General features: G+C 32.0%; 2 protein-coding genes and 2 long non-coding RNA genes across 4 annotated transcripts; all 4 read left to right on the forward strand.

Annotated features, from left to right (window-relative positions):
* Nucleotides 1-10,084: 10,084 nt before the first annotated feature.
* Nucleotides 10,085-14,363, forward strand: LOC112791577 (probable amino acid permease 7). The gene is made up of 7 exons (XM_025834470.3): nt 10,085-10,515; nt 11,558-11,903; nt 11,992-12,085; nt 12,235-12,449; nt 12,758-12,891; nt 13,082-13,309; nt 13,701-14,363. Exons 2-7 carry the CDS (start codon nt 11,594-11,596, stop codon nt 14,106-14,108), a joined length of 1,389 nt encoding a protein of 462 aa, XP_025690255.1. The 5' UTR covers nt 10,085-10,515; nt 11,558-11,593; the 3' UTR covers nt 14,109-14,363.
* Nucleotides 14,364-17,570: 3,207 nt separating this feature from the next.
* LOC140183882 (uncharacterized) lies at nt 17,571-19,424 on the forward strand. Its single transcript, XR_011880362.1, has 2 exons — nt 17,571-17,931; nt 19,104-19,424. It is a non-coding gene; the product is annotated as an uncharacterized lncRNA (long non-coding RNA).
* Nucleotides 19,425-22,344: 2,920 nt separating this feature from the next.
* Nucleotides 22,345-24,207, forward strand: LOC112792737 (uncharacterized). Its single transcript, XR_003197889.2, has 2 exons — nt 22,345-22,711; nt 23,884-24,207. It is a non-coding gene; the product is annotated as an uncharacterized lncRNA (long non-coding RNA).
* An 8,838-nt stretch (nt 24,208-33,045) lies between these two features.
* LOC112791584 (probable amino acid permease 7) lies at nt 33,046-37,182 on the forward strand. Its single transcript, XM_025834483.3, has 7 exons — nt 33,046-33,270; nt 33,388-33,621; nt 33,733-33,826; nt 33,977-34,191; nt 35,248-35,381; nt 35,510-35,737; nt 36,752-37,182. Exons 1-7 carry the CDS (start codon nt 33,195-33,197, stop codon nt 37,151-37,153), a joined length of 1,383 nt encoding a protein of 460 aa, XP_025690268.1. The 5' UTR covers nt 33,046-33,194; the 3' UTR covers nt 37,154-37,182.
* The last annotated feature ends 15,345 nt before the right edge of the window (nt 37,183-52,527 follow it).

Here is a 52,527-nt window from a genome sequence, read left to right on the forward strand (position 1 = left end):
TCGCTTCATATTTATAATTAGAGAAATTACTCAAATCAGTCCTAAGATTTTTAATATTAAATATTTTAGTTCTTAAATTTTAAAATATACAATACAGACTCTAATTTAATTCGAAGAGTAAAATATAAAATAGTCTCCGAAAAATTTTAAAAATTCTAAAACAATTTTTGAAAAATTTTAAAACGGTTATTTCGATAAACTAATTAAATTGGAGAAGAACTGTATTATCTAACAGATATAAATATTAATGATTGTTTTGTGTATTTTAAAATTTGAAAAATTAAAGTGTCGGATATTAAAAACCTTAGAAAATTATTCTTATAGTTAAATTTTACCAACAATATGATTAAATTAAATTTATATTTATAACTAAATTTCATAAATAATATAATAAATTTTGTGTAAATTTATAAACAAAACAAAAATAAAAATACAAAACATATAGTAGTAATTGATTTTTATTATTTATATAATATTTGATTATTTATTATTGTTATAAAAAATTAGTTATATTCTATTAGAAATTTTCTTTTTATTTTATTATAACAATTTTGATTATTTTAACAATTAATTTTTTTTATTAAAAATATGTAAAAAAAAATATAAATATACACAAAATATACAAGTTATGACTGGTTTCTTTTGCTACCAGGACATTGTTGTTTATTTTCTATTTTCTTATCTACTTCCTTAACAGTTTTTATATTTTCTATTTCAAAACAGAGTACTTCCGTTGTATGGGTAGGTATCTTAATGTCACGGCCTTGGACACACTCCAACGCTACCGTGCCGGCACTCGGACTTACTCAACCTCTTGAGCTAAGACCAAGTCAGCCTAACCCTCAATACTTAGCAAGAAAGCTAAGAATACAAGAGAACACAAGAGAAAGGAAGCTTTGGTGGAAGAACACTTTATTGCTCAAGTGTGGTTACAAATGATTCACACACCCAAACTCTAACTCTCATCCCTATTTATAGCCATCCACCTCCTCAATGGATGGTTAGGATTAAATCTAATCAATGGTCTAGATTAATCATCTAGAACCTTCTTTATAAATATCTATCCTACTACTACTTTCTAAATACTTCTAGATTGTTCCATACAACTCTTCATACTTTTATATCAATCCACACTCTTCTAGAATATTCCATGATCTTCTAAAGTCTTCTAGAACCTTCTAGAGTATTTTAGAACCTTCTAGGACATTCTAGAACGTTCCGGAACCATCTAGAGTATTCTCAAATACTCCAGAAAACTATACAAACACTGTTAAATCTAACCTTCTAAAAATTTACCGTGACATTCTCCCCCACCTAATGCACAGACGTCCTCGTCGCGTTCTGTTCATGATAGCGCTCTAGGTGTTCTTGGAATTGCCACAGATCTTCACGAGCTTCCCAACTAGCTTCAGTTATCGGGAGCCCTTTCCACTTGATCAAATATTGAATACTTGGTGGTACCCCTCTTCGTCTCACAACGCGATTAGCTAAGATCTCTTCGATTTCTTTATCGAAGGATCTAATCACCACAGGCGGAGCACGACTCGAGTCACCTCTACTCGGTTCATCTTGGTCTTCATGATATGGTTTAAGCATACTCACATGGAAGACTGGGTGCATCTTCATAGAGGGAGGGAGTTGTACTTTGTAAGCAACCTCCCCAACACGTCCAATGATCTCAAATGGCCCTTCGTATTTGCGAATTAAGCCCTTATGAACCTTGCGAAAGGCTTTGAATTGTTGTGGAAGAAGTTTAATCATTACCTTGTCTCCCACTTGATAGCTTGCATGCCTCCTCTTCTTATCAGCCCACTTCTTCATCCTCTTTGCAGCTTTGTCAAGGTAAGAACGAGTGACATCTGCTTGTTCTTCCCAAGACTTAATCATATGATAAGCTCCAGGGCTCTTCCCTGAGTAGGAAGAAGAAAGAGAGTGAGGTGTAAGCGGCTGTTGTCCAGTCACAATCTCGAACGGGCTCTTCCCTGTAGACTCGCTCCTTTGCAAATTGTATGAGAACTGAGCAATGTAGAGGAGTTTTGTCCAGTCCTTCTGATTAGCGCTTACAAAATGCCTCAAGTAACACTCGAGTAAGGCATTCACTCTCTCAGTCTGCCCATCGGTTTGAGGATGGAAGCTTGTTGAGAAATGAAGCTCCGACCCAAGGAGTTTGAACAGCTCTGTCCATAGTCGTCCTGTGAAGCGTGGATCTCGATCACTAATGATGCTCTTAGGCAATCCCCAATATTTCACCACATTCTTGAAGAATAGTCGTGCTGCTTCCTCTGCAGTGCAGTCAGTAGGGGCAGGTATAAAGGTAGCATACTTCGAAAATCGATCCACTACCACGAGAATAGATCCAAACCCCTCGGACTTCGGTAAGGCAGAGATGAAATCTAGAGAGACACTTTCCCACGGTCGCTCTGATGGAGGTAGAGGTTCCAACAACCCACTTGGTGTCTTATTTTCAATCTTGTCTTGTTGGCACACAAGACAAGTCTTCACATAGCTCTCTACTTCATCTCTCATTTGAGGCCAATAATAAGAAGATTCAATGAGTGCCAAGGTTCTTCGCTGTCCTTGGTGACCAGCCCACTTGGTGTCGTGGCATTCTCTTACCAACTTCCTTCTCAGATTTTCCCACTTAGGAACGTATAATCTTCTCCCTTTTGTGTAGAGAAGGTCGTTTTCTAACCAAAATCTTTTGGTCTTACCTTCTCTAGCTAACTCCACCAACTTCTTGGCTAATGGATCGTGATGCAACCCTTCCTTGATGGTATGCATAATATCTCCTTCAACCATAGAAATGGCCGCCAACTCAACTTTGCAACTCAGCGCATCTGCTACCACATTAGTCTTGCCCGACTTGTATTCAATCTTGTGGTCCACCTTCCTCCTAGGTGGTAGTTGTTTTGACAACTCGGGAGGCATCACATCCTTATTTTCTTCAAGGACTTCCTTGATTTTGGGAGGAACGTCTTCTCTTTCGGATGTTGACTCCTCTTGTAATAGAGCCAAATATGTAGTCTCTCCCTTCTTGAACCCTTTCTTGAGTTGCATGGCAGATAGTATCGGTGGTCCGCCAACTTTAGAGACTGTAGGGACCATGCATGGAGACCCTTTCTCCATGACGCATACTACGTCGTAGTATGGCATAGGTATTATATTTGCTTTTCTTTGCAAATCGAGTCCGATGACTATTTTAAAATCGTCCATGGGTGCTACTGAGAAATCCACAAGGCCTTTCCAAGAACCAAGAGTCATCTCAACCCCTTTTGCTACTCCCTTAAGGGGTTCACCCTTGGTGTTCACGGGTTTGAACCAGCCATTCTTTTCGGTGATCTTCAACCCAAGCCTCTTTGCTTCATCAGGCGTGATGAAGTTGTGTGTAGCACCAGTGTCGATCATAGCCATAACGGGTTTTTCATTGATAAAGGCTTTGACATACATCAAGCCTTTCTTTTCTGCGGTGCTTGCCTCTTTGCCCTTCACAGTATTTATGTGTTGGATGGATCCAACACACTCAGTTACTTGAGTTTGAGCTTCTCGTTCCTCGGCGATAGATGCCAGAGTCCCTAGCTTGGGACAATCCTTCATTTGGTGTGGCCCCTTGCACACGAAGCATCCTCCTTTGGGCACGAAAGCCTTCTTCTTTTCCTCGTACTCTTTCTTTGAAGAGTATTTTCCTTCCTTCTTGATTGAGAAACTCTTCCCCTTGTCTCCCCCACCTTTAGCAAAACTAGGCTTGGAGGAAGACTTGGGTTTAGAGTCTCCCCTATGATACTCAGTGAGTGATTCGGCCACCACGATGGCCTCATCGACATCCTTAACATTCCTTCTTTGTAGTTCTTGCTTTGCCCAAGGTTGGAGTCCATCAATGAAGAAGAACAATGCATCCTCTGATGCTAAGTTGGGGATTTGAAGCGTGAGAGTAGTAAACTCCTTTACGTAGTCGCTAATCGTACTCTTGTGCTTCAACTCCCTCAACTTCTTCCTTGCTTCATAAACCACTTTTTCAGGGAAGAATTGTCTTTTCAACTCCCTTTTGAAATCTTCCCATGTGGTTATGTTGCAAGTACCCTTCTCCATATCTACGCACTTTCTCCTCCACCACAAAGTAGCATTATCAGAAAGGTAGAGAGCTGCAGTGCATACCTTTATTGCTTCTTCGACCACCCCTTGGCCTTCGAAGTACCTCTCCATTTGCCATAGGAAGTTCTCTACCTCGCGAGCGTCCCTTACGCCCTTGAATTCCTTTGGCTTTGGGAGATCAATCTTTGTCGTCTCCCTTATAATGGTTGGTCGAGATTTTGCCTCCTCGAACCAAACTCGAACTTCCTCAAATAACTTCAAGGAATTCTCAAGCTTCTCTTCGATTTGGAGCATGCTTTCTTTGAAAGTATCTAGTTCTCCTAACACGTGAGCCTCGAGGGTCTCCTTGTCATGTTCTATCCTTTGGAACCGCTCATCCATAGAGGATAGAACATTTTCCAACATAGAAACTCTTTCTTCTAAGAAGTTAGAGTCCTTACCTCTAGGCTCACTTGAAGAACGTACCTTCTTGCCTCCCCATTGAGAAGGAATAGTATCCCTTTCCCTTTGTGACTCAACATGCTCCATGGTGATGTTTGAAGCCATACCCACAAACCACTTGTGCTCCCTCTCGAACCTTGCTCGGATACCAAGTTGTCACGGCCTTGGACACACTCCAACGCTACTGTGCCGGCACTCGGACTTACTCAACCTCTTGAGCTAAGACCAAGTCAGCCTAACCCTCAATACTTAGCAAGAAAGCTAAGAATACAAGAGAACACAAGAGAAAGGAAGCTTTGGTGGAAGAACACTTTATTGCTCAAGTGTGGTTACAAATGATTCACACACCCAAACTCTAACTCTCATCCCTATTTATAGCCATCCACCTCCTCAATGGATGGTTAGGATTAAATCTAATCAATGGTCTAGATTAATCATCTAGAACCTTCTTTATAAATATCTATCCTACTACTACTTTCTAAATACTTCTAGATTGTTCCATACAACTCTTCATACTTTTATATCAATCCACACTCTTCTAAAATATTCCATGATCTTCTAAAGTCTTCTAGAACCTTCTAGAGTATTTTAGAACCTTCTAGGACATTCTAGAACGTTCCGGAACCATCTAGAGTATTCTCAAATACTCCAGAAAACTATACAAACACTGTTAAATCTAACCTTCTAAAAATTTACCGTGACATTAAGCTCTTGCTCTCCTATCTAGTACCTTTTCTAGGAGTAAAATTCTTCGGTGAAAATGCAGGTGCAGTCGACTTCATGTAAAGTTGATAGTTGAGAGTTGTTAGATGAAAATTTAGTCAAATCAGTCAAATTATCTAACCGCTCTCAATAATCAACTTTACGTAAAATTGAGTGCATCTGAGTTTCCACCAAATTCATCATATTCTCTTCGAATTATGTCACATTTTTGTTGATATATTGGAATTTTAATTATTTAAATTATTTACTTTTAATATCTAAATTTAGGGTTAACAAACAGAAGGTAATACTCTTATCATGAAGAAACCCACCTAGAAAGAAGCTAGAATATGGATTCAAGTTTTCTTGAAACTGAGTTTAAATTTTAGTTTATGAATTAAATTTTCTGTACAAAAAATATGTTCCAAAATGAAAACCTCATATATAAAACAATTTGAAAAATCTAAAGTTATACAATAAACCGTTTTAAAAAAACAATCATGTATATATAAAAAATTAACTGCAAAATTAATCACTCATATAAAATATATATTAAAAGTAATAAATATTTTTATTTTTTTATTTATTTAAGAATATTGTAAGAATGGCTAATGAGTTATAACTCAAATAATATAACTTTTCTATACTCAATTAAGAGATTGTGAATTCGAGTCTTTTATCTTTGGTTAAAAAAAAAATACTGTAGAAATAATTAAAGATAAAAAAGATCAGATCAAGTCAAATTTTATCGTTAAAAGATCAGATTTATATTATAGTTATTTAACTTGAGTCCGTTTATGATCTATTAAATTATTATTTAGATGTCTGAGTTTGACTTGTTCAAAAATCTGATCTTATTTGAGGCTTGTTAACGAGCCTACTAACAAATAAAAAGTTTAAATTAGACAAAAAAAATTTAAATGAGCCTAAGATCTAATAAGATACAGACAAAATAATTTTATATAATTAAAAAGATTTGGTAAATAGATAAATAATAAAATTTTTAAATTAAAAATTTAAAATTCAAATCTCACGTATAACACTTTTAAAAAATAACATATATACATAATAATTTTAAATATGTTGTAACTTTACCTGATTTTCAATAAGCCACCTCTTAAGATTAAAAAAGAAAAAACTTTAAGTTTGAGTCTGAATTTTTTTTACCGAACTAGATCAGGTTAGAGCAATTGCAAGTAACACCTAAAATTCCTGGTTAACTGTCTTACCTATGAAAGAGATATTTATAAAATACAGATATTTTGTTAAGTTGTTATTGTTCTTGTATCGATATATTTTAGACACAATATTTATTTAATATACATGTTTATTGTATTCAATTGTGTTTTAATAAAAAATAAAAAATTCTTCTCCAGATATTAATTTATTTAATTTTATTTTTAATATATATTCTTAAAATTAATTTAAAAATAATATATATTATTATTTATTAAAATAAAAATATTTTAAATATTTTATATAATTTAAAAAACATTAAAATAATTAAAAAATTATGTTATATTTTAATATTAATAAAATATTAAAATATTAGTATAATTTATTTAAATAATATTTTATGTTATATATATATTTTGTATCGTAACGTATTTGGTATCTATATAAATGTCTATGCATAACAGAGAGATACATAAGTGGAAGGTTTTGATCATGTGAACCAACCCTTCAAAAAAAGGTATTAGATTTATTAACAAAATAACAAATTGGCTCTGTTTTCCGTCATTTGTTTGGTTTCTGTCTATTATATTAGTGCAATTAATTTATTGATAGGAATTGTGTCACGAGCCCAGAGATGCTAACTGATAAACCAACATTTTCTCAGGAAGTAGTGTACAGATTTTGGAACTACATAGGCTCAAATTCGAATTTTTCTTAGAATTAATTAAAAAAGAAAAATCATAGACCACAAATATAGACCCAAACGTGGTGCAAGCCTATTAAATTTTTTAAATAAAATTCACTCTGAGTTTTGTCCTTAGCCAGATTATTATCACTATATAGGATGGTCCCAAATTTCGAGTAGCCACAAAAATTTTTAAATAAAATTATAATAAATAATAGTTCATACACAAAATTTGAAAGTTTCCGTATATTTTTAGTAGGAATCAATATCTAACTCCCTTTTACATCACGTTACTCACTCTGGCTTATACTAGTGACCTAGCATAGTCCAATATGAATATGATTTCCTTTGGGGTCCTAACTTAAAAAAACATGTTCTAGATCAATATCTTCTATCTCGTGAAACAATTCTGGATAAAATAATAATAAACAAAAAAAAACAAAAAACAAATTCCTCTTAGACCAAACCATGGCATCAATTCCTTATAAATTATTAGGGTTCGTTGAGTCTAACTTAATATCAAAAACTAGTTTACGACGAAAGAGGAATTTAAACATAAATGTTATCTAAACCTTATCTTTAGGCAATAATATCATACCAAACTCCCTTCATGGCTAGGATTGGTGGTAGTTCTTGATTTTATCTATAAATAATTGACCCAAAATTGTGGGTAACTTATTGGGTTTGTGCTAAATTGGGTTAGCAAGATTCTTTTTTATGTTCTTGATTGATAGTGTTTGTAGGTCGGTTTAGAGCAAAGAATCAACTCACATAATTAAATAGATGTGCGGTTAAGATTAGGTTGAATTTTTTGGTTTTGATTTTAAAAATTATAAATTTATAAGAAAATAAAAGTTGTGGAGGGATCAAATCAAGTCAATATATAGGTCAGTTTTGTGGGTTAATTATTTTTTTTTTCTTACTGAATTTGAAATATGAATATTAAATGAAACTGTTTACGTGTACATTAAAAATTAATTATTAAATTAATTATTTATATAAAATATATATTAAGTGTTTGTTTGAGTATCATTATTTTAATAAAAAAATATTTTTTTTAATAAAAAAAATCTTTTTACAAATTTCTAATAGTAAAATAAAAGTACTAGAAAAATAAAAAAAACATCTTTTTTGAGAAACTGTAATTTACATTTTTTTTCAAAAGATATTTTTTCTTAAAAAAATATTTTTCATGTAATAAATAAACAAAAAATTACTTTTATATTGTTATACCCAAACTAATTATAAATAAAAAGATATTTTTACATGAAATATTCAAATATAAAATTACTTTTACTTTTTCATAAGATCTTTTAAAAAAATAACTCGAAAAAACCTCTTTTTTTTTAAAATTCACCAATCAAATCCTAAATATAAAATACATATTAAAATTAAATTCTTATAAAGACTATTTGAATCTTATTTATCTAACTTAGGACTCTAATAAAAGATAAAAAAAAAACTATTTTTGCAACTTCTTAATTCTTGTTCTGTATTCTAGAAAACCAGAATTGAGCACAATCATTAGCTATTAGGATAAGTTATATATTCCAATCAAACTGGGGTTCAACTTTTAGTGTTGAACATAAGATGTGACTCAAATTGAAGGAAGATGCTTCTTTATCTCCAAAAAATTGTTCTCTCTAGATATTCTGGCTTTTATGTAATGTAAATTAAAAATTTTCCTTGAGATGAAAGATGCTAGACGTAAAGGACTCTTCTGAAGGAATTGCCACTACAGCATAAGACAATCTTGATGTAAAAAGTGTGAACTTCTTTTAACCAGTTTTGGTGCTTTCATTCATTCAAATGGTCAAAATTAGGAACATATGATTTTCAGTTACCAAGTTCTTTGAAGACATACCAACAACCCATACTCTTAAATTTGATATAATGATACTGAATCTTCTTTCAACTATTCCTTCATATAGTAATAAAATAGAGAAATAAAAAGCTAGATTTGTTTTATTTTCCTGTTTTCTTCGTGGGGGTAGTTATTATATTATCGGAAAATAGACCGATTTTTGTTTTGGGTTCTTTCCATGTGATCTTAAAATAATGGAGTGTTTGACTAAACTATGAAATTAGATACTAGTCAAATTAATAAGTTACCTACATTATACTCTTTAGATTTTTTGACTCATGTGTTAATGTAAAATATTTGTACACTGAGTTGTCATTATTTTTTCCGTGTGGGTAGTTTTTTTATTATTATCAGGAAAATAGACCAATCTTCAATTTGAGTCAGTAAACTTATTCTTTTATTTGTTATTTTATCAAAAAGTAAAACTGTTGGCAACAATAATAAAATTCTGTGATGAAAATGACCGTAGATTCTGGCTTATTTTTTTAGAAATAGAAAAAGATCCTGTGTAATTCAGTGTAATAGTTAGTTGGTGTATTTTTTTAATATAAATTTTAATTTTATTTTTTTAATTTTAATTAACAAATCAAACTCTCATATTTAAAGAATAATAAAATTTATAATAATGTTAGGAACCAAGATGGTTTTACCAAAAATCAGCCAAATGCTTTTGGGTGAATCTAAAATCTCTATGTGGATAATATTTATACTAAACATTAAGATGTCTCTTTTCTTTGTAAATTGAATGGTTTTGAATCTGTTTTCTGATTTATCATATTTTAGACATTTGGAGAGAGAAAGAAAATGAAGAGACGGGAATCAATTTCTGTGATTCACGTTGTAATGATACTGAACGTATTTTCTCCTAATTTAAATGTGGTAAAACATTTAATAACTAATATTTTAAATTATAAATAAATAAAACTAATTACTATATTTATAATTAATTAAATTGTTCCATAGTTCCATATACTTTTTCTAAAACTTATAGAAAAATCTGACAGTCAGATTTTATGATGTACAAATTGTATTTTTAATTTGTGTTAAAATAAATTTGTTATTTCACCAAAAAATAAATTGAAAAAGTCTGATTAGTATATTTAAAGAAAATTTTAATACTAAAATACGAAACTAATTGTTAGATGTCTATAAAAAATTTTAAAATAAAAAAACAATAAATCTAATCTTAGATTTATATATTTAAAAAACTTTATAATTTAAAGTAACAAATCTAAACCATAGAGTTGTAATCTCCACATAAAAAGAAAAACACATCAAGTTTTAAGATTACTGAAAAAAAGGGTCAAGATCACAATTAAAAAGCGGCAGATTCTTCCATTATTTGGAAGGTCTATATAATATTGAGTTCATAAACAAACTCAAACATCATATAGCTTTCTCCAAATACTGTTCTATCCTTTTCTCTCTTCTCCTCTCTCTCTCTCTCTCTCCTACCCACAATAATTATATTGGACTTAAGAGCATTAGCATTTGGTCAAGTTCAACTCTTCAAGTACAAAGAAAATCTCCTTACATCTTTTTCCTGTCAAGTAATCTGGTAAGCTATTCTGTTTTCTTATACTTGTAGTTTAGTCAATCAAAGACATCACTGATTCCAAAAAGTTTAGAAGTTCGTCACTTGTTCATCAGTTTCTGCATCATGGGGCCATTCATTAATCCTATTTTACCTAATAAACCTACCAAAGCACATGTTTCATCAGCAATAATCTAATCTAATCAAATCTCTGAGTATATGATAGGAATAGCTTAGCGTAGTGTATTTATGTGGTTGGTGAGTTCTTACGCATGTGATTAGTGTGATTGGCATTGCAAACATAGAGAGGATAAGGAAATAATAGCAATGCTTACTGGGATGGTATAAGAAAATATCAACAACACCCCCAATGGGATATTTTTTGGGTATCACTTTTAATTTGTACAGTAACTGAATTGATTTAAAATTGAAACTTGTATTGGATATAATCTTTGAAATAATATTAGTATCTGTAAGGAGATACCGTATTATTTTAAAGAAAGACTATTAAATTAAACTAAAACCAAATATTGGACGTGCTTTTAAGGTATTGAGCCAAACATATTGTTCACATATGTGTTAGGCTTTGTTTGGTATGCGTCCTTTCACACAAATTCAAGAGCACTTTCGTAGTGTTTGACTGGTTTGAACCTCCAAAAGACAAATACAGAAACAATAAATACAGCCACAGATGCAATTATAATTCTCTGTTCGCGCTACACTTTGTATGTGTTAAAATATAATTAAGATTAATTAGTACTATTTAGTATATCTGAATATTTATTATAGGAAATTACGTCTTTATTATTATAATTTTCTTAGTACCTATAAATATCCTTTTGTATTGTATTATTCTAGACAATTTGAATATATTCAATAATATACAATCCTACTTTCAATTTAGTCTCTTGTTTCTAACAGTATCTACATTTTTCTAGAAATTCAAAAGCATGAGTTGTCCAATATCATAGAAAGCTTAGCAATAGAATCCATTTTTCAAGTGCATGGTATAGTTTTGTCTTTAATTTGAAGTTGCAGAAGCTTAGTCCCTTTGATTTGAATGCAGTAAACTTCATGTTATTGCACTGAGTTGGATAAAAACATGGAACTAAAAGACTCTTTCCAAGTATCAAGAATCGGTGATGCCTACGACGACGATGGCCATCCCAAGAGAACCGGAACCGTGAAGAGCGCGGTGGCTCATATTGTTACGGCGGTGATTGGATCCGGCGTTCTGTCTCTTGCTTGGAGCACTGCACAGTTAGGATGGATCGGAGGGCCGGTTGCGTTGCTCTGCCTCGCAATCGTCACATATATTTCGTCGTTTCTTTTATCCGATTGTTACAGGACACCGGACCCTGTAACTGGGAAAAGAAACTACTCTTACATGGATGCTGTTACTAACAATCTTGGTAAAAATAACCCTTACACCAAACTATATTTCATGAGCTTAGTAACAATTTTAGATTCTAATCGCGTGTAATATTATAATAAGTTCAGGTAAAAAAAGGACAGTGGTGGCTGGTTTCCTTCAATTTGTGATCTTGTATGGAACTTGTGTCGCATATGTTATTACCACAGCAACTAGTATGAGGTAGTTAAGTTTTATTTTTTATTTTTTATTTTTGATTATATTTATTTTTAAATCTCGCTCTATTCTTCTCTGTCTTTGTTTGGTTATGTTACTTAATCACTAGAGAGGGATTGGCTGATTGTTTCTTATTATTTATTTATTTATTGCAGGGCGATTCTGAAATCAAATTGTTACCACAAGGAAGGGCATGATGCTCCATGCAACTATGGAGATAATTTGTATATGGTGATATTTGGAGCAATTCAGATAGTAATGTCATTCATACCAGATCTTCACAACTTAGCATGGGTTTCAATTGTTGCAGCAGCTATGTCCTTCACATATTCATTCATAGGACTTGGACTTGGCATAGCAACAGTCATAGGTAAAAACAAAATGTTCATTTATTTAATTTTCTAATTTTAATAAAGAAATAAATATATTCTAATTTTAATAAAATTCTAAACTCTATATCACTCTGCTACATTTTTAGCACAACAAAACAGTTGAAAGATGAAACTGTTAAACAGTACCCCAAAAAATTGAAGATATTACTTTATGGACCATTCAGAAAACATTTCAAGTGTGGCTGTTTTATTGGTTTATAGTAATATATTAAAGATATTACTTTATGGTAGCAAGAATGGTATGACAAAAGAAAAATAAGAATAATTGATTGGAATTTGGATGCAGAAAATGGAAGCATTATGGGTAGGGTAACAGGAATATCAACTAGAACTGCTGCAGACAAAATATGGTTGGTGTTTCAAGCACTTGGCGACATTGCATTCGCTTATCCCTACTCTGTTCTCCTCCTTGAGATTGAGGTACTCATCTTGTGACCTTTTCTTTCTTCTTTTCATCATTTCCTTTCTTTTTAAGCAATTCACAAACAAAAGGTATCTTGTGACCTTTCATATTCATATTATTATTTTTAGGTGGTTAAAGATTTGGTGCATGAAAAAAAAAGGTAATAATAATGTAGTACTAAATTTTGCTTTTTTTTTTTGAGTAAAGGACACATTAAAGTCTTCTCCACCGGAAAACCAAAGCATGAAGAGGGCATCCATGATTGCAATCTTCATCACAACATTCTTCTATCTCTGTTGTGGATGCTTTGGATACGCTGCGTTCGGAGATTCTACGCCGGGAAACCTGCTCACTGGGTTTGGATTCTATGAGCCTTTCTGGCTTGTTGACATTGCTAATGTTTGCATCATTGTTCATTTGGTTGGAGGGTATCAGGTACTATACATTCTGAATTTCTCATTATTGCTAATGTGGTGCCTTTTGAATTCCTTTCTAAGTTGAATTTCTATGCATCTTTCTCCTTAGCTCTGTTTAGTTTCCTGCTAAAGGCTCAAACCAAAAACCCAAAATTGCTTACAAGACATATCATATATGCACTAGTGATCATTTTTAGCAATACAATATTATGTAAACAACTCTTTTAAAAAACTATATATGTTTGAATTATGATTGAGAGTATAAATAGTTTGGCAATGCTTGTCAATTGAAAAATCATTGCAAGAAAACCAGTATTTTGATTAGCCACACATTAACTTAATTGTCATATGATAATCTTAAAAACATTATTTTATATTTGTACCTAATGATGTATATATGATCTTAACAGATTTACAGTCAACCAATATATGGTGCAGTTGAGAGATGGTGCTCAAGAAAATACCCCAACAGTGGTTTTGTGGCAAAATTCCACAAAGTGAAACTACCCCTATTGCCCCGTTTTGAGATCAACCTCTTCAGGTTCTTTTTCAGAACAATCTTTGTGATCACAACAACTGTACTTGCAATCCTTTTCCCTTACTTCAACGAAGTTCTTGGAGTGTTAGGAGCAGTAAACTTTTGGCCATTGGCCATTTACTTCCCAGTGGAGATGTACTTCAAGCAGAACAAAATTGAAGCATGGAGTAATAAATGGATTGTTCTAAACTTATTCAGCTTTGCTTGCTTTCTTGTCACTGCTGTGGGACTTGTGGGGTCCATTCAAGGAATTGTACAAGCCAAGCTTAGTTCAAGTTAAACACTATGCTTACTTTTCTTTGTTTTAATTAGTTTGGTGTTATTGCTGTAAGAATATGTATGTGGCTAAGAGTGAATAAGATAAGATAATAGTAAGTTAGTAGAATAATAGTTAATGAAATATATATGTAGGTTTTATTTGTTTGTAGAACAATCACCCTCCAAAGAAAAGCAGGGTTCTAACAAATATATATAATTGCTTGGCAATTTCATTGTATTTTATTAGAACAAGAAATTATAGTTTCTTTTTAAATAATTATCAATGAGTATTATTACCATGCATGCTTTATTATTACCAAACCTCATCACACATTAGATATTGTGTTCCAAAACATTTAATTTGAAACTCAAAAAATCGGGTAAATGACGTGAACAAATAAAATGGGCTTCAATATAATATGATAGTCCTAAAAAAAACGTTACATGCATGTTCGGGTTTGACAAAAAAAGACTATGTAAATCGAAATTAATGAATTTAATTTTTTTTTATATAAATCGAATTAAATAGTCATATTAGTGGTAAATCGAAATAGGTAGATTCGATTTATTAAAAAAGATGTTGCAGTGTATAAATCAAAGTAAATGGTTCAATTTACTAAATAGAATACAACATCATATAAATTGAAGTATATATATATATATATATATATATAGCCAATGCTATAAATTGAAGTGAGAATAATTTTTTAATTTTTGTACACTATAGAGGGACGATTAAGAAAAAACGTAAGAAGGAATAAAATTTATTGATCTATTTGTTAAGCGTCTTTATCAAACCTTCTACGAGTTTTATTGAGTTTCAGAATACTCTAAACCAAAAACTGGGACTGCATTGCATAAAGTGGATGGAGAAGTTATTTTATAGAATTTCGATTCTATTGTATGAGATTGTATGAAATACGACTCTTTTGTGATAGATAATGATAAAGATTTGCAAATTTTGTTTCACTATCATCATCAATTTTCCAAGGTGAGGACCCATGAGCTATTGGTCAAGTTTAAAGATGTAGTCTGAAAACCCTCAATCTTTAGCAATGCCTGAAACCTCTAGTTCAATGTTCGTTAGCACCTCTTCATCTGTGCCTATCATTGCACCTGAGGCAGTTTTAATGGCATCTTCATCCTTCACAGCTGATTTAAAACCGCGATGGTGATGGACAAATAGGTGTTAATCAAACATTAAATAATGCATGTCTTTTGGACAAAATACCCTAAACCCAAACAAATAAACTTACAATATCCATATCCCCAACAAATTAAAAAAAATCAGTTAAATCTACAATCACCTAAAACGGAAAATTCTAACAAAAAAAAAAGTTTAATGTAAAATATATTTTACAACTCCGAATCACTATTATCACAGACACTTTTAACTTAAATTAAATTCTAACTAAAATTTTAGTCCCTACTTAATCTAACATTTAAAACTTACAAATTCTAATAAAACCTCTAATTACTAGTCTAACTAACAGTTATTTATAATCACTATTCTAACTTGCAGTTGTAGTTTCAAAATTCTAACAAAATTCTAAATCACTACTTTAACTACTATTTGTAGTTTAAAAATTCTAACTAACGCTTATAATCAAATACTCTAAGCGACTTAATATTACTAACAATTCTAATTTATCTTGAAGAAAATAAATTTCACTCACTAACTTTTTCGTTAATACTTAACACTATTAGCAATATGGACAATTTCATCTAACTGGTAGATACGATTTGAGTTGTCCTCGATGTCTGCAGTTTTGAATCTTGTAGTGTTGTTACCTAACTTTCTTCTCTTGGGTGTGGTTGGAGGGTGAAAGAAATTGTAAATTATAATTCGAAATAATTGAATTCAAATTATATATATAGACACACAACTAGTAAATCAAATATACTTTATTCAATTTATATAGTACGTCATTTTCTATAAATCGAACCTAATCAATTCGATTTACTTTGGTCTATAAATGAAAGCATTTTGATTCTATTTACTTATTAGACTATTTCCTAAAACGATTTTTTATAATAAATCAATGCTAATAAATTTGATTTATTAATGTATCTACTAATTCAAATTCAATTGATTTGATTTACATTAAAAAAAAGTACAAATTAATTCAATTTATATAAATATACAAATGACCGTTTGATTCATATAGATAACTTCACCTAATGAAATAAGACTTTATTATTATTGTTATATAGATATACAAATGAGATATATATCTAATATATTTATATTTTAAAAATTCATGTAATATTAACTTTCATTTCATTTATTTAGGTGTATTACCCTAAAAATTCCTAATACATTTCTCACCTTTTCTCTCTTTCCAAAATACGTACTTGAGTACTATTATACCAATTTCTATATTCATATAACGGAATCACTATCCGTCAATTTCTAAATTCATAAGTAAAAACTAAAAATAACATTACATAATAAAAAACAACACTAAGCACATCTCAAGTCATGAATTAATAGTTCTATAGTTATAGTGTTAGAAATAACTCAAATAAAACAACAAATATATATGCGCTAAATTTGTTCTTAAAATTAACACAACTTTTTCTCAAAATAAACAAAATATCCAAATTTTCTATTATTATAGATCCTACATTTGAATTTGAAGATTCCCATATAAATTGAGGAGGGAATTGAATTAATTTAAATTTGAATAAATAAGTTATGTAAAATTTTGTTTTTAGGAGGTTATTTACTATTTTGTCTTTTGATTACGCAAAACAAAAAATACAAAAAAGAAAAAAAAAGAATGAGGTCTCAGTATATTATTATATTCTAGTTCGATAACAAAGTGTAATATGATTTACGTCTAGTCTTTACTATAATTGTAGCAACCCTCAATTTTAAAAAAATATAAATATAAATAAGTTATAATTTATTTTATAAAACTAGAGTTTCTTATTTTTAGAAAATTATTTTTATTATCAGTAATTGAACTGATTTTATAATAATTTAAATTTAATCAAATTATTATTATTATTATTATTATTATTATTATTATTATTATTATTATAAACATTGGATATAATTCTCATGAGTATTATATGTACTATAAGTTTATATAGTTTTACTCTCTAGTATTATGTATTTATTGTTGTTATTATATTCACTATGTGCCTATTATTATTACTATTATTACGTTTATTATTATTATTATTATTATTATTATTATTATTATTATTATTATTATTATTATTATTATTATTATTATTAATTATAAAGTATGAAAACAAAAGGCGGTTTATGTTTTACATTAAGCTACATATATATCATTACTATCATTACGCATTATGATTGCATATATTATTATTGTTATTATTATTATTATATGCGCATCTATATATATATATATATATATATATATATATATATATATATATATATATATAAAAGGCGGTGGCCATTTATTTAAGGAAAGCTATTGTATGTGTATACACATATATGAAATATCTAGTTATGATTATCTGCCGCCATATACATATATATAGTATATGAAGAAAGGAGTGGCGAGAGAGAAGAGTGACCGAGAGAGAAGCGTGAGAACGTAAATCCCTCCAAACTTCTGGCTTCGATTTTTTACAATCCGTAACTCCAATCAAAAATCTAATCCGATAAAAGTATTCGTATCCTCTTCTTCTACACGTTGGCACCACGTTTGATCGGTGGAAATTGACGGTGACGTAGTTCCTCTTTTCTTTGGATTTGGCCAACGAGAGTTTTAGGAGGTAAAGACGATTCTGGACGTTTTCTTCTTCGATAGCTCGGTCAGAAAGCTTCTCCAGAGCTTTGAATATTTTGATTCCGTACGAAGGTATGGTTTTGGTTTCTTGTAGTTAATGTTTAATGTCACGTGAAAACATAGGCTAGAAGACCTTAAGATAGGAATGGACTGAATGTATAATTGATGGATTGTGTATATGGAATAGAATGTGTGGTTCAGCTGTTGTTAATAATTTGCTGTTGAAGTTGGTCAGTTTGAAAAAAGATTTAATATTGATATTTGTTTGATTATGAAATAATTTGTTACTGGAAATGATTTGAGTGACTGAGAGGTGTTTGGTTTGATAGTTGGGACCCTTGAAGGGTGGTAGAAATTTGAGTCTTAGAGGAGATATTGCCAAAATTTCTTTAAGGATTGGAATTTTGATTTGAGGTAATATTTTAAAAGGAAAAGAGATTATTACGTGACTTGTGTATTTGAGACTATTTGTTGACCCTCTGTCGCAAGATGTGACCGGGCACTTTAACTCCCCGGATTCCCCCATGGGCATGCATATATATGAATATTGAATATTATATTTGAGCTTGGAGTTTAACTCCATGGAATACTATATTATTGAGCTTGGAGTGTAACTCCATGGAATATTATTGAGCTTGGAGTGTGACTCCATGGAATATTATATTTGAGCTTGGAGTTTGACTCTATGGAATATTATTGAGCTTGGGGATGCGCGCACAGAGGGACTATCCAATGGTTAACTACCAGGACATGTCGGGTTGGCTGTATAACCGACAGATGAGACTCATCAGCCATAGGACAGGCATACATCATATGCATTTGTTTGGTTGCTTGAGCGTGCATCATTTTGGTTTGCTTAATTGTTTAATTCTGCTTATCCGTTACTTGTTCTACTTGCTGTAAATGTTTCTCTATCTGTGTTTTCCTTACTTGAACTGTATGTGTATGTTTTCTGAGAAATCCTTCTTGGCGAAGGTGTGAGGAGAGAGGATTGTTCCACCAATGATTCGGAGGATTAGAGGAGACAGAACGTGAATTATTAGGTTAAAGTTAGATTTAGAACTAGACTACCTTAGACAATTTACCTAACTTCCGGTTTAGTTGAATTCTTAAGCTGAAATCTGAGTGTCGAAGTTTTAGGAATGCCTCTGGCTTTCCCGAGACCTTTTATATTAACTATGCGGGCACCTTTACCATACTGAGAACCTCCGGTTCTCATCCCATACTATGTTGTTGTTTTTCAGATGCATGTCGAGAGACACCTCGTTGAGCATTTGGGTATCCTCCTTACGAGCGAAGAACTGTCTTTTGGACTGTCATATTTTGTTTTATGCTATGTATATATGTTTATAGAATCTCCGCATGTATATCTTGTGTTTTGTCCCTCCTAGAGGTCGACTTGGAGATACAGGGGTTTATTTTGTGGTTTGAGTTTTATTTTGGGTTGTATATATACATAATTATATACTCTGGTCGGCCTTAGCTTCGCAGGTCGAGTCTGAAGCTTGCTATCTGAGTTTTGGAACTCTGATATGTATATATATGTGTTCAGTTATCTTTCGATTTTACTTGTCCGTTTTACGAATATCCATGCGAGTGTGTCACGATTTTCTGTTTATCAATTTGTTTAGCTTGTTCTTCAAGGCTCCTAGATATGATTTCACCCAACTATATCTATGTAGATATCGTTTTCTTTTAGAGGTCGTAATACCTTGCCACCTCTGCTTTACGACTTAAGCGTAAGGCCCTGTGTGGTAGGGTGTTACATTATGGTATCAGAGCAGTTCGTTCCTATAGAGCCTGAGGGATGGACTGATTATGCTTCTGGGCATACTCTGGGTGTGTGTATGTGCTATTAGGATATCTGATTGATATATGTGGCATAAACGTTCATGAGCATGCATTTGGAACTTGAAGCATTAGACTTGCGATATTGAGACTGATCAACTTAATATCACTTGTTTGGTGTGTGAAGGGACCAGATGTCGACTCACGGACGCGGTCGCGGCCGAGGTAGAGGTAGGATAGGCACTTTTACTCCTGGCCTGGCAGGGAATGATCCAGTAGACTTCATGGCTGCCCTGGGAAATATGGCTGCGGCTATGCAGGCGACAGCCGAGGCACTGGGTAATCAGATAAACCAGGGTAATCACGGAAACAATAATGATGAGGATGGTCCCATGACACTTGCTACATTTCTGAAAGTTCACCCTCCGACCTTTAGGGGAACCTCAAATCCCACAGATGCAGATAATTGGATTCAAGCTATGGAACGGGCATTGCAGGCTCAACAGGTTCCTGAGGAGCAATGGGTTGAGTTTGGAACTTATCAGCTGCAGGGTGAGGCTCAGCATTGGTGGCAGGGGACACAACGTATCCTGCAGCCAGATGGCGCTGTGATTCCTTGGGAGGTTTTTCGAACAGAGTTCTATAAGAAATACTTTCCTAATTCAGCCAGAAATGCCAAAGAACTTGAATTGATGCAGTTAAAGCAGGGACAGATGACTGTTGCTGAGTATACTAGCAGGTTTGAGGAGTTATGTCGCTTTTCTCGTATTTGTCAAGGTGCGCCTAATGATTTTGCTGAGTGGAAATGTATTAAGTATGAGGGAGGTCTTCGAAGTGATATTCTGAGCTTCGTTGCACCAATGGAGATCAGAGTGTTTTCAGAACTGGTAAATAAAAGTAGAGTTGCTGAGGATTGTCTGAGAAAGGCGACATCAGATAAGAGTGATCAGCGAATTTTTGTTAGGAGAGATCAGGGAAGGAACTTCGCCCCTAGAGGACAAGATTTTAAGCGAGGCGGTTACACCGCACAACCACATTTAGGTCAGAATAACTTCCAGAGATTCAGTAATAATAATAGCCAAGGAAGAGGCAAAGGAAAGCAAGCTCAGACCCCACCGAATGATTTAACTTGTAGGAGGTGTGGAAAGTACCACCCGAATACTCCGTGCAGGGCTGGTTTAGGTGTATGCTATTACTGTGGTGAAGCTGGGCATTTGTCTTGGAATTGTCCAGAAAAGAAGAAGAATCAAGAAGCTGGAAAGGCACAACATCAGGGACGCGTGTTCACTATGACAGCGGATGGTGCTGGAATCGCAGATACTCCGATTAGAGGTAATCACGCACTGATAATCGAAATTTCTGACTACCTTGCGTAGTAAATAGCACGTAGCATTCATTGTAGTACATTACCGAGTTGTGAGTCTTGTGATTTTCAATTGAGCGATCGACTAAAAACCTCCGAATGGTGAGACAAACGATAGTTGGTCAGCCTAGAAAAGTGACTAAATTCTTGGAGAATAATAATAAGAGTGGCGCAGCAGTAGTGGGTTGAATTATTTTGAGTATACAACTTGAGTTATACATAAAGAACCGGAAATGTTGAGAGATATGCGGGACAGTTACCTGAAACCCAGAGATGGTAAGTTATGAGGAAGAGGCATGACATAGGTTGAACCCGTAATTGATAATCGGTTATGTATCAAGAGAAAGAGTAAGTTGTAATAGATTTAGTGTCAGAGGCTGAACCAGTTTCGATTGAATTACGAAAGGTGACACCATTAGAATCAGCAGAACCTGGGAGCTAGATGAAGCGAGTATTAGAAGCGATAAACCCGTCGTTCCAATACCAACCTGCCTTATAACCTTTCTGCATCGAGTTTATCTTGTATATTCTGCTTTGCGTAGACTTTTAAGCCATAAGAATATCCTGAATTTGCAAACTAAACATGTCAAATCTTTCTGTTTTTCTTTGACATGTTTAAGAAGGGAAGTTACATTAGTATGAGTCTCTTCCATTTTATATCAATTTTCGAGGGCGAAAATTTTTATAAGGTGGATAGGATGTAGCAACCCTCAATTTTAAAAAAATATAAATATAAATAAGTTATAATTTATTTTATAAAACTAGAGTTCCTTATTTTTAGAAAATTATTTTTATTATCAGTAATTGAACTGATTTTATAATAATTTAAATTTAATCAAATTATTATTATTATTATTATTATTATTATTATTATTATTATTATTATTATAAACATTGGATATAATTCTCATGAGTATTATATGTACTATAAGTTTATATAGTTTTACTCTCTAGTATTATGTATTTATTGTTGTTATTATATTCACTATGTGCCTATTATTATTACTATTATTACGTTTATTATTATTATTATTATTATTATTATTATTATTATTATTATTATTATTATTATTATTATTTATAAAGTATGAAAACAAAAGGCGGTTTATGTTTTACATTAAGCTACATATATATCATTACTATCATTACGCATTATGATTGCATATATTATTATTGTTGTTATTATTATTATATGCGCATCTATATATATATATATATATATATATATATATATATATATATATATATATATATATATATATATATATATATATATATATAAGGCGGTGGCCATTTATTTAAGGAAAGCTATTGTATGTGTATACACATATATGAAATATCTAGTTATGATTATCTGCCGCCATATACATATATATAGTATATGAAGAAAGGAGTGGCGAGAGAGAAGAGTGACCGAGAGAGAAGCGTGAGAACGTAAATCCCTCCAAACTTCTGGCTTCGATTTTTTACAATCCGTAACTCCAATCAAAAATCTAATCCGATAAAAGTATTCGTATCCTCTTCTTCTACACGTTGGCACCACGTTTGATCGGTGGAAATTGACGGTGACGTAGTTCCTCTTTTCTTTGGATTTGGCCAACGAGAGTTTTAGGAGGTAAAGACGATTCTGGACGTTTTCTTCTTCGATAGCTCGGTCAGAAAGCTTCTCCAGAGCTTTGAATATTTTGATTCCGTACGAAGGTATGGTTTTGGTTTCTTGTAGTTAATGTTTAATGTCACGTGAAAACATAGGCTAGAAGACCTTAAGATAGGAATGGACTGAATGTATAATTGATGGATTGTGTATATGGAATAGAATGTGTGGTTCAGCTGTTGTTAATAATTTGCTGTTGAAGTTGGTCAGTTTGAAAAAAGATTTAATATTGGTATTTGTTTGATTATGAAATAATTTGTTACTGGAAATGATTTGAGTGACTGAGAGGTGTTTGGTTTGATAGTTGGGACCCTTGAAGGGTGGTAGAAATTTGAGTCTTAGAGGAGATATTGCCAAAATTTCTTTAAGGATTGGAATTTTGATTTGAGGTAATATTTTAAAAGGAAAAGAGATTATTACGTGACTTGTGTATTTGAGACTATTTGTTGACCCTCTGTCGCAAGATGTGACCGGGCACTTTAACTCCCCGGATTCCCCCATGGGCATGCATATATATGAATATTGAATATTATATTTGAGCTTGGAGTTTAACTCCATGGAATACTATATTATTGAGCTTGGAGTGTAACTCCATGGAATATTATTGAGCTTGGAGTGTGACTCCATGGAATATTATATTTGAGCTTGGAGTTTGACTCCATGGAATATTATTGAGCTTGGGGATGCGCGCACAGAGGGACTATCCAATGGTTAACTACCAGGACATGTCGGGTTGGCTGTATAACCGACAGATGAGACTCATCAGCCATAGGACAGGCATACATCATATGCATTTGTTTGGTTGCTTGAGCGTGCATTGTTTTGGTTTGCTTAATTGTTTAATTCTGCTTATCCGTTACTTGTTCTACTTGCTGTAAATGTTTCTCTATCTGTGTTTTCCTTACTTGAACTGTATGTGTATGTTTTCTGAGAAATCCTTCTTGGCGAAGGTGTGAGGAGAGAGGATTGTTCCACCAATGATTCGGAGGATTAGAGGAGACAGAACGTGAATTATTAGGTTAAAGTTAGATTTAGAACTAGACTACCTTAGACAATTTACCTAACTTCCGGTTTAGTTGAATTCTTAAGCTGAAATCTGAGTGTCGAAGTTTTAGGAATGCCTCTGGCTTTCCCGAGACCTTTTATATTAACTATGCGGGCACCTTTACCATACTGAGAACCTCCGGTTCTCATCCCATACTATGTTGTTGTTTTTCAGATGCATGTCGAGAGACACCTCGTTGAGCATTTGGGTATCCTCCTTACGAGCGAAGAACTGTCTTTTGGACTGTCATATTTTGTTTTATGCTATGTATATATGTTTATAGAATCTCCGCATGTATATCTTGTGTTTTGTCCCTCCTAGAGGTCGACTTGGAGATACAGGGGTTTATTTTGTGGTTTGAGTTTTATTTTGGGTTGTATATATACATAATTATATACTCTGGTCGGCCTTAGCTTCGCAGGTCGAGTCTGGAGCTTGCTATCTGAGTTTTGGAACTCTGATATGTATATATATGTGTTCAGTTATCTTTCGATTTTACCTGTCCGTTTTACGAATATCCATGCGAGTGTGTCACGATTTTCTGTTTATCAATTTGTTTAGCTTGTTCTTCAAGGCTCCTAGATATGATTTCACCCAACTATATCTATGTAGATATCGTTTTCTTTTAGAGGTCGTAATACCTTGCCACCTCTGCTTTACGACTTAAGCGTAAGGCCCTGTGTGGTAGGGTGTTACAATAATAATAATAGTAAAATTTACACTATAATCAAAATAGATTACAATCATCAATTTCAAAAGATTCACACTCTTATAACTTATCTAAACTATCGCAAACTTAGTAAATCACCTAGATGCTAACCCAACCTAATTAAGAGGAAATCAAGTGCACTCTAATCTAGTATATTTTTGAAATCAAAATACTCAAATAAAGGTTAAATAGCTTTAGTATATACTACTCTCTTTATCTTTTCTATCTCTCAAAATAAGCTTAAATCTAAACTAAAGAAAAGTAAAAAAACATTAAAAAAAAAAGATTATTTTTATGATCTTCAATATATATAAATATAGTTATTTTTTTTCTTAATGATTTATCAATATATAAAACTTCATATCTCTTTTTTAATGTAAGAATAATTTTCTTTTTACATCAACTAGCCATTGCATCATTTATATTTGAAACTATTAACATTAGTTGAGAAAATCTTTCCTTCTTTAGTTTCATCTAATGTGCAACAGCTTTTTTTTATATATGAATTAATTTTTATTTATAAAAAAATAATTATGTGCTATTTTTGTTTGAATCATAAATTACTTAACTGTAATCTTTAATTGTTAATCTATTAATATTTATAATATTTATAATATATATATATATCACAATATTCGTAATTATATTTATCGTTACAAAAACCAAATCAATTCTTGATTCAATAAAATTCTTGTTAATGCTATGATTATTTACTTAGTTAGATAATGAATTCTCTTTTTCCTATTAGTTTTATCCCACTAGGCTTTTCTTTTAGAAGGTTTTATGGATGCCTTTTCAACATTGCTGAATATGTTTATAAGTAGGTAAGGTGGATTCTTTTTGCTTTATACTTGCGTTTATATATGGCATTGTAATTATTGTGAAAAAAAATATCAACTTGGGTTAAAAGCTACCCGCCTACCACAAATTACATCAATTCTAAATTTTTTAATGAAATTTTCCACCAAACCAACCATCAGTTAAATGCTTTCATATAGAGGTCAATTAAGTTCATATTTTGTCGTTTAAAATTTTGAGTAAAGTATTATTTTGGATCTTAATATTTAGACTAAATTTTAATTTAACCTTTAATATTTTAAATATTTTATTTTAATTTATTTTATTAACAATAATATTTATTAGAAAATTTAAATATTCGATAATATATTTTGTTGGATTAAAATTTTATTAATGTGTAATTAATAGGATCATTGGGTTAATATTTTATTAATATATATATATATATTATCGTGTAATTTAATTATACGTATAATCTTATAATAACCTATAATAAATATATTGGAATATAATTTAGTCGTCTAATAATATATATATATAAAGAAATAATCATGGTCATGGTATAAAAATATATGTTAATAGCTGAAATTTATAATTATAATTATAATTAATATATATCAAATTAATTTATTATTAATTAAAAGTTTTTTTTATCTTAAAACATATTAATTCTATCATTATTGCTATTAAATAAATGTACAATTATAATTAACATTATTTTACATAATCATAATACTATTCATAATTTTATTATTCTTATTATACCGTTATTTTCATATAAATTTATGCTTTTAATAACTATTTATGAAAATTACCATGATTTGTAAATATTATATGTACACAAATATTAATAATAAGGAATACAATTTTTTTTGTATGATTGTAGGCTAAAAAATAATTATATATGTATATAAATAAATAATTATAATCAAGAAATAAATATATCCTATATATAAAAAAATATTAATTATAAAAAAATAATTATAATCAAGAAATAATTAATATGTATAACTTAAATGTATTTACTTACAATTAATATGATACGCATACAAAAATAATAAAATATTTAAAATTATTTAAATAAAAAATATATTATGAGAATAAAAAATTATTAATTACACAATTAATATACATATATATAAATATAAAAACTACTATAATTTATGAAAATTATTACACATATGATAATACTAATAGAATAAAAAAATCATTAAATGATTATAGGCTAAAAAAATAATCATAATTAGAAAATAATTAATTTATGTGACTTAAATATATTTACGTATAATTAATATAAAAAATATTTGGTAACAAAAAAATTAGCCAAAACAATAAGAATTTGTCTTATTGAATATTTATTAATTATTGTAACAATTAATAAATATTAAATAAAATAAATTCTGACTTTTTTTTATCTCCATAACATTATTAAATTAATATATATATATATATATTTAAAAAACAAAATAAGTATATCCTAAGAACAAGGAAACTATTAATTAAATAATTAATATATACATATACATAAATAAAGAAACTATTAATTAACAAGAAATTGTATATTTTTTTATTTTAGGAATCAAATGTACATAATTATAACTATTTGTTCTGAAATAGATAATCAAATTAATTTCGTAGTAATTAAATATTTCTATTTCTAATTTACAGTAGATTAATCTTATACTATATAGTATATATGTCTTTTTAATATATTATGTAATTTTAAATTTTTATATCTAAGGTCTATATTTTTCTTAACAACTGTCATGATTACTAAATTATGTTCTAAGGTTATGTTTAATATAATGTTAAATATAATTTTTAATAACTTTTTACTTATATTATTTTGTCCTTTTATTTTATCTTAATTTTTTTATAAGTATAATTTTAATAAGAATTTTAAAACAACATCTGGACATAAAGTTTGAAAACTTAAAATTAAAATAATTTAATTATGGAGAGTCAAATAATTTAAAATACATACACAAAAAGTTCTAATTAAAATGATTCTACTATTGGTGAAGAAAGAATATAAAATTGTATATCATTTTAAAATTAATTTATTATTTTTTATTATTTTTAATTCTTTTTATTGTGATATTATTTTTAAGGTTTCGTATACAATGCATAATAAAAATTTCAGAAGTATTTCTATTTGGGAAAAAGATACCTAAAGAAAGTGATGCTATGACCAACTTTAGCCTAGGTCAAAATAACATTGGGTGCCAATCAGGCATGAATATAGGATTTACTTAAGAAAGGATATCATTTTGCATTTGGTTGAAAATTCTTGGATCCTAATAAATTCGTTTTGCTTTGAACCATACGAAAAAATACTCCAAAAAAAAAAAGAGAAGACCCGTATTTGATAGGTGAAAGTTGTATAATTCATATTAAAATTGTTTGTATCAATTTCTTTTAATTTTTTTTAAGTAAATAACACGTATTTTTAAAATTGCAGATATAATAGGTCTTTTAATTGGAAAAAGAAATCTAGAGGTCTCTAATAAATTTGGAAGTCTTGTTTCTTTTGATTTGTTAGAACTTGATGAGATATGATAACTTAAAAAAATTGTGATAGTTTTATTAATTTTGTTTTTTAAATTTCTAGAAATGATTATATTTTTAACTATTTTGTTTTCATGTCGTATAGGAATAGATCTAAATTGATATACACATTATGAAAAAAATTTACAAGATAATTTATTGAGTACATGCAAAATTACTCAAATAGATAATATATTATTATATTACATTTTAAAAAGCTTAAGAATTTTGACCATAACTACTTATTTCTTTTCTATAGTATTTATTGCTATATGTATATAATTATATATTTTAAATAATATATTATTTTGTAATTTTTTAGGAATAACGAAAATTTTGACTGTAACTACCTTGATGGTTTCAGTGGCTAAGAGAAAGGGGATTGAATCTTAGCCCCCTTTTCACCTGATAACACTTTCTGGTCTTTGAGGAGACTTTTCTATTTTTGTCTTGTCCCTAGCTACGAGACTTTTTATTTTTGTCTCGTCACTTGGCACGAGATATTTTTTATTTTAACTCCTGTGCAGTAGAAACAGAAATGTAGTAGTCGAGAGAGAAGATTACACCCAGATATATCCTGATTTAGCTGCTAAGTGCAATGCAACCTACATCCAGTCTCCATCACAACAATGATGGAATTTCACTATAATCATCCAGATTACAAACTGTAAAGTGCTAACCCAACTTACAAGGGAATTCCCACAGAATCATGAAACACAACATAGATGAACAAAGGAACTCTAAGGACATCTATGCCTTTTTCTTTTAATTTTGCACTCTCTGTCTTTTTTCGCTCTATGGCTTTTTCATACAAACCTCACTGTTTGTCTTTTTCCATGAGACTCAAGACATGACAAAATTAAACAGAAAAACACAAAACAGAATATATTGAAGGGGAAGAAAATCTGTAAGCTTAGGTAGCTCTGAGAATCCTGTGCCTTGCACTCTCACTGCTTACTTCTAACTCCTTACTCCTTGAATCAAACCGTGACTGTTCACCCCTTTTATAGAGAGGAGAAGCCTTCACAGTTGAAACAAAAACCAAGCTTAACTTCTTTTCCTTCACACAAAACCAGTTAGGCCAAAGAGAGAGAGGAGGTAACCCATGCAAAACCCAACATGCAAATACCTCTAGTTCTTCCTTGGTCATCACTCTTCATCAATCCGAGCTCTCCATCCTTGGCTTGCTCTCCAAGATGGATTTCTGGCCCTTGATGCTTCATGATGATGATGATTTCATCTGCTCCAATCTCTGCCTCTTCCATCACTTCGCCACTCTAGCTACTTCATGTGGTGGTTGAGCAGAATCAGAGATAAGCCATGCTTCCAAGAATCTCCTCCTTGCTGGCCGAATCTCCTTCTACCTTTTTTTGGTATGAAGAAGTCAAGATCTCATCACAAAATCTTACTACAAGTGATAAGAATCTTAGCCACAGCATACTTTACGTTTTTTATGTTTTCTTTTTCTTGCCATCATGGTGATGGTCTTTAGCTTGCTCCTAGTTTCATCTTGATAGCTTGCAAAAGCTTCCATGGTTGTTGTGATGGAAGTGACCGAAAATGAGAGAGAAGATAAAGTAGAAATAAAAGCATGTAATGGATTTGAGTAAAGTAAAACAAGCTGAACTAATTTCTACTCCCTTTTTTTTCTTGGTGGCGTGTAACATTAATGAGCCATCAAATCAATTGTATAATCTCTCTCATGTTTCCAATACAAGTATTAACTCTTTTTGATAAATTTTGAATTCCATCACTTGATTAAAAGAATCCGTTGGAAGCATGAAGCAAAACTTTTGCTTTCTTCTCAAGATTAGTTTCGGACCAACTTTAATGGTCTTGGAGCATGAGGTTTAATTGGGCTTGTATCACAAATTTTGGCCCAATAACAAGAATAATAATTCAGCCACAACAAATAAAACATTTTTGCATCAATGCTGAATGTATTTATAAAACACTTGGGCTTGTAATTTTTTCTTTTATTTTCAGCCCATATTAAAAACCTGCATCACAAAATTATTAATTAACATATGTTCAATGAAAATCAAATTAATAATTTTGTAATTAACTATTTCAATAATGTTTGTTCATCATTAAAATAAACTTGAGTTTTCCAAACTCATCATACCTATTTCTTTTCTATAATATTTTGTAATTTTTATGTATGGATATATTTATGTGATACTTTTAAGAATTAAGAGCAAATAAGGAATAAATGTTTTAATTCAGAATCATGAGAGGATTTTTGAGAAGAATAAAACTCTACATTCAAGCAAAATGCTTATCCAAGTTTATCCAAATTATTGTAACAACTTTTCAAATCACGCACTCCTTCTTCTCCTTCTCTGTTTCTTTCTCCTTCTCTTTCTCCTTCTCCTCCTTCTTGTATTTCTTCTTCTTCTTCTTCCAAATTTGCGCATATTCTTCTTTTTCCCTTCTTCTTGTCCTCCTCTTTCTTCTTATTCTTCTTCTTCCAAATTTGCACACGCAGATTTTTCTTCTTTCCTTCTTCTTCTCCTCCTCTTAAAGATTATCAATTCAATTTAATTTAATTGAATACCTACGTCTATTCAATTAAATTCATAATGAACCGAATTCGTTATTAAGGTGAAACAATTGTATAGTACTAAATGAACGGAACATTATCCATTATATAAAATCAAATTCAAAACAGCTTTCTGCACAATGAACTGAACACGTTATTAAGGTAAAACAATTGTATAGTATTAAATGAACGGAACATTATCCATTATATAAAATCAAATTCAAAACACATGTGTCTACAATTTAGAGATTATCAATTCAATTCAATTCAGAACATTTGTGTCCATTCAATTCAATTTAGCAATTGCATTTCATTCAATTTGATTGAAAAAAATTCATTAGCATAATGTTGGTGTTGTTGGTGATGACGATAACGAAAGAGAAGAAGAAAAAGAGGAGAATGAGCAGAAGAAGAATCTGCGTGCGTGAAGGAGGAGGAGGATGTATGTGTGTAGTTGAAAGAAGCGAGGAGAAGAAGAAAAAGCATGTGTAATGACACTTTTTTAATGAGAGTGGTTTTTGTTGGTGTTGGATCTATTTGAATAAACTTGGATGAAAAAAAATACTTAGATGTATAGCAATCCTGTTTTGAGAATTGTACGATTAATGTTGTGTATAGAGAAGTCTTTAATAAATTGAGATGATCAATTATTGTTTAATCAATTGGTATCTCTTTGTTGTTAATTGTGTTTTTTTTTATAGTTTAATAAAAATTTATATATAATCAGTAGTTAAATTTTATTTGATATAGAAACAAAGATACAACTTATAGATATACAATTATCAATGTTAGAGACAAAAAAAATGTGTATGTATATTTTTAAAAAAAAATTAAGACATTAATTTATTATATATTATACTTTTTTAATTAATCTAATTATTTTGTGATTTTTTTTTTGTTATATAGTATTGTCTAATATTCGTATGAATAAAAAAAATAAATTAAATTTAATTTAAAATTAAATATATTAAAACATATCTCTTTATTAAAAATATCTTAAATATACATAAAATATTAAATATTTTTCGTGCATCACACGGATAGATATATACTAGCGACATTCTAAATTATTATTTAAATAAAATATTTCCTATTATAGAAGAGTACAAAATTAAATTTTGTGATTAATGTACATCTTCAAATTTGTTGACAAGATTTTGTTGCCTTCTTTTATACACGAAAAGATTAAAAAATAATAATTAAAAAATTCCACTCTTGTCAAATGTTCATTAATAGTAGAAACTTTATTTCATATTTTACGCATAAAGAAATTTAATTTTAATACGTTAATAATGAAAATTATTTTTATATTATTAATAATTAAAATTAAATTAAGAAATATAGTTATTTAATTAGTAATTTCAATGATCATTTATTTGGAATGCATCAATTTTGAAATAATAGGAGAGAAGAATAGTTAAAATAAATATTATACTCATAAAATAAAATTACAAATTACATTAAGCCAATTTAATTCGTAATTGGTGTGGGCCTGCACTTAATTAAGCTATGAACTATATTAAGTTTAGTATCTATTCTGCAATACAATATAATTATTCATATATCTTTTATTAATTTAAAATTAAAAAATATTTTTATAATATAATATTATAATTTTTATGATCAAATAGTCTAAAGTTTAATTTTTATTGATACAAAATATTGATGCAATTTTTTTTTAAAAAAATTTAACATATATTTTATATAAATAATTAATTTGATGATTAATCTTTTACGTATAGATAACATGGTTGAATAATTCCTAGTTTTGATATGATTTTTTTTCCTTTAAAAAAGGTTAAAATTCACTACCAATGGGTTTTACCAAAAATAAAAGGAAAAGTTTAGGGCCAACAATTTTATTGCATTTTGGCCAGCATGTAACCAGCAGAGAAATGTGAGTTATTGGATAAAATTTCACACCATCAAATCATCGTTGATGGCTAGTTGATGACTACCAATCACAAATGTTGCTGGCCCCTAGCATTGCTCAAAATAAAATGTGAATCTTGCTGATGGTTATACGAAGATGGTAAAGTTACCTTTGGTGCGTTTGTTAGGATAAGACACTAAAAACATGATAGGATAAGATATTAATGAATACAGATACAAAATTTTGTATTTTTATATTCTGTTTGGTGATAAACTATAACAAATTATGAAAATTTAATTTACTTTTTTTTTCATTCAAAAAATTTGAGATGAAAATATAATAATAAAAAATATAATTATAAAAAATTAACAAAAATAATTAAAGAAAAAATAAAAAATAAGTTGTGTTCCTTGTTAGTGTTTTCATGTCCTTTCTGTTAGGATGGATACAAAATTCACTAATTTAGTGTCTCTAAACACATTATCTCTACTCATGTCTCGTCTATTAAACATGATTTTGTATCTCAGTGTCCCGTCTGTATAAACAAACGCAGCCCTACAGACATGAATAATAATACGGATAAAACTCTTTTTTGGGTTTATTTAATTTGTGCTCTAAGAACACATATTAAATTTATAAATTTAAAAAGTTTTTATTGAGAATATAAAAAATTAAAATTTTTAATATTTTTATTTTATATTTATTAAATAAAAATATTTAAAAAAAATTTCTAATAATAAACTTATAATGAGCTCTTAAGATACATATTAGCTATTTTTTTAAAAAAAAAAACATGTATCTACCAAAAATAAAAATAAAAACATTATTGAAGTTAGAAAAATGATAGCTAGCTCTCCATTACAATCTTAAATCGTAAACCCAAACTCAAATATAATTATAGTCAGCTCCTAATATCATCTCATGCAACTTCATATATAGTGCTCCACCTTCAATTTCTCTTTAATGTTCCAAGCTTAGGCCTAATCAAACTCCATAACCATAAGCTTGGTTAAAAGATGGATGTCATGAACTCTCTCCAAATAAGAAGCGGCACAGGTGCTTATGATGATGATGGACATGTCAAAAGAAAAGGTAAAATTTTTCTAGTATCATAACCAAATTCATTTTTCATTTTCTTCTAAATGTCTCAAAACAGAGAATACAGAGACACTGAGATAAAGACTAAATGTATCATAATTCATAACCCAGGAACCGTAAGTAGTGCTGTCGCTCATATCATCACGGCGGTGATCGGCTCCGGCGTTCTGTCTCTTGCTTGGAGCACTTCACAGCTAGGATGGATTGCAGGGCCAATTACTTTGCTTTGTCTTGCAATTATAACCTATGTTTCTTCATGTCTCTTATCTGATTGTTACAGAACTCCAGATCCTATAACTGGGAAAAGAAACTACTCTTACATGGATGCTGTTAGAGCGAATCTTGGTACTATCACAATTTTATCTACCATTAATTGTTAATAATAATTTTAAAGAAATTACATTGGTAATTATAAATTATGATTTCATATGGTGTATATGTTAATTTTTTTCTCAGGTAATAAAAGTACTTGGTTTGCTGGTTTCCTTCAATTTTTGGCCTTATATGGGACTTGTATAGCATATGTAATAACCACAGCGACCAGTCTAAGGTATATGAAATTTGAAATTCAACGTTTTATAAATAATTTTATATATGTATTTAATTACGTAATGTCACATCAATAAAAATATTTATTTTTAATATTGGCGGCTTAAATAGTCATTGAAAAGAACGGATGTGACTAACGTCATTTCTGCAGGGCAATTCTGAAATCAAATTGTTATCATAAGGAAGGACATAAGGCTTCTTGTGAGTACGGAGATAGTTTGTATATGGTGATGTTTGGGTTGGTCCAGATTGTGATGTCTTTCATACCAGATCTTCATAACATGGCATGGGTTTCAGTTGTTGCTGCAATTATGTCCTTCACTTATTCATTCATAGGACTTGGACTTGGCATCGCCACAGTTATAAGTAACCATCTCTCCTATTATTACTATTTAATGTCGATATAATCTAGAATCCATAGATTTTACCCCATCTCAATAAAGTGGGTGCACATACATATGCACATGCGCACACAATATTTTCTTAAAAAAAATATATAATATAAGAAGAGTTTAATTTTGATGCAAACAGTGTAAATCATTTTATATAATTGTCTAATCACATCTATTATTTTAGATAACTATTCATCTTATTAATGTGAAAGATAATTATTTTTATTTATATGATGTTAAGTAATTGAATACACATGTAAAATTATTTTATACTGAATGTACATTAAAATTAAATTCATATAAGAATTATACCCATTCGTTGACTTTTGAAACCATTAATTTCGTTCAAATTAATGCATTAATTAATTATTGGGTCATGAGTTTCATTCAAATTAATGCATTAATTATTGGGTTAGGAAATATGGTGAAAAAATATATATTGGAACAATTATTTTCAATTGTTGATGATATTATGATTTTTTTTAACTGAAATTTAGTTTGATGGAGATTCAAATTTACTACTTAAAAAACAATCTAAATGCATGAATCTTTTTTGGGTGTTATAAGAAATTCGAAATGGAGTCATAGGAGAGAAAAAATCTAACTATTTAATAAATGAATAATCTTTATACATGTATTTAATTATATGATATTACATTAAAAAAATATAACTAATAAACATTTTAGATTGTAAATAGATCTTTTCAATTTTTTTAAGAAAAAATTGTCAAGCATAATCTTTTACTATTTAACATCTTTTTTCATATTTTTTTTTTAGTCTCACTTAAAAATGTATAGTAAAAAATCATTTTACAACAATATTAAAAAAAATTGAGAGATCCATTCCCTGTTTAGAGATAATTTGATTTGATAACTTTAATCAAATAACAATGTATAATTGGAGCCAATCAGTTATAACTCTAATGACATAGTTTTTTCATACTCATTTAAGAGGTCGCGAGTTCGAGTCTTTTTATTTTTGATAAAAAAAAAAAAACAATGTATGATTGGAATTTGATGACACTTACAGAAAATGGAAGAATTATGGGTAGCATAACAGGGGTAGCAACTAATAAGGTTGCAGACAAAATATGGTTAGTGTTTCAAGCACTTGGCGACATCGCATTCTCTTATCCCTACTCTCTTCTCCTCCTTGAGATTCAGGTATTTCATATTCAAATTAGGTAGTAATTATTACTTATGTACTTATTAGTGGTTGGTACCACTTTTGAAAAAAAGAAGCAGCAATTTAATGCTGAAATTAAGAAAATGTTGAATTTTGTTGTTACAAGGACACACTGAAGTCTTCTCCACCGGAAAACCAAACCATGAAGAAGGCGTCCATGATTGCAATCTTGATCACAACATTCTTCTATCTCTGTTGCGGATGCTTCGGATACGCCGCCTTCGGAAACTCTACGCCGGGAAACCTGCTCACTGGGTTTGGATTCTATGAGCCTTTCTGGCTTGTTGACATTGCTAATGTTTGCATTATTGTTCATTTGGTTGGAGGGTATCAGGTACCTTTATTGCTAATGTTTGAATTTAATTTTGTTACAGTATTAGTGTAACGTTACATAGACAATAGCCGCGGTTGCATATTGTCGCATCAACAAAAATAACTAATTTTTAAATACATTACTTAAAACTTGTGAAGTACGGATACTTTGTTGAGTTGCCGTGTCCACGTATCGGATACATTTTGGACACGATACTCACCGACACTCGTTCGACACGCGTGTCTGCTGTATCCAACTGTGTCTTAGTAAAAAAGAAAAAATTCTTCTTCGGACACGTCTGGACATACCTAAATACCATCACGTGTCAGCGTGCCCAGTTTTATTCTTAACTTATATTCTTAAAATAAATTTAGATATAGTATATATTATTATTTATTAAAATAAAAAATATTTTAAATACTTTATATAATTAAAATAAAATATTAAAAATAATTAAAATTTTTAATATCAATAAAATATCAAAATATCATTACAATTTAACTGAAAAATACTTTATATTTTATATATATACGTGTCCCCGTGTCATATAAGATTTTAAAATTCGCGTGTCGGCGTGTCATGTGTTGTATCCGTGTCTGTGTCCGTGCATCATAGCTTAAAACGTATAAATATAATTGGATAATCTTATAAAGTTATTTTAAGCATCAAAACTAAAAGTGTATTTGGAAAGCATTAAAGCGAGAAAAGAATTATATTTTTACTAAGAAATGAATTTTAATTCCATTTTAAATTTAAATTAATGATTTGGAACAATTAATTGTATGAATGAAATAAATTTTGTGTTCTTTATTAATTTATTCTTGAGTATTTTAGTTGTCTTTTTTTATTTGTTTATTAGAGACAATTTTAACATTTCAATCTTTTGTAATAATAGAATTACAAATTAAATCTTTTTTGGTATGATTTAGTTTAAACATTAACGTGCGAATTGAAATTCGTTTGAGAATTGAAAATGACACTTTTTACCATTATTTTTCTTCATGCAACTTAATTAATTACTGTTGTTCTTAACAGATTTATTGTCAGCCAATATATAATGTAGCTGATAGATGGAGATCAAGAAAGTTCCCCAACAATGGTTTTGTGAACAATTTCTACAAAGTGAAACTACCCCTTTTGCCCACTTTTAACTTCAATCTTTTCAGGTTCTGTTTCAGAACAATTTTTGTGATTTCAACCACAGGAGTTGCAATTCTTTTCCCTTACTTCAACCAAGTTCTTGGAGTTTTAGGAGCCATAAACTTTTGGCCATTGGCCATTCTTTTTCCAGTGGAGATGTACTTAGTTCAGAAAAAGATTGAAGCATGGAGTAGCAAATGGATTGTTCTTAGGATATTTAGCTTTGGTTGCTTTCTTGTGACCTTAATGGGGTTTGTGGGCTCACTTGAAGGAATCATAAGACAGAAATTTCATTGAAAGCTTTATTAGGTCACTCTATTCAATAATACATCATTTCTTTCCGTGTCAGAATAAATTAAAATAAATATTAGGCAATTAAATAATTTTTTCCTAAATAATTATTTTGTTGTTGTTAATATTAGGCAATTAAAATAAATTCTTAATTCTAGTTAAAATATTGATAAAAAAATATTACTTTTGAAGTTTTGCTTTTGCATTAACTAATTAATATTACCCAATATAAATTATACAGAAATTATTTTTGATATGGAAGTGGAGATGATGTTTTAGTTGAATATTGATATTTGAAGTGTATTACAGTATTGTGGAAATCATTTAACACGCCCCACGTGTTTCAACACGTCTCCACGTGTTGGCCAATATGTTGTCACGTGTTGGCCAGGATGCAGCCACATGTACAGTATGTCCCCCACATGTTGCAACACACCCTCTACGTATTGACTTTTCACCTACAAAATTCACCCATCTGTAATTATACCAAATAATTCCATTTCCAAAAAAAAACACTAATATTTTTTTCATATAAAAAAATCAGCCTAAACTATAACCATAAATAATTAAAAAAAAATATTTCAACTCATTGTATTTAAATAATATTTAATTTTAAAATATAAAATATTATTATTATTGAGAAGAAAAATTAATCGTAAATGTCTCATCATTAACATTGAGAACCATATATCCTAGATAGTGGATTCCTTTAAATTTTAGCATCAAAATTCAAAAGTAATTGAGAAAAATTGCACCAGATTAATACATGAATAGGATTTTTTATTTTTAATATTAGAGTGATGATGGTATTTTTTTTAATGTGAATTTTTGGGGTGTTATTCTTAAATATAGAATTGTTTAACTAAAGAAGCAGAAATTGAGCCGTCCGATTTATTAGAGATACAGAAATTAGATCATCCGATTTGTAGAAGTATAAAAATCGAATTGTTCAATTTGTGTTAAAAAAATAAAAAAATTTGAAGTGCAAAAATCGAATCTTCTAATTTGTATACTTTTTACAATTTTAAAAAACACAAAAAATTATAATATTAAAATATATAACCATTTTTACTTTCATAACAATAAAAATTAACCACATGAATAGTTGAATACATATGTTATCATGGTATGCAGTAGATATCTAAAAAATCAGAAAAGCTGATTACAAGTCTTGTCTTGTGATAATTGGTATCCATGTCACGAGTAAGGCTTTATTTTGATATAAAAAAGAAAATAAAAAATAAAAATAAAAATAAATAAAAAATAAAATTATTTGTGTGCTGTTTGAATAAAAAAAATTAATAAAAAGAATTTTTTTGTTTAAATAAAAAAATTAAAATAATATAAAATTATATTAATACTCTTATTTATATTATATATTATATATAAATTATAATTTATTAACGAGTAAGATAAATGTGTAATTTTATTAATGTTTCTCACATTTTTTTCTATTTTCATTTCATCTTTGGGGATAAAAATAAAAAATTTACTGTTTTATTTATTTTTTTCTTTTATTTTTTTCTTTTTAAATTCTTCCAATTCAAAGAACGTGTAGATGAGTACATAGATGAAACTACGAAAATGACTAGCTGACTTAGTTGAATTAACAAAATCAGTCACTAAAATACAGGAAAATTTAGCTCATCAAGATATTTATGAAATTTACTACTTAAACTGTTAATTTACTTAATTTGATGATTATTTAATATAACAATAAAATTGAATCGTCCAAACCGTTCAAGATGAAAAGAGGTCTAAGAGAAAAAAATTCTATATCTTTATTTTTATTTGTTTTTGTTGTTGATTTATTGCATGGAATAGTAAAAGAGACAGTCAGAAATGAGCGTATAATTTCACTGTTAGTTGGGAGAAATAATATTAAATTGTCACATTTTCGATTTGTAGATGATACTATTTGTTTTGTTCACCAAAGACAAAAACAATTTTAAATTATAAGAGGCTCTTACGGTGTTTTGAATTTATGTCGGGTTAGAATATTAACTTTAACAAGTCAAATTTGATCTCGTTTAATTGTGAACCGGAGTGGGTGACAAATATGTGTGGGTTACTAGGATGTACAGAAATTATTCTATCTGTAAGATACTTAAGAATCTCCTTAGGAGCAAATCCTAGACTGGTGAAGACCTGAAAATCGATTATAGATAAGGTGAAAGAGAAGTTCGATCTTTAAAAAGCGAAGGTACTCAATAAAGTTGGAAAGTTAGTTCTTATCAAGTCTGTGCTTAATAGCTTACCAGTCTACTATCTTAGCTTATATAAAATGTTGAAGGGAGTTGCAGAGAAGCTTATTGCATTACAAAGGAGATTTTTATGAAGTAAATAGGATGATAACTATTAGAGAATCATTAGAATCAATTTAGATCAATTAGTATTGTCTAGTATATCTGTATATTAATTGTAGGATTCTATGCCTTTATTGTTCTGATTTATTTACCACCTATAAATACCTCTTGTATATTGTACCTTTGAACAGAACTCAATAATACACTTTTCAGATTACTCTCTCAGTCTCTTGTTTCTAACATGGTATCAAAAGCTTAGGTCCTTTTTTTTCATAGCCCCGTTGTTTTTTCCTTTCCGACAGTATTCTTTGGCCTCTTTTTTGTTCCCTTTTCGACGCTTTGGTTCGTCACCCCCGTAATCATCTTGTTCGTCTTGTCGTCGTGATTCCAACGCAACCAAAACCGCCGCCAGACGTGCCTCCACGCGCCGCCGAAAGACGCTGCCATGACCAGGTTGATCTTCCTTCCAGATTCCACCCGTGCCTCTTTGCTCTCATTTTTCGATCTGTTTCCGACGCTTTGGTTCGTCACCTCCGGCATCATTGTGAACTTCTCTTTGTCAGCTTTCCAACGCCGCCAAAATCGCCACCAGAGGCCTCCGAACACGCCACCACGCGCCGCTGAAACCTTGCTGGCCACTTCTATTGTTTTGCCTTCCAGAAGCTTCAGCAGCCGTTGGATCTTGGACGTGATCAGACGCTCCTGGCGCTTCCACGTGTCGCCATGCAAGGCATCCTTGGTATCCACTGACCCGCGACCGACCCGACCTGGCCCGCCGTCGATCCGCGTGCCACCTCGTCGCCACGCTGTCTTCTTGCTCCTCTCAGGTGACGCCACGTGTCATCGTTTGCTGACGTGGCAGAGAAGTGGGACCCTCCCTAAGGTTTTTTGGTGAGTTCTTTCCGATTCTGCACTCCGATTTCTCATTTTCTGCTCCGAAATTGCCGTTTTCTCTCCTCTCTTTGATCTTTGTGACTATTATCATGGAAAAGCCAGATGTTTTTGCTGTCACCGACAGAAAGGGTAAATTCTGTTGAAACTGTAACCGTTCTGGACACCTCTTCTCCGACTGTCCTTCTGTTGAATGCCGCACATGCCACCAGAAAGGTCATATTAGCTACCATTGTTCACAGCTGTTCTGCCGTTACTGTAAGCTCTCGGGACATTTAATTACTGTCTGTCCTATTCGCCCACCACGTCCTAGTCCACTCAACTTGTCTCCTGTCTCTGTTTCTGATATTGCATCTCTTCTTCAGCATCTTCTCTCTGTTTCTGGTAATACACCTGCTGCTTTTTCCACCCCTCCAGGTAATTCTAAATAGTACTTTGACTCGGGTTGCTTTAATCACATGTCTCCGTTGCGTAATATTTTCTCGTCCATGTCTACCACTACAAATGGACCTTCTGTCAATACTGCAAATGGCTCCCTCTTGCACGCAACACACAATGGTTCTATATCTCAGTCAACTCTTAATCTTTTTGATACTTATTATATTCCCAAATTAAACTTCAATCTTATTTCTGTTGGTCATCTTGTTGATCTGGGTTTTGAAGTCACTTTTTCCGTTTCTGGTTGTCGTGTACAGGATCATCGGACGGGACAAATCATCGGGACTGGACGTAAGGTCGGAAGGTAGTTTGAACTCGAGAATCTTCATATTCCTCCTGTACCAAATCTCTGTGATGCTTTTTCTCCCTCTACCCTCCACTTATGGCATCAGCGTCTTGCCCACACTTCCTTAGGAAAACTGCGTCCTCTTGTGTCTCAAGGTGTTTTAGGTCAGGTTCCAAATGAATCTTTTGATTGCATTTCTTGCCAAACTGCCAAACAACCTGCTTTATCTTTTCACAATAATTCATCTCTTGCTTGCTCTCCTTTTGATCTCATTCACTCTGATGTTTGGGGCCCCGCTCCCACTGCCTCTATGGGTGAAGCTCGATACTTTGTCGTTTTCATTGATGATTATTCCCGTTTTACTTGGGTTTATTTGATGACTAATCGCACTGAGTTACCTCAGATCTATATCAATTTTGCTACTATGATTAAAACTCAGTTTTCCAAGATCATTAAGATTTTCTGACGTGATAATGCTATGGAATACCGTGATTCCAAACTCTTAGCCTTTCTTGCAGAACAGGGTACTTTGTCTGAGTTTTCTTGTCCTGGTACATCTCAACAAAATGGTAGAGCTGAACGTAAACACCGTCACATTCTTGACTCCGTCCGTGCATTGCTCCTTTCTTCTTCGTGTCTTGAACGTACTTGGGGTGAAGCTGTTCTTACTACTGTTCATGTTATCAATAGACTTCCTTCTTCTGTTCTTGGTAATGTTACTCCCTTTGAGCGTCTTTATCATACCTCCTCAGATTATAGTTCTCTTCGAGTTTTTGGTTGTGTATGTTTTGTTCTTCTTCAGCCTCATGAACATAGTAAACTTGAACATCGGGCTCGTATGTGTTGTTTTCTTAGTTATGGCACTGAACACAAGGGTTATCGTTATTGGGATCCTCTCTCTAAACGTATTTGTATATCTCGTCATGTTGTCTTCTGGGAGCACCACATGTTTTCTCGATTCTCATCCTTTGAGTCCATTCCTACTACTCAGTCACCTTTGTTTACTAACCCCAATGTTGATCTTTTTCCTAGTGATGATTCTACAGATTCTATCTCGAGTGACCCTCCACAGCCTCCTATTCTTCTGACTTCTCCATCTCCTGATGATTCCAGACCGGACGATGATCCTGCTCCTACCGTCATGCCTCCTCCTCCCGCTCGTTCTTCTAGAGTAAGGAATCCACCTCCTCATCTTCTTGATTACCATTGCTTTTCTACTATTCTTCATCAACATGAACCTAAGACATTCAGAGAAGCCTCCTCAAACCCAAATTGGCAACAAGCAATGCAAGAAGAAATACAGGCACTTGAAAAAGCACACACTTGGGATCTGGTTGATCCTCCTTCTGATAAAAAAAATTGTGGACAGTAGATGGGTATACAAGATCAAGACTCGCTCTGATGGCTCTATTAACCGTTATAAGGCCTGCTTGGTTGCTCAAGGTTGTACGCAAGAGTATGGTATTGATTATGAAGAGACTTTTGCCACTGTCGCTCGTCTTACGTCTGTTAGAGCTCTTCTTGCCATTGCCGCGGTTAAAAAATGGTCTCTCAGTCAGATGGATGTGAAGAATGCATTTCTTAATGGGGATTTGAAAAAGAAAGTCTATATGAAACCATCTCCGGGATATCCTTATCCTTCTAATAAGGTCTGTCTCCTTCGCAAGGCACTTTATGGACTTAAGCAAGCTCCTCGTGAATGGTTTGACAAGTTCAGCACTACCACATGCAGTCTTGGTTTTACTTCTAACCCTCATGAGAATGCCCTGTTCATTCGTAAAAGCGAACGTGGAGTTGTTCTTCTACTTTTGTATGTTGATGACATGATCATTACTGGGGATGATGTTGATGGTATCTCTGATCTCAATACCTCACTTCACCGTACCTTTGAGATGAAAGATCTTGGTTCTCTCAGCTGTTTTCTTGGTCTCGAGGTCATCTCCACCGATGATGGCATCTATCTCTCTCAGGCTAAGTATGCTTCAGATCTTCTTGCTCGTGTTGGGATTACAGATAGTCGCACTGAGTCTACTCCTCTTGAGCCTAATGTTCGATTTACCCTTATGGATGGCACTATTTTGGATAATCTGACTCTCTATCGACAGTTAGTTGGCGGTCTCGTCTACTTGACTGTCACCCGACCAGACCTCGCCTATCCGGTTCATGTACTTAGCCAGTCTTGTCAGCTCCTCGTACTACTCACTATGCGGCAGTTCTTCGCATTCTTCGTTACATCAAAGGCACTTTATTTCATGGCCTTTATTTTTCTACCCATTTCTTTTTGTCTCTTCAGACTTACTCCGATGCTGATTGGGCTAGTGATCCCACTGATCGTCGTTCTACTACTGGTTACTGTTTGTTTCTTGGCGACGCTCTCATTTCTTGGCGTGCTAAGAAGCAAACGTTCACTGCTCGCTCAAGCACAGAAGCTGAGTACCGTGCCCTTGCTGACACCACTGCTGAAGTTATCTCGATTCGTTGGCTTCTCGAAGGGGGGTGCTCCTCAGTCGTCCCCTACTGATGTTTTTTGTGATAACCGCAGTGCTATTCAGATCGCCCATAATGATGTGTTTCATGAACGCACCAAACACATTGAGATTAATTGTCACTTTGTTCGGCAACGTATCCTTATTAATGCTGTTCGTCTCATTGCTGTTGGAACACTAGATCAAACTGCTGATATCTTCACAAAAGCTCATCACCCGACTCGTTTCCGGACTTTGTTATCCAAACTCAAGTTGGTATCCTTAACTCCCACTTGAGTTTGAGGGGGATGTTAGAGAATCATTAGAATCAATTTAGATCAATTAGTATCGTCTAGTATATCTGTATATTAATTGTAGGATTCTATACCTTTATTGTTCTGATTCATTTACCACCTATAAATACCCCTTGGATATTGTACCTTTGAACAGAACTCAATAATACACTTTTCAGATTACCCTCTCAGTCTCTTGTTTCTAACAATAACAATGATATGCCTCTTGTAAAATAGAAATGGTGCAGGCGCCGAAAAATTTAGGTGGATTGGGAGTGGGGGATGCGGTGATTAGGAATACATCGCTTTTGTTTAAGTGGTAGCGGCGTTTTTTAAAAGAAGATTGGTTACAGGGTGGGCCTTTTAAAGGGATTTTTCCGAGACTTTTTTCTATTTCAAACTAGTAAGGATCTGTTATAGGAGATTGTGGGTTTCGGTATGGGTTAGAGTGGATATGAAATTTTCATTGGAAGAGAGAGTTGTTCCAATAAGAGTTGGTACTTGTTAACTAACTTCATGAAAAGTTAAAGCCAGTTAAATTATCAATTGGTAGAGAGGACATAGCAGTGTAAAAATTTAATAAAAAATATATTTTTTTTACTGACTCCTTTGTGCAGGTGTTGCAAATAGAGATTATTCCGGAGGAAGTCACAAGTTATAGTTTCACTAGTTCAATTTGAAGAGGCTTGGTCCTGCCAAGAATTGAGATTTTTGCATGATTTATTTTAGTGAAAAGGATGAATATCAAAGAGAGACTGAATAGATTAGAAGTCATTCATCAAAGTGATAATATTTGTGTTCTGTATAAAAAAAATGTAAAATTTATTCATTTATTTTTTGCTGTGAGTTTACTTGATAGGTGTGATGCACATGGTTGATATACTTTGATAGAACTTGAGCTATATTGAGTATAATCAAAAAATTATTTGAGAGATCGATAGGATTGCATGATAAAAAATATGAGCAAAAAAAGTAGTTGATTAAATTCTTTGCAGTAATTTAAAATATATAGCTGAAACGAAATGCGAGAATTTTTCAGAATAAAGAGAATAGCGTTGAGGACATTAAAATAAGATCGTTGTTGAACTATAAAAATTAGTGTGATATTGATCTATTTGATTGTTAATGACAATGACATAAATAATAATAAATTTAGTCATTTTTATGTTCTTTTTACTTTTGTTATATAGATTATATTTTTTAAAATTATTCTATTTTAGTGTGTTAAAATTTAAAAAGATAAAGTATAGATTTTTACTATATATTTTATAAATAAAATCAAAAATATAAAAAATTAAAAATATAAAATTTATATTATATTTTTAATTATAAAAATTGAAAGAATTCATTCTAATATATAAAAATCGAAGGAAGGACCTTTCACCAAGTAGCTGGACATCGACCTTTTTTTATTGTTTTGGTCAACAAAAGGTGTCAGTCATATTTAGTTGTTTTTATTGGGCTTTTAATGGACACCAAGAACGTATCCAAAAAACCAATGGACAACAAGAAGAATAAAATAAAAAATTTATAGTTTTTATTGGTCGTTTACATTAACTTCGTTAGAAAACTCATTCTAATTTCTATTTATAATTTATCTGTCATAAAAAGTAATTGAGGTTACGTCAATTTTTGTGTCATAAATAGTAAATAAGAATTTAAAATATCTCTCTTTTTTCCATTAAAAAAACTAACTTATTTTTTATTGTGGTCTCACTTAATTAATTAATTAAAGTAATTAAAATTAATATAATTACTATTTTTTTGTAAAAATATTTTTAAATTTATAAATTCAAAAATAATTTACTGTTAAAAAATATTAATATTAAAAAAATCATATATAAAAATAATACACCATATATAATTCGAGGTTATACTAATTTGTAAAATTATTTAATATAAAAAAATATAGTTAAACTCTACAACTAACGACAAATATTGTGAAATTGTTATATGTGTTCAATCAAGTCCTCTTTCAGCTGTCTATGTTGTTGCCTATTTTAAAGCTGGGCATTTCTATGAAGAAATTGATGGTATAATGCAAAATCTTCTTCACCCAACTGAGGTTGTGATAAACTGTTTTCGACATCGTCATACTCTAAGTTTTGAGCAAAATTTTCTGCATAAGTGTCTCTTTCATCCTCAACAACCATATTATGTAATATAATACAAGCTCTCATTATGTTTGTAAGTTTCTTCTTTTTCCAAAAGCGCATTGGACCACATATAATTGCAAAGCGTGCTTGCAACACTCCGAATGCTTGCTCTACATCTTTTCTTCACCCTTCTTGATATTGTGCAAATAACTTGCATTTTTTTCCGTGTGATTTTGAGATTGATTTGACAAATGTGACCCACTCAAAATAAATACCATCTACTAAATAGTATCACATAGTATACTTATTACCATAATAGTATAGTTTACCTCCGGAGCCCGGTCATTTAGAATATCATTGAACACTGGTGAACGATCTAACACGTTGGTATCATTATTTGAATCAAAAACTCCAAAGAACATATGCCATATCCAAAGGTCTGAAGATGCTACAACCTCAAGTACTATGGTTGCAACTCCACGATAACCACTCATGTAATACATTTCCACGCATTTGGACAATTTTTTCATTGCCAATGCATGCAGTCAATGCTACCCAACGTGACAGAAAAGCCACAACCTTCCACCATTTGTAGCAGGCGTCGTACATCATTTGAATTTGGTTTTTGCAAGTATCATCCTTGAATACCGAAATGACACCTTCAACAAATTTTTCCAAGCATTCAATTGTAGGTGGTTGGCTTCTCTATTTTTGCTCCAAACGAAGCATATTCCAATGCATCTCAAAAGTAAAATTTTTATCATAATTTGTGGAATAAAGTTTATAGGCCAACTCTTTTATATTATCAGCATTCGAACCACTTCTTATGTTTTGATTAGCTTGATCATAGCAACCAGCAAATTGTGCAACTACTTTGTTGATCCTATACCATCGTTTCTTACATGCAACTGCCCCTCTTTTCATGTTAGCATTTACTTGTATACAATAGCTGTGAATTCGACTCCAAAATGTTTCGTCCTTTTGGTCGGTACCAACTATAAGATCGGTTGAAACATTCAACCATGCACTGATCAACATCTTATCCTCTTCCCATTGTCACTATTGAATACTATTTTGCCTACGATTTTCAATATTATCGTCATTGAGGTCGATAGCATCTAATCCACGAGGGTTGACAAAATCTGAATATTGCGAATTTGGACTAGATTGTATCGGAGTTTGAGGGGATAGGTTAAAAGAACCACCAACACCAGATGAGCTATGTCTCGATGCACTGAATTGAGTTGAAAATGGCAAGGATGTTGAAGTAACATTTCCGATAGAGGGGTTAAATATAGATGGAAATAGAAAATGTGGTGTTTGTGAATTTTGATTTTGTGGTTGGAACATAGGAAATTGATTATTATAAGGAGTTTGAAAATTGAAATTAGAAAGATTTTGTGGATTTGGATTTTGAAATGTATTTGGTAGTGTGAAATTTTGATTTGGAAATTGAGAGTTTGAAATTTGAGATTATTGGGTATTTGAAATTTGAGAAAAGTTTTGTAAGTAATTGAAAAAAGAGTTGAGTTAGTTTGGATCCATTTTTTCGAACAAAAAATAATATCAGTAGAATTTGATTTCATAAACTTTGAAAGAAGATGAAGAAGAGTAGAAGAAAGTGTGAGAATTGAAGTGTATGTAAGTAGTATATATAGAATAAAAAATAATTTATTAATAATAACGGTAACAACTAGTTTTTAATGACTAGTTTTGCAACGACTAATTTTATAATATGGTTAGCATTCTAAATTTCATAAATAAAAATAAACAATTCACTAAAAATGTATTTTGTAATGTGTAAAAAAATGAAATTTATTTTTTTATGTAAATAAATTTAATTTAATTATAATTTAATATAATTATTTATATTAATTATGATTTAATTATTTAAATAATAATTAATTAAATAATCATATTAATTATTAATTGATTAATTATAATTTAATTATTTGATATAATTATTGAATTAATTATTATTTTAAAAATGACAAGTTATCATTGGTGAGATAGAGTCCTTTCGAAGAAGAACTCTTCCTTTTTACGATTTGTGAAAGGACCAGCTATTTTTTTCTCCAATGGTTAGAGTTCTCCTATGTCAGAAAAAAAAAGTAAGAGAGAGACTTCTTAGACAACGTTTGATTAGTGTTCGTGAACAGTAGTATATGTATACTATTTGGTTAGTTAAGACGCAGAATATTTTACGATAAAGATAAATACGAATATATACAAATACACAAATTTTGTGTAGTAAATTAAAGGTAACACACGGAGATACAATACACGAGACAAATTATTTTTATTTTTATTTCTTATTATCCAAAGACCTATATCCTTCTTTTTTCTTTATCACTCTACGCTTTTTCTTCATGTATGATGTATTCTTTTTTCTTCTTCTTCCTTTATTTTTTTGTGTTGTTTTCTCCTTTCTCTTTTTTTTGGCCACCACTCCTTGTGTCTCTCTTTTTTGTCTCTATTTATTATTAAATTTGGGTTTATCTTGTTTGTTGCTGCTCACGACGTGTCACTATTGTTATTTGTTCGGTGACGCAACTGTGAATATTATTAGATTCATCTTCTTTACTTACCACGATGCGTTACTACACGTTCTTCTCTCGTTTTTTTTTTTCAGTTTTACCATTCTGTATTATGCAATCTATCTTAATTTTTGTCTCACGATTGATATGTTCTTTTTGTTTCTTTTCTATTTATTAAAAAAATGATGTTCTTGCCTTTTTTTAAATTATTTTTTGATAATTGATTTTTAATAATGTGTACAATGATAAATTCATGGTGATAGAAGAAGTGATTACTGACAGCGAGTGATAAATAATTTTTTTTTAAAAAAGAAACTTATTATAAGATTAATATAAATTTTTTATAATTTTTATTGTGTCTTATTTACTTTTTATCAAAAATAATATATATACACTAATAATTTTATGTTTATGTCTCAACTTATTAATAAATCAAACGTTGTCTTAATGGACAATAATAATGTGTCAGTCATATTTAGCCAAAATGAGACTTTTACCTAGTAAAGCTGTAATTCTATAGTTTGGATTTCAACCCCATTTCAATACCCAAAAAAAAATAGTTTATACAAGCTCATCTAATTGGTCGAATCGTTTAAATAAGAGTTGAAATTTTAAATTTCATCTTATATGTTGTAATCTATTGATAAGTGAAAAACCTTTAAATAAAATTTAAATTTATGATAACTTAATGTTTAACTTATCAAATTAAAAAATACTATTATTTGTAAAAAATAATATATATATATATATTTATAGTAGCTATAGTAACTATACAAATAGGGCAAAATACTATAATAAGCCATGCCAGAATCAAGGTACGTAAATAAGCCAAAACGAAAATCGTTTCAGCAATAAGCCAAGGGATATTTATATATAATTCGAATCAATGTGGTTCGAACTACAATAGTTAATAAATCGAATCAACTCAATTCGAATTAGGGTCAGAATTGCTTGAACATAATTCGAACCATGGTGGTTCGAACTCAAAATGTACATAATTCGAACCATGCTAGTTCGAATTATACATAGGAAAGCGTTGCATGTAATTCGAACCAACATGGTTCGATTTAGGGAAAAGTAATTCGAACCAACCTAGTTCGAATTACTCATGATTCGGCTATATAAGGAGTTCGAATCAGCCTCATTCGAACCATTCTTCCCTCTTCCTACCCCACCAAATCCCAGAGAAAACGACCCAGATTCTCTCCGACGAAGACCTGAACAGAATACTCTGCTGAATGGGGGACGATCTGGCACGGTTATATCGCTTGGATGGAGTCGCTCATATAGTCGGGGTCATCAACGAGGAGGTTAGTACAGAAATAACTTCGTGGTAGTGGTATTTGTGAGTTAGTGGTTTTGCATGCGGTTTTAGTGGCTGTTCATGTTAGATGGTGCTTTAGTTGGTGGTTTATGTAGGTGATTTCTGTTAGTGGTTTATGGTAGCGGTTTATGTTAGTGGTTAACATTAGTTGTTTGATGTTGGTTGTTTTATGTTGGTGGTTTAGTTGGTAGTTTAGTTGGTGGTTTATGTTAGTTGTTTTATGTTAGTGGTTTGTGTTAGTTGTTTATGTTAGCTGTTTTATGTTAGCCGGTTTTATGTTAGCTGTTTTTATGTTAGCCGGCTTTATGTTAGCTGTTTTTATGTTGATGGTTTATGTTAGTGGAATGTGTTAGTTGTTTTATGTTAGCTGTTTTTAATTTGGTGGTTTATGTTAGCTGTTTTATGTTAGGGGTTTGCGTTAGTTGTTTTATATTAGCTGTTTTATGTTAATGGTTTTACTTATGCTGTTTTATGTTACCTGTTTTACTTATGCTGTTTTATGTTAGTGGTTCTAGTTAAGCTGTTTTATTTTAGTGGTTTAGCTGTGTGATCTATGGTAGTTATTTTGCATGTGGTTCTCGTTCATGGATTTTTATGCGGTCTTATTTAGTATGATGTTTTGTTGGTGAGTTATCAATTTGGTTATGTTTGTCATTGGTTATGAATCCGGTTCTAACAATGCGGTGAATGTCATGTGCAGCCCCAGCGATGCATCAGGAGCATGCGGCGACAGCAGGGCATGCGACTAGATGACAGATACGTTTCGTATTTGCAGATGGCAGGACTATACCATCTTGCAAGGCTGAACGATAGGTGGTTCCGGTTAGACGAGGCCCTTGTCAGTGCATTTGTCGAGCGATGGCGTCCGGAGACGCACACCTTTCATATGCCGTTCGGAGAGTGCACGATCACCCTTCAGGACGTGGCATACCAGTTGGGTTTGCCAGTGGACGGGCGTTACGTGAGCGACTGCCTATCAGAGTTCCATTTATACATCCAGGGTGGCCGTCCAGCCTGGGTGTGGTTCCAGGAGCTGCTTGGAGTGGTTCCTCCTCCCAGCCAGGTTCAGAAATACGCAGTGAACTGCAGCTGGTTTCAGGAGACTTTTGGTGAGTGCCCCGATGGAGCAGATGACGAGACTGTGCGGCGATATGCCCGTGCGTACATTATGATGTTGTTGGGTACGCAGCTGTTTGGGGACAAGTCTGGCAACCGCATTCACATCAGATGGCTTCCCTACATAGCCAGGCTGGAGGAGATGGGTACCTATAGCTGGGGTTCTGCAGCACTGGCATGGTTGTACTGGTGCATGTGCCGAGTGGCGAACAGACATGTGGTCAAGTTAGCGGGCCCACTTCAGCTACTTCAGTCTTGGATCTTCTAGCGATTTCCTCGGTTTAGGCCTTCTGGGTTTGAGACGTTCAGCTAGCCATTGGCGTCGAGGTACTCTACTCAGCCTTCTCTATTTCATTTTAATATAAATAAATCCATGTTCATTAATAATGTATTAGAAACCCTAAACACACATTTAACTAGCCATACGACACATGTATGATGCAGATGGTCAGGATACAACCCTTCTGGTAGGGAGAAGGGTCCTAGAGTGGAGATGTGGAGGCTGAGAATAAATCGGTTACAGGACAGGGAGGTGAGTACGCTACTTAATAAGTTTCTTTATTTAACCACACTTTATGAGTTGCCCTGACAATGGAGAGTTCTCGGTGCAGTTTATCTGGATGCCGTACAGCACTCCTGACGTACTTCAGGTTGTGCATCCAGAGGTTTTGGAGCATCGGCATGTGGCCTTGTGGCGGTCTGTGACGTCACTGATCTACTTTGCCGTCATAGAGTGGCATCAGATTGATAGGGTTCTTCCGCAGTTCGGAGGGGTGCAGCCCCCTCCGAATCCCGCACTGAACATCGACTTTCTGATGTCGAAGGACGGCAGAGGCAGCGATCGATGGTTCCCGTACGATCTTCGGAAGTGGCATCTGTATTGGGAGTCCCGTGCGGACACGGTGCTGAGGTTTGATGTTGTTGCCGACCCTGGACCATCGCAGTTGTTTCTCGAGTGGTGGAGTCAGCATGGAAAGAGGTTCTTGTCTCCGGATATGCAGTTGGGGGATCCGAGAGCCGTTCCTATTCCAGTTGAGGCCTCACAGCGGGGTGCCGGGCGAGTTCCTGACATGGATCGTCCTGAGGACGTGCCTGACAGGCGGAGGGTTGAGAGAGAGCTCGTGTGGGCACATGACGGAGCCAGCGTGAGTGGAGGTGGCTTGATGCGGCTATAGACGATGATGACGATGCTGGTCCTGCTAGAGGCGGACGACGAGGCCATGGAGGGAGACAGAGAGGGCGTGGTGCGGCGGACGTCCGTCGTCGTGACCCCCACGACAATGACGATGATCAGCATGGTCCGGAGGGCGGGGATGGTGTAGGGGCTGTTGCAGTTGGTGGTGTTAGTACCCACGATGGCGGACATGGAGGTGAGTGGTATGGGTCAGGTATGGGTGATGGGGCTGAGCCTGGTGACACTGGACTTGGGCCTGGGCCTCTTGGGGATTACTTCGTTGGTGTACCCGCCCATGACCAGCCTCAGCAGGAGGGTACCCCATAGGTTATTACGGGATCACAGTGGTCAGATTTCCTTGGCTCAGATACGCTTGATGCGGACTTCGGGGGTCCACAGTTTCTAGCAGACATTACCGCCATCATGCAGGAGGACGTGCCGGCCAGGAGGCGTG

The sequence above is a fragment of the Arachis hypogaea genome, chromosome 1 (genome assembly GCF_003086295.3).
Source record: "Arachis hypogaea cultivar Tifrunner chromosome 1, arahy.Tifrunner.gnm2.J5K5, whole genome shotgun sequence".
Lineage (NCBI taxonomy): Eukaryota > Viridiplantae > Streptophyta > Magnoliopsida > Fabales > Fabaceae > Arachis > Arachis hypogaea.

Coding starts and splice junctions, on each gene's coding strand:
- LOC112791577 (XM_025834470.3), top strand. CDS start 11,594: ATGGAACTAAAAGACTCTTTCCAAGTATCAAGAATCGGTGATGCCTAC. Junction 12,892..13,081: donor TTCTCCTCCTTGAGATTGAG/GTACTCATCTTG, acceptor TTTTGAGTAAAG/GACACATTAAAGTCTTCTCC. Junction 13,310..13,700: donor ATTTGGTTGGAGGGTATCAG/GTACTATACATT, acceptor TGATCTTAACAG/ATTTACAGTCAACCAATATA.
- LOC112791584 (XM_025834483.3), top strand. CDS start 33,195: ATGGATGTCATGAACTCTCTCCAAATAAGAAGCGGCACAGGTGCTTAT. Junction 33,622..33,732: donor TGCTGTTAGAGCGAATCTTG/GTACTATCACAA, acceptor TTTTTTTCTCAG/GTAATAAAAGTACTTGGTTT. Junction 34,192..35,247: donor TGGCATCGCCACAGTTATAA/GTAACCATCTCT, acceptor TGACACTTACAG/AAAATGGAAGAATTATGGGT.